The sequence below is a fragment of the Hyla sarda genome (genome assembly GCF_029499605.1).
Source record: "Hyla sarda isolate aHylSar1 chromosome 1 unlocalized genomic scaffold, aHylSar1.hap1 SUPER_1_unloc_17, whole genome shotgun sequence".
Lineage (NCBI taxonomy): Eukaryota > Metazoa > Chordata > Amphibia > Anura > Hylidae > Hyla > Hyla sarda.
In genome coordinates this window covers 28,169-100,257 of record NW_026607578.1, presented here as the reverse complement: position 1 = coordinate 100,257, position 72,089 = coordinate 28,169, and the positions used below count along the sequence as shown (strand labels likewise).

Below are 72,089 nucleotides of genomic sequence, written 5' to 3'. Positions count from 1 at the left end.
TATACAGCAGAAAAGACTGACAGGACACGGGGCTTAAAGGGGTACTCCGGTGGAACACCATTTATTTTAAATCACCTGGTCCCCAAAAGTTTAACAGGTTTCTTAATTACTTTTATTTAAAAATCTTAATTCTTCCAGAACTTATCAGCTGCTGTATGCTTCACAGGAAGATGTGTAGTTGTTTTCTGTCTGACCACAGTGCTCTCTGCTGACACCTCTGTCCATGTCAGGAACTGTCCAGAGTAGGAGAAAATCCTCATAGCGAACCTCTCCTGCTCTGGACAGTTCCTGACACGGACATGGGAGAATAAGAGCTGATAAGTACTGGAGGGCTAAAGATTTTTAAATAGTAATATACAATTCTGAATAACTTTCTAGCACCAGTTGATTAAAAAAAATAGTTTTCCATCAGAGTACCACTTAAAAAAATTCCATAAAAAATTATTACAGTCGGTGACTGAGCAGAATCTGTGACTGATCTCTGCATTTAGTGGTTACTACTCACCTGGGCGGTTACCTGTAGGAATGTCCTCCTTATACTGCTCATCACTGCTCACATCTGTCTCTTCTTCTTCCTTTATGTCTGTAGCATTAATATGGATCAAATCTTTCTCTGTAGGAATGTCCTCCTTATACTGCTCATCACCGCTCACATCTGTCTCTTCTTCTTCCTTTATGTCTGTAGCATTAATATGGATCAAATCTTTCTCTGTAGGAATGTCCTCCTTATACTGCTCATCACCGCTCACATCTGTCTCTTCTTCTTCCTTTATGTCTGTAGCATTAACATTGTTCAGATCTTTCCCTGTAGGAATGTCCTCATTATAATGCTCATCACCGCTTACATCTGTCTCTTCTTCTTCCTTCATATCTCTAGCATTAATATTGTTCAGATCTTTTCCTGTTGGAATGTCCTCCTTATACTGCTCATCACTGCTCACATCTGTCTCTTCTTCCTTCATATCTGTAGCATTAATATTGCTCAAATCTTTTCCTGTTGGAATGTCCTCCTTATACTGCTCATCACTGCTCACATCTGTCTCTTCTTCTTCCTTTATGTCTGTAGCATTAATATAGATAAGATCTTTCTCTGTAGGATTGTCCTCCTTATACTGCTCATCACTGCTCACATCTGTCTCTTCTTCTTCCTTCATCTCTGTAGCATTAATATTGTTCAGATCTTTCCCTGTAGGAATGTCCTCCTTATACTGTTCATCACCGCTCACATCTGTGTCTGGAGCATTAATATTGTTCGGATCTTCACCCTGATTCATAAGATGTGGAAGAAACATAGTAAAAGTCATCAGACAGTAGGAGAAGTCACGTGGGATGTTATAGATGAGCAGGAGATGAGGAGTGATGGAGGGTGAGGGGACTGACCACAAGAGCTTCACAGCCCTTCTACAGATCATAGGGAATATCTCCATCTACCTGATCATCCTGTGGAAGAAGAGGACGGGGACACCTCTCTGGTGCTGTTCTCTTACTGGATCTGACTGTAGGGAACACATACAGAGACTGAATTCATTCTTTACATACAAATAATGAGAGGACGTGTGTATATAGTCATGTCTATTACCTGGTGATGTGAGGGGCTGCTGATCCTCCATCATGACCTGATCCTTGTACTGATCCTTGTGTCCTTCTACATACTCCCACTCCTCCATGGAGAAATAGACCGCCACGTCCTGACACCTTATAGGAACCTGACACATAATGATACAGTCATCACCCCGACCCCTCCAGTGGTGTTACTGTATAATGTCCCAGCAGTGTCACCTCTCCAGTCATCACCAGACCCCTCCATTACTGTATAATGTCCCAGCATTCCAAGCAGTGTCACCTCTCCAGTCATCACCAGACCCCTCCATTACTGTATAATGTCCCATCAGGGTCACCTCTCCAGTCATCACCAGACCCCTCCATTACTGTATAATGTCCCAGCAGTGTCACCTCTCCAGTCATCACCAGACCCCTCCATTACTGTATAATGTCCCAGCAGTGTCACCTCTCCAGTCATCACCAGACCCCTCCATTACTGTATACTGTCCCAGCAGTGTCACCTCTTCAGTCATCACCAGACCCCTCCACTACTGTATAATGTCCCAGCAGTGTCACCTCTCCAGTCATCACCAGACCCCTCCATTACTGTATAATGTCCCAGCAGTGTCACCTCTCCAGTCATCACCAGACCCCTCCATTACTGTATAATGTCCCAGCAGTGTCACCTCTCCAGTCATCACCAGACCCCTCCATTACTGTATAATGTCCCAGCAGTGTCACCTCTCCAGTCAGCAGCTCCATCATCTTGTTGATGAGTTCTCGGATCTTCTGTTCATCCATTTCCTCATGTATCAGGGAGTGAGGTGGGGGCCCCGGGATTGGGCTCAGGGTTCTTCCCCATCCTTCACACATAGGGGCCCGACAGCGCCCACTAGAGGACTTCTTCACTACTGTGTAATCCTGTGTATGGAGAGACATATTAATATCACTACATACATTCCCAGAATCCCTCACCTCTCCAGTCATATCCATCTGTTATTACATAGATAAGAATGAGGTCATGTGACATCACTCCCAGAATCCCTCACCTCTCCAGTCATATCCATCTGTTATTCCATAGATAAGAATGAGGTCATGTGACATCACTCCCAGAATCCCTCACCTCTCCAGTCATATCCATCTGTTATTACATAGATAAGAATGGGGTCATGTGACATCATTCCCAGAATCCCTCACCTCTCCAGTCATATCCATCTGTTATTCCATAGATAAGAATGAGGTCATGTGACATCACTCCCAGAATCCCTCACCTCTCCAGTCATATCCATCTGTTATTACATAGATAAGAATGAGGTCATGTGACATCACACATCATTCCCAGAATCCCTCACCTCTCCAGTCATATCCATCTGTTATTCCATAGATAAGAATGAGGTCATGTGACATCACTCCCAGAATCCCTCACCTCTCCAGTCATATCCATCTGTTATTCCATAGATAAGAATGAGGTCATGTGACATCACTCCCAGAATCCCTTAACTCTCCAGTCATATCCATCTGTTATTACACAGATAAGAATGAGGTCATGTGACATCACTCCCAGAATCCCTCACCTCTCCAGTCATATCCATCTGTTATTACATAGATAAGAATGAGGTCATGTGACATCACTTCCAGAATCCCTCACCTCTCCAGTCATATCCATCTGTTATTCCATAGTTAAGAATGAGGTCATGTGACATCACTCCCAGAATCCCTCACCTCTCCAGTCATATCCATCTGTTATTCCATAGATAAGAATGAGGTCATGTGACATCACTCCCAAAATCCCTCACCTCTCCAGTCATATCCATCTGTTATTACACAGATAAGAATGAGGTCATGTGACATCACTCCCAGAATCCCTCACCTCTCCAGTCATATCCATCTGTTATTGCACAGATAAGAATGAGGTCATGTGACATCACTCCCAGAATCCCTCACCTCTCCAGTCATATCCATCTGTTATTACACAGATAAGAATGAGGTCATGTGACATCACTCCCAGAATCCCTCACCTCTCCAGTCATATCCATCTGTTATTACACAGATAAGAATGAGGTCATGTGACATCACTCCCAGAATCCCTCACCTCTCCAGTCATATCAGGGGTGTGGAAATTTAAAAATAACTACTTGTCCAAGGGACTAAAGCGGAACACAATCTACTTGTCCCTCAAGAAAATCCACTTGTCCTGGTAGATAAAATAATTTCAACCAAAATAGTCCGATCCCCCCCCCCACTAGACCACCAGGGATGGATAGAAGATCCTTTAGACACTGCTGACAGCGCTGATCTAATGGTTTAGTAGGTGATCGCAGTATGTCAGGCTATTAGCGGAGGGAGAGCTGTAGATCCTCTTATACCCGAGCCCAGAAAAGTCTAGATGTAACTTTTTGATCACCTTATAAAAAATTTCTCATATGAAGTGACCAAAAATGAACAATTCTGGACTATTTTTTACATTTACACCGTTCACCGTTCGGTTTAATTAACATTATATTTTAATAGTCTGGACATTTCCACATGTAGCGATACCACTGATGTTTATTTTTGTACATTATTTTTATTTAAAGAAAATTGGAAACGTTTATTAGGAAAGGGGCTTATTCACATGTATACGCACTTTTTACAATATTTTAATCACTATTTTTCAGTCTCAATAGGGACTTATGTGTTACTGGGGGGGGGGGGGGGTTCTGCTTCTCCAGTTTATGTGCTGCATTTTGTGTCAGAAAATGCTGGAAGTTGCATTTAGTTACAAGATAACTACAACTCCCAGCATGCCCTGATGCAGCCTATGGTTCTGTGGGGGTTTCAGCATGTTGTACTGTATAGTATTACAGTTATGGTTATTGTGTAACATGCTGGGAGTTGTAGTTTTGGTTTGTGTCAGCTGCAGAGCCATAGGATGTGTCAAGGAATACTGGGAATTACAGTTAGTAACTACAACACCCAGCATGCCCTGATGCAGCCTGACTCTGCAGCTGACCCGAACCAAAACTACAACTCCCAGCATGTTGCACTTTATAGTTCTACAGTTTAGGTTATGGTCCAACATGCTGGGAGTTGTAGTTTTGGTTCGGGCGTGTTTGTCTGCATCCGTGGGGCTCTTGGTTGGCGGGTGAGTATGAAGGGGAGGATTCTGGGGGTGCAATTTAGTGCGGGGGCCACTAAAAATAAATAAAATTAGATGCACAACTGCCCTAATGCCCGTCTGCTCCTATACAAAACATTCATGCATACACATCATACATGCACCAGCCACTGCCCCCATATACATATACACACACCCCCGCCACTGCCCCCCCAACATCATACATTACATACACACATACACTCACACCATACATATGCACACATCATACATAGGCCTGCTGCCCCCCCACATATCATACATTACGTACACACACACCCCCGCCCCTGCCCCCCCACATCATACATTACATACACACATACACTCACACCATACATATACACCATACATATGCACACATCATACATAGGCCTGCTGCTGCTGCCCCCCCACATATCATATATTACATACACACACACCCCCGCCCCCCCACATCATACATTACATACACACATACACTCACACCATACATATACACCATACATATGCACACATCATACATAGGCCTGCTGCTGCTGCCCCCCCACATATCATATATTACATACACACACACCCCCGCCCCCCCCACATCATACATTACATACACACATACACTCACACCATACATATACACCATACATATGCACACATCATACATAGGCCTGCTGCTGCTGCCCCCCCCCCCCACATATCATACATTACATACACACACACCCCCGCCCCTGCCCCCCCACATCATACATTACATACACACACACCATACATATACACCATACATATGCACACATCATACATACACCTGCCGCTGCCCACCCCACATCATACATCACATACACACATCACACATTACATACACATCACACATAGAGAGACTTCATACACACATCACACATACACTCACACCATAAATATACACCATACATATGCACACATCATATATACACCTGCCGCTGTCCACCCCACATCATACATCACATACATACACATCACACTTAGACATTATACACACATCATACATTACATACACAGCACACATAGACATCATACACACATACACTCACACCATACATATCCACCAGTGTTTCCCAACCAGGGTGCCTCCAGCTGTTGCAAAACTACAACTCCTAGCATGCCCAGGGCATGCTGGGAGTTGTAGTTTTGCAACAGCTGGAGGCACCCTGGTGGGGAAACACTGATATACACCATACATATGCACACATCATACATACACCTGCCCCCCCCATCATCATACATACATACATACATACACACATCACACATACACTCACACCCTACATATACAACCACCCTTCCTGTCGCCTGTATTCTCGGTCTCCTCACCTGAGCCGCCATGAGTGGACATCAGAGCTGTAGTCCCGGATAGTGTAAGGTGAGATTTCCGCCCTCCCCCCGCTCTGTGCTTTCCCCGTACAAACAAGCAACCTCCCCGTGGTGGATTAGGTCCTGTCTAGACAGAGCAGGGGAGGGGGAGGGATAGAGCTGAGTGCGGGGGATGGAGCTGTGCACGGAGCTGTCTATATCCTCTCTCTCCCCCTGCTGTGTCTTCTGAGCTGCGTCCTCCATTCTCCGGGAGGGGAGATAAGTGGTCTCTGCAGTCAGCTGGGGGCCGCTGCCCCCTCCATACACTCTGAGGGTCGGTGTGAGGTGTAGACTTCCATCGGCTCCTGCGCCTCACACCGGCATTAAAGAAAAATAAGGGGGAAGTCTGTCTGTCCCTGCTTGCCCGATACAGGGCTAAATCTATGAACAATTCACCTGCCCGGCGCCCAAAACTACTTGTCCCGGGCGTCGGGCTATAGGATTTCCACATCCCTGCATATCCATCTGTTATTACATAGATAAGAATGAGGTCATGTGACATCACTCCCAGAATCCCTCACCTCTCCAGTCATATCCATCTGTTATTACATAGATAAGAATGAGGTCATGTGACATCACTCCCAGAATCCCTCACCTCTCCAGTCATATCCATCTGTTATTACACAGATAAGAATGAGGTCATGTGACATCATTCCCAGAATCCCTCACCTCTTCAGTCATATCCATCTGTTATTACACAGATAAGAATGAGGTCATGTGACATCACTTCCAGAATCCCTCACCTCTCCAGTCATATCCATCTGTTATTACATAGATAAGAATGAGGTCATGTGACATCACTCCCAGAATCCCTCACCTCTCCAGTCATATCCATCTGTTATTACATAGATAAGAATGAGGTCATGTGACATCACTCCCAGAATCCCTCACCTCTCCAGTCATATCCATCTGTTATTACACAGATAAGAATGAGGTCATGTGACATCATTCCCAGAATCCCTCACCTCTTCAGTCATATCCATCTGTTATTACACAGATAAGAATGAGGTCATGTGACATCACTTCCAGAATCCCTCACCTCTCCAGTCATATCCATCTGTTATTACATAGATAAGAATGAGGTCATGTGACATCACTCCCAGAATCCCTCACCTCTCCAGTCATATCCATCTGTTATTACATAGATAAGAATGAGGTCATGTGACATCACTCCCAGAATCCCTCACCTCTCCAGTCATATCCATCTGTTATTACACAGATAAGAATGAGGTCATGTGACATCACTCCCAGAATCCCTCACCTCTCCAGTAAGCCGGAAGAGTATCTGTAGGGTGAGGTTTATGATCCTGTCGGCCATCTTGTTCCTGTCTCTCTCCATGGTTGATGGGTCATCCAGGAGAATTCTCTTATATAGAAGATATCAGCAGAGGATCCAGGATTGGAGAAACCTGAAGGGACGAAGAGGAGACGATGTTAAACCGCACCAGATTCTATGGAGAAATAAAATCCATTTCCTGGAGATAATCTGGGGAAACATCTGAGGAGACATTATAGGAGTTTTCAGATTTCTCTATAAAACAAAATCCATTGTCCGAGGGCTGTAAAATAAGAGACTAGAGCGCACTCACCTCTCCCGTCCAGTGGTGGCGCTCTGGTCCTCCAGGTCTTCTGAGGTCGCTCTCCCTGCTCTGCTGAAGACGTTGTGAATCCATTTCTCCTAATCTCTGAGGCTGCGGTGTATTCAGAACGTCTTCATCAGAGCAGGGAGAAGAATAGAGGGATTCAATATGACATTGTCCAATGAAGAATAGTGAAATGTGTCCACTAGGGGGCACAATATACATCACAATTACATCAGGATTTTATGTGAATTATGATATGTCCCCCCGGAAGAACCTGCTATTACCTGCAGCAGAGGCCGAGCATCATATACCGTTACACACGCAGGGTCTGGGCCACCACCGGAGTCAGTGTTTCCCAAGCAGGGTGCCTCCAGCTGTTACAGCATTTGGCTGTCAGGGCATGCTGGGAGTTGTAGTGTTACAACAGCTGGAGGCACGCTGGTTTGGAAACACTGTCTTAAGTAATAATAGGGGCGCGGGAGAAACTTAAAAAACCTGATGCTTACATAGTCCTGTATGGAAGAAGTGGCTGATACCCGGAGAAAAGAGACTGATCAGGTGACAGGATGGGCAGGTAAGTGACCTGATACCTTCACCATCCAGACATCCCCTGGGGGGCAGTATAGGCAGGAAATCAGGAAACAACCGCTGGTCGGCACGGCGCTCCCTAGAGAAACAACCGCACAGCGCCATGTCTAAGCCACGCCCACCTACATTATTTTATTACAAAAATGGGATATAAACTTCTTAGGGGAGGGGCTTCTATTACAAACCATGAATAACGCTCTGCCATAGTGATTAGTGTTATCGGTGCTCGGCTTATACAGGCTGTGGAGGTGTCTGTATACTTAGAGCACCGAACTGAGCACAGAGCACGGTAAGGGGCCCTCCGGCCGTCATCTCAGCTGATCTAGACTCCGCCCCCCAACAACTGCATTTTACTAATATTAGATCCTGCAATCGACTTTGATCATGGAATCTAAAGGGTTAATGGTGATGAGCGTCATTAGTGGTGAGTCCTGGCTGCTTATAGCTCCTGAGCTCACCTCAAAGTCCCATATGGGGCACAGAATGTAAATATACACCGTGTCCTTAAGGGTTAATGATAAACATCCCCAATAATCCTGATCTGATGGTGACCGCACACACATACCTGTATCTGTAGAGGAGCCCTGTGCTTACAGGACCTGCGATGATGTCACTGTCATGTGATCAGTCACATGGAGGAGGAGGAGTCACATGATCAGGGGCTGCTGCTCTGAGAGATCTCCACACACAACACAACAGCAGTGACTGCCCCACCAGGACCTGCTCTGTATCTGCCACATGCTGGAGGTGTAGGACCTGTGATGATGTCATAATCATTTGACCAGTACATTTGGGGGTAAAGTTTAGCAGTATAGATGTGACTGCGGCTGAAGGACCTGCGGGAAGGATCATGTGACAGGAATGGGCGGAGCTCAACAGTGCAGGAGAGAAGAGAATGTAACATAGTAACATAGCAGATGAGCCTAGAGCTGCAGCCCCTGATCATGTGACTCCTCCTCCATGTGACTGATCACATGACGGTGACATCATCGCAGGTCCTGTAAGCACACGGCTCCTCTATAGATACAGGTATGTGTGTGCGGTCACCATCAGATCAGGATTATTGGGGATGTTTATTATTAACCCCTTAAGGACACAGTATATAATAACACTCTGCACCATCTATAGGACTTTGAGGTGAGCTCAGGAGCTATAAGCAGCCGGCACTCACCACTAGTGTTGGTCACCATCATTAACCCTTTAGATCTCACAATCAAAGCTCTGTGGAAGCTCTGTGCCGGCCAGCATTCCTTTACCTGATCTCCTGCCTATACTGCCCCCCAGGGGATGTCTGGATGGTGAAGGGCTGCAGGTCACCTCCCCGCCCATCCTGTCACCTGATCAGTCTTCTTCCTCCGGTATCGGACACTTCATTTGGAGGTTACGATCCTGAGCGGCCTCCAGATATTAATCTAAGATGGCCGCCACTGTGGTCCAGGTGGATCTCCCCACCTCCCTTTGTTACCAAAAACAATGGCCCTCATTTACTTAGAAAATCGGGTTGTAAGTCTATCTTGCTTTCTTACCCGACTGCATTTTTCCCCTGGTATTTATTATTATGTCGCATCCTGTTTGTCGCACGTGGGTTTTGTTGGTTTTGGTTTCCAACTCCTCTGAGTTGTCGGGAAAAAATCCACAACAATTCAACAAATTCGGGTTGGAAACCTTTATAAATACGTGGGAAAGCTCAGAATTGTCGGGTTACGCCCCTTTTTCGGGTTTGGGAGAATCCACATCGGGTCCGTCGGGAAAAAATGTCGCATCGTGTCGCAGACTGGCACACGATGTCTGCGACATGGCGCAGACAAAGATGCGCAAAAAAAACCCGACAAAAGAAGTCGGGTTTAGAATAGTAAATGAGGGCCAATGTGTTCTAGATGAAAAGGGTCCATAATGTGGGTTCCTGGAGGGACAACATCCACGTCAGGATTCAAACTCCCGACATAGTGTCGTACCAACCCTGGAAACCAGATTGGCTTTCTGCCTGGATTCTGGACAATTCAATAACATTCCAGGACAATAATTCCCAGTGTGACGCGGATCCATTAAACTATGATCCCACTAACGCTTTATGTGAATCCGAGTACGAAAAGCACAGAGAAGTGTCATGTGACCGCGTCAATAACTGAGGACAATGTGGTAAACGCTGTTATAATACAGGACAGATGTCAGCGCCGTTTACCCAATATGACCGTTATATCCAATGATCAAGTCCTGATGAAAGTCATCGCCCCCGACCGTCTCCCGTAACTCCAGGATTATCATCGTGCTCTGTATCCTGGTGAGACAGAGGACATTGAGGGGGAGTGGAGACGCCTTCCGAAACTGGGAAATAGTCATTAACCCTGACTTGGCATTTCTTCTAGATCATAAGCCCAGCCGTACGGCCCAAATGGTCATCCGTAATGATGATGTCATCGTGGTATGCTGCGCTCTACTTTTGAGGATTTCTGAAACAACTAATTGGTGCACAATTTATTGGTAAAGGAAATCGTCGACAGCGATTACCAAAATTGATTTTAATCTAAAATGTCCATTAATCCCTTCTCATCCCCCATGTGATCACCGTCCAACAGAGAAAGTGAGGTCCTGTTCCTGGAGCTCGGAGAAGACAACGGGCCGGATCCTGTGTAGAATGCAGGAAAGAGAAAGCGAAAGTTCCTGTTGCCAGGAAAAAATATAGTTAAAAAGCCAAAAACCTAACCCCCCCTCCCCCCCAAATAGACACGTCAGTAAGAACTAAACAGCATTGGATTCCTGTCTCCATATTCTACCCATCCCCCATGACTCTGCCCCAGACTATGATGGATCCCCGACTAGGTTTACAGCCTCCATGATTGTGACTATAATGTCTCCTCAGATGTTTCCCCAGATTATCTCCAGGAAATGGATTTTATTTCTCCATAGAATCTGGTGCGGTTTATCATCATCTCCTCTTCTTCCCTTCAGGTTTCTCCAATCCAGGATCCTCTGCTGATATCTTTTATATAAGAGAATTCTCCTGGATGACCCATCAACCATGGAGAGAGACAGGAACAAGATGGCCGACAGGATCATAAACCTTACCATACAGATACTCTTCCGGCTTACTGGAGAGGTGAGGGATTCTGGGAGTGATGTCACATGACCTCATTCTTATCTATGTAATAACAGATGGATATGACTGGAGAGGTGAGGGATTCTGGGAGTGATGTCACATGACCTCATTCTTATCTATGTAATAACAGATGGATATGACTGGAGAAGTGAGGGATTCTGGGAGTGATGTCACATGACCTCATTCTTATCTATGTAATAACAGATGGATATGACTGGAGAGGTGAGGGATTCTGGGAGTGATGTCACATGACCTCATTCTTATATATGTAATAACAGATGGATATGACTGGAGAGGTGAGGGATTCTGGGAATGTATGTAGTGATATTAATATGTCTCTCCATACACAGGATTACACAGTAGTGAAGAAGTCCTCTAGTGGGCGCTGTCGGGCCCCTGTGTGTGAAGGATGGGGAAGAACCCTGAGCCCAATCCCGGGGCCCCCACCTCACTCCCTGATACATGAGGAAATGGATGAACAGAAGATCCGAGAACTCATCAACAAGATGATGGAGCTACTGACTGGAGAGGTGACCCTGCTGGGACATTATACAGTAATGGAGGGGTCTGGTGATGACTGGAGAGGTGACACTGCTGGGACATTATACAGTAATGGAGGGGTCTGGTGATGACTGGAGAGGTGACACTGCTGGGACATTATACAGTAATGGAGGGGTCTGGTGATGACTGGAGAGGTGACACTGCTGGGACATTATACAGTAAAGGAGGGGTCTGGTGATGACTGGAGAGGTGACACTGCTGGGACATTATACAGTAATGGAGGGGTCTGGTGATGACTGGAGAGGTGACACTGCTGGGACATTATACAGTAATGGAGGGGTCTGGTGATGACTGGAGAGGTGACACTGCTGGGACATTATACAGTAATGGAGGGGTCTGGTGATGACTGGAGAGGTGACACTGCTGGGAATGCTGGGACATTATACAGTAATGGAGGGGTCTGGTGATGACTGGAGAGGTGACACTGCTGGGACATTATACAGTAATGGAGGGGTCTGGTGCTGACTGGAGAGGTGACCCTGCTGGGACATTATACAGTAATGGAGGGGTCTGGTGATGACTGGAGAGGTGACACTGCTGGGACATTATACAGTAATGCAGGGGTCTGGTGATGACTGGAGAGGTGACACTGCTGAGAATGCTGGGACATTATACAGTAATGGAGGGATCTGGTGATGACTGGAGAGGTGACACTGCTGGGACATTATACAGTAATGGAGGGGTCTGGTGATGACTGGAGAGGTGACACTGCTGGGACATTATACAGTAATGGAGGAGTCTGGTGATGACTGGAGAGGTGACACTGCTGGGACATTATACAGTAATGGAGGGGTCTGGTGATGACTGGAGAGGTGACACTGCTGGGACATTATACAGTAATGGAGGGGTCTGGTGATGACACTGCTGGGAATGCTGGGACATTATACAGTAACACCACTGGAGGGGTCGGGGTGATGACTGTATCATTATGTGTCAGGTTCCTATAAGGTGTCAGGACGTGGCGGACTATTTCTCCATGGAGGAGTGGGAGTATGCAGAAGGACACAAGGATCAGTACAAGTATCAGGTCATGATGGAGGATCAGCAGCCCCTCACATCACCAGGTAATAGACATGACTATATACACACGTCCTCTCATTATTTGTATGTAAAGAATGAATTCAGTCTCTGTATGTGTTCCCTACAGTCAGATCCAGGAAGAGAACAGCACCAGAGAGGTGTCCCCGTCCTCTTGTAGAACAGAATATGGAGGTCATTACTACATGGAAAGATCTGGACTATATTAATGCTACAGACATAAAGAAAGAAGAGACAGATTTGAGCAGTGATGATAAGTATAAGGAAGACATTCCTACAGGGGAAGATCTGATCTATATTAATGCTCCAGACATAAAGGAAGAAGAAGAGACAGATAGGAGCAGTGATGAGCAGTATAAGGAGGACATTCCTATAGGGAAAGATCTGATCTATATTAATGCTCCAGACATAATAGTAAAAGTAGAAGAAGAGACAGATGTGAGCGGTGATGAGCAGTATAAGGAGGACATTCCTATAGGTATCCGCCCAGGTGAGTAGTAACAACTTAATATAGAGAATAGTCACAGATTCTATTCAGTCATCGGCTACAATAATATTTTCGGGAAGTATTGGTGTAACTAGAATCTCCAGGGCAAATACTATACCCCTCCCCCTCTATAGTGACTCTATAGCAGTCGACTTGATACCATCACCACTACATAGTGACTGAATAATACCGCCATACTGTTTATGAATCAAACACATTATATACAGACTAATATTACTCCATATAGAGACCATATAGCAGTAGATACCAGCAGTGATCTGGAATCTCGCTTTTGTTTAGAACGCCCTGTGCTTCGGGAGATCCTGGGGGGCCCCAGCAGTCAGACCCCCGCGATCAGACATCTTATCCCCTCATCCTTTGGATAATGGATAAGATGTCTAGCAGTGGAGTACCCCTTTAAATCCCTTTATTATTTCCCTCTGATACGGAAATGTTCCGGTTCGGGTCACCTGTGTGGGTCCAAATGGAGGTATAGGTGCGGCTGGCGAGCCGTGAGCCAAAATCATTAAAAATAAAGGTTCCCCTTTTAACTTGGATCCAGGAAAATGTCAATAACTTTTATTAGGACATAAGTCTTTCTATTCACATTAATAGACAAAAGACAAAAATGTGATACTGTCTGCCTAGACAGGATAGGGGATAGATTATAGATCGCAGGGGTCCGACCCTTGGGACTCCCCGTGATCTCCTGAACGGGGCCCCAGCAGTCTGCCGGAAGCGGACCGAAACACTGCTTCCATGTATTTCTATGGGATACATGGAGGGGGAGTGTCAGCCGCCGCTCCATGCAGGGGTTGGTCCGCCCCCTTCAAGTAGACTGCCAGGGCCCCGTTCAGGAGATCGCAGGGAGTCCCAAGGGTCGGACCCCCGTGATCTATAATGTATCCCCTATCCTAGTGATTCTCAACTTTTTTTGCCTGAGTTCCCCTTGACAGCCCATTCCCAAAAAATTGTCCCCCCATATTAGAGACATTTTGTAATGGTTATAGTATAATTCATATGCTTCACTTTCCTCTATAACAGACCCTATGTTCCTCTCCCTATCCCCCCAGTCCTTTGATTTACAGGTGACGCCTTCTCTAACCGGAGTTGTTTTCTTATCTTCACTATCTGGCCTAGACCGCCATGAAGATTTCTCCCGTACATGACGTCTCCACAGAACCAGACAAGCGGACATTTTAGGCTCCTTTCTGCAGTACAATATCCACCTATTTACTAACTCCCCATGTTTATTGTCACACACAGTAATAGGACCCGCATTGCGTCCCCATAAAGTTGTTAGGCCCCCTCTGTGCCCCAAATATAGCTGTAGGCCCCCTCTGTGCCCCAAATATAGCTGTAGGCCCCCAAACTGTCCCCATATATAGTTGTAGACAGAGAAATTGTTTTTGTCCACTCACCTGGACCAACCTTAAGCTGACACCTGCGCCATCGGACCTGTCGGCCCCTCCCCGGTTTCATAGACAAAGTCCAAAGAAGATAATGTCCAGCGCAGAAGGTGCAGCTAAAACTTTATTTTCTTTGACAAGAAGACACAGTGCAAATCAGGAACGTCTGACGCGTTTCACACCAGCCGGTGCTTAATCGTAGACTAAGTTCCAGATATAACATGGTTAAAATAACCAAATACAAGGGTCACATGTATCAATACGTCACAATGAAATCCTTACAATAACCAGACATGGATATACGGATTGTGTCCTTCTTGTGAACCCATTCATTGGTTTTCTCTGAACAAGAAGATATTTCCATGACTTCAGACAAGCGGCTCATTAGACCTGGGAACTTCTCATTTCTTTTACCTGTAATCACCTGTATATTCATATGGAATCCTGTAGGAAATCTAGATTCATCCTGACAGATTACACACAACCCGACCATATACAGACCAGAAAAGGATCAGACAGATTTTATATATTACAGTCACTGTTTATTATTTACAATACTTCTTATCAATTACCATTGGGATTAATGTATTTATATGTAATGTAATCAGGACTGGGGTAATGTAATATATTCCAGTGTACATCAGGGTATATACCAACCTCACCTGAATGCGGGAAACGTTCCTTATCAATTACCATTGGGATTAATGTATTTATATGTAATGTAATCAGGACTGGGGTAATGTAATATATTCCAGTGTACATCAGGGTATATACCAACCTCAGCTGAATGCGGGAAACGTTCCTTCTTATCAATTACCATTGGGATTAATGTATTTAATATGTAATGTAATATATTCCAGTGTACATCAGGGTATATACCAACCTCAGCTGAATGCGGGAAACGTTCCTTCTTATCAATTACCATTGGGATTAATGTATTTATATGTAATGTAATCAGGACTGGGGTAATGTAATATATTCCAGTGTACATCAGGGTATATACCAACCTCACCTGAATGCGGGAAACGTTCCTTATCAATTACCATTGGGATTAATGTATTTATATGTAATGTAATCAGGACTGGGGTAATGTAATATATTCCAGTGTACATCAGGGTATATACCAACCTCAGCTGAATGCGGGAAACATTCCTTCTTATCAATTACCATTGGGATTAATGTATTTAATATGTAATGTAATATATTCCAGTGTACATCAGGGTATATACCAACCTCAGCTGAATGCGGGAAACGTTCCTTCTTATCAATTACCATTGGGATTAATGTATTTATATGTAATGTAATCAGGACTGGGGTAATGTAATATATTCCAGTGTACATCAGGGTATATACCAACCTCAGCTGAATGCGGGAAACGTTCCTTCTTATCAATTACCATTGGGATTAATGTATTTATATGTAATGTAATCAGGACTGGGGTAATGTAATATATTCCAGTGTACATCAGGGTATATACCAACCTCAGCTGAATGCAGAAAACGTTCCTTATCAATTACCATTGGGATTAATGTATTTAATATGTAATGTAATCAGGACTGGGGTAATGTAATCCATTCCAGTGTACATCAGGGTATATACCAACCTCAGCTGAATGCGGGAAACGTTCCTTCTTATCAATTACCATTGGGATTAATGTATTTATATGTAATGTAATCAGGACTGGGGTAATGTAATATATTCCAGTGTACATCAGGGTATATACCAACCTCAGCTGAATGCGGGAAACGTTCCTTCTTATCAATTACCATTGGGATTAATGTATTTATATGTAATGTAATCAGGACTGGGGTAATGTAATATATTCCAGTGTACATCAGGGTATATACCGACCTCAGCTGAATGCAGAAAACGTTCCTTATCAATTACCATTGGGATTAATGTATTTAATATGTAATGTAATCAGGACTGGGGTAATGTAATCCATTCCAGTGTACATCAGGGTATATACCAACCTCAGCTGAATGCGGGAAACGTTCCTTCTTATCAATTATCATTGGGATTAATGTATTTAATATGTAGTGTAATATATTCCAGTGTACATCAGGGTATATACCAACCTCAGTTGCATGCGGGAAACGTTCAGGGATATTGTACCCGATTCTCTATGGAGATTCCCATCTGCTATGTCAGTCTGTCATAATGAGGTCTCGCCTCCTGTTCACACCTTGTGGGTATATTATCAATGTTGTCCGGCATTTTAGGTAAGTACATGTGGGTATCATGGATTCTTTGCACGTGTCTGGTGCGGAAAGAGTTAAAATAGGTGTAAGAGGGGGAGATGGTAGGAGAAGACTCATCAATAGGGAGACTTACCGGATGTTTCTCCTCCACACCAGACATCTGCAAGGTGTGAACAGGAGGCGAGACCTCATTATGACAGACTGACATAGCAGATGGGAATCTCCATAGAGAATCGGGTACAATATCCCTGAACGTTTCCCGCATTCAGCTGAGGTTGGTATATACCCTGATGTACACTGGAATGGATTACATTACCCCAGTCCTGTTTACATTACATATAAATACATTAATCCCAATGGTAATTGATAAGGAACGTTTCCCACATTCAGCTGAGGTTGGTATATACCCTGATGTACACTGGAATATATTACATTACCCCAGTCCTGATTACATTACATATTAAATACATTAATCCCAATGGTAATTGATAAGAAGGAACGTTTCCCGCATTCAGCTGAGGTCGGTATATATCCTGATGTACACTGGAATGGATTACATTACCCCAGTCCTGATTACATTACATATTAAATACATTAATCCCAATGGTAATTGATAAGGAACGTTTCCCGCATTCAGCTGAGGTTGGTATATACTCTGATGTACACTGGAATATATTACATTACCCCAGTCCTGATTACATTACATATAAATACATTAACCCCAATGGTAATTGATAAGGAATGTTTCCCGCATTCAGCTGAGGTCGGTATATATCCTGATGTACACTGGAATATATTACATTACCCCAGTCCTGATTACATTACATATAAATACATTAATCCCAATGGTAATTGATAAGAAGGAACGTTTCCCGCATTCAGCTGAGGTTGGTATATACCCTGATGTACACTGGAATGTATTACATTACCCCAGTCCTGATTACATTACATATAAATACATTAATCCCAATGGTAATTGATAAGGAACGTTTCCCGCATTCAGCTGAGGTTGGTATATACCCTGATGTACACTGGAATGTATTACATTACCCCAGTCCTGATTACATTACATATAAATACATTAATCCCAATGGTAATTGATAAGAAGGAACGTTTTCCGCATTCGGCTGAGGTTGGTATATACCCTGATGTACACTGGAATATATTACATTACCCCAGTCCTGATTACATTACATATAAATACATTAATCCCAATGGTAATTGATAAGAAGGAACGTTTCCCGCATTCAGCTGAAGTCGGTATATACCCTGATGTACACTGGAATATATTACATTACCCCAGTCCTGATTACATTACATATAAATACATTAATCCCAATGGTAATTGATAAGAAGGAACGTTTCCTGCATTCAGCTGAGGTTGGTATATACCCTGATGTACACTGGAATATATTACATTACCCCAGTCCTGATTACATTACATATAAATACATTAATCCCAATGGTAATTGATAAGGAACGTTTCCCGCATTCAGCTGAGGTTGGTATATACCCTGATGTACACTGGAATATATTACATTACCCCAGTCCTGATTACATTACATATAAATACATTAATCCCAATGGTAATTGATAAGAAGGAACGTTTCCCGCATTCAGCTGAGGTTGGTATATACCCTGATGTACACTGGAATGTATTACATTACCCCAGTCCTGATTACATTACATATAAATACATTAATCCCAATGGTAATTGATAAGAAGGAACGTTTCCCGCATTCAGCTGAGGTTGGTATATACCCTGATGTACACTGGAATATATTACATTACCCCAGTCCTGATTACATTACATATAAATAGATTAATCCCAATGGTAATTGATAAGAAGGAACGTTTCCCGCATTCAGCTGAGGTTGGTATATACCCTGATGTACACTGGAATATATTACATTACCCCAGTCCTGATTACATTACATCTAAATACATTAATCCCAATGGTAATTGATAAGGAACGTTTCCCGCATTCAGCTGAGGTCGGTATATACCCTGATGTACACTGGAATATATTACATTACCCCAGTCCTGATTACATTACATATAAATACATTAATCCCAATGGTAATTGATAAGGAACGTTTCCCACATTCAGCTGAGGTCGGTATATACCCTGATGTACACTGGAATATATTACATTACCCCAGTCCTGATTACATTACATATTAAATACATTAATCCCAATGGTAATTGATAAGAAGGAACGTTTCCCGCATTCAGCTGAGGTTGGTATATATCCTGATGTACACTGGAATGTATTACATTACCCCAGTCCTGATTACATTACATATTAATACATTAATCCCAATGGTAATTGATAAGGAACGTTTCCCGCATTCAGCTGAGGTTGGTATATACCCTGATGTACACTGGAATATATTACATTACATATTAAATACATTAATCCCAATGGTAATTGATAAGAAGGAACGTTTCCCGCATTCAGCTGAGGTTGGTATATACCCTGATGTACACTGGAATATAATACATTACCCCAGTCCTGATTACATTACATATAAATACATTAATCCCAATGGTAATTGATAAGGAACGTTTCCCGCATTCAGGTGAGGTTGGTATATACCCTGATGTACACTGGAATATATTACATTACCCCAGTCCTGATTACATTACATATAAATACATAAATCCCAATGGTATTTGATAAGAAGGAACGTTTCCCGCATTCAGCTGAGGTCGGTATATATCCTGATATACACTGGAATATATTACATTACCCCAGTCCTGATTACATTACATATAAATACATTAATCCCAATGGTAATTGATAAGGAACGTTTCCCGCATTCAGCTGAGGTTGGTATATACCCTGATGTACACTGGAATATATTACATTACCCCAGTCCTGATTACATTACATATAAATACATTAATCCCAATGGTAATTGATAAGAAGTATTGTAAATAATAAACAGTGACTGTAATATATAAAATCTGTCTGATCCTTTTCTGGTCTGTATATGGTCGGGTTGTGTGTAATCTGTCAGGATGAATCTAGATTTCCTACAGGATTCCATATGAATATACAGGTGATTACAGGTAAAAGAAATGAGAAGTTCCCAGGTCTAATGAGCCGCTTGTCTGAAGTCATGGAAATATCTTCTTGTTCAGAGAAAACCAATGAATGGGTTCACAAGAAGGACACAATCCGTATATCCATGTCTGGTTATTGTAAGGATTTCATTGTGACTAGAGATGAGCGAATTTACAGTGATTCGATTCGTCACGGACTTCTCGGCTCGGCAGTTGATGACTTTTCCTGCATAAATTAGTTCAGCTTTCAGGTGCTCTGGGGGCTGGAAAAGGTGGAAACAGTCCTATTAGACTCTCTCCTAGGAATGTATCCACCTTTTCCAGCCCCCAGAGCACCTGAAAGCTGAACTAATTTATGCAGGAAAAGTCAGCAACCGCCGAGCCGAGAAGTTCTTGACGAATCGAATCACTGTAAATTCTCTAATTGTGACGTATTGATACATGTGACCCTTGTATTTGGTTATTTTAACTACGATTAAGCACCGGCTGGTGCGAAACGCGTCAGATGTTCCTGATTTGCACTGTGTCTTCTTGCCAAAGAAAATAAAGCGAGTTTTCACTGCACCTTCTGCGCTGGACATTTTCTTCTTTATATATAGTTGTAGGCCCCCAAACTGTCCCCATATATAGTTGTAGGCCCCCAAACTGTCCCCATATATAGTTGTAGGCCCCCAAACTGTCCCCATATATATAGCTGTAGGCCCCCAAACTGTCCCCATATATATAGTTGTAGGCCACCATACTGTCCCCATATATAGTTGTAGGCCCCCAAACTGTCCCCATATATATAGTTGTAGGCCACCATACTGCCCCCATATATAGTTGTAGGCCACCATACTGTCCCCATATATAGTTGTAGGCCACCATACTGCCCACATATATAGTTGTAGGCCACCATACTGCCTCCATATATAGTTGTAGGCCACCATACTGTCCCCATATATAGTTGTAGGCCTCCATACTGTCCCCATATATAGTTGTAGGCCACCATACTGTCCCCATATATAGTTGTAGGCCACCATACTGTCCCCATATATAGTTGTAGGCCCCCATACTGTCCTCATATATAGCTGTAGGCCCCCATACTGTCCCCATATATAGCTGTAGGCCTCCATACTGTCCCCATATATAGTTGTAGGCCACCATACTGTCCCCATATATAGCTGTAGGCCACCATACTGCCCCCATATATAGTTGTAGGCCCCCATACTGTCCCCATATATAGTTGTAGGCCACCATACTGCCCCCATATATAGTTGTAGGCCCCCATACTGTCCCCATATATAGTTGTAGGCCTCCATACTGTCCCCATATATAGTTGTAGGCCCCCATACTGCCCCCAAATATAGCTGTAGGCCACCATACTGTCCCCATATATAGCTGTAGGCCTCCATACTGTCCCCATATATAGTTGTAGGCCCCCATACTGCCCCCATATATAGTTGTAGGCCACCATACTGTCCCCATATATAGTTGTAGGCCACCATACTGTCCCCATATATAGTTGTAGGCCACCATACTGTCCCCATAAATAGTTGTAGGCCACCATACTGTCCCCATATATAGCTGTAGGCCCCCATACTGCCCACATATATAGTTGTAGGCCACCATACTGTCCCCATATATAGTTGTAGGCCACCATACTGTCCCCATATATAGTTGTAGGCCACCATACTGTCCCCATATATAGCTGTAGGCCACCATACTGTCCCCATATATAGTTGTAGGCCCCATACTGTCCCCGTATATAGTTGTAGGCCCCCATACTGTCCCCATATATAGTTGTAGGCCTCCATACTGTCCCCGTATATAGTTGTAGGCCCCATACTGTCCCCGTATATAGTTGTAGGCCCCCATACTGTCCCCATATATAGCTGTAGGCCCCCATACTGTCCCCATATATAGCTGTAGGCCACCATACTGTCCCCATATATAGTTGTAGGCCACCATACTGCCCCCATATATAGTTGTAGGCCCCCATACTGCCCCCATATATAGTTGTAGGCCCCCAAACTGCCCCCATATATAGTTGTAGGCCACCATACTGTCCCCATATATAGTTGTAGGCCTCCATACTGTCCCCATATATAGCTGTAGGCCACCATACTGTCCCCATATATAGTTGTAGGCCTCCATACTGTCCCCATATATAGTTGTAGGCCACCATACTGTCCCCATATATAGCTGTAGGCCCCCATACTGCCCCATATATAGTTGTAGGCCCCATACTGTCCCCATATATAGTTGTAGGCCACCATACTGTCCCCGTATATAGTTGTAGGCCCCATACTGTCCCCGTATATAGTTGTAGGCCCCCATACTGTCCCCATATATAGCTGTAGGCCACCATACTGTCCCCATATATAGTTGTAGGCCCCCAAACTGCCCCCATATATAGTTGTAGGCCACCATACTGTCCCCATATATAGTTGTAGGCCACCATACTGTCCCCGTATATAGTTGTAGGCCCCCATACTGTCCCCATATATAGCTGTAGGCCACCATACTGTCCCCATATATAGCTGTAGGCCACCATACTGTCCCCATATATAGTTGTAGGCCCCCAAACTGCCCCCATATATAGTTGTAGGCCACCATACTGTCCCCATATATAGTTGTAGGCCACCAAACTGCCCCCATATATAGCTGTAGGCCACCATACTGTCCCCATATATAGTTGTAGGCCTCCATACTGTCCCCATATATAGTTGTAGGCCACCATACTGTCCCCATATATAGCTGTAGGCCCCCATACTGCCCCATATATAGTTGTAGGCCCCATACTGTCCCCATATATAGTTGTAGGCCACCATACTGTCCCCGTATATAGTTGTAGGCCCCATACTGTCCCCGTATATAGTTGTAGGCCCCCATACTGTCCCCATATATAGCTGTAGGCCACCATACTGTCCCCATATATAGTTGTAGGCCCCCAAACTGCCCCCATATATAGTTGTAGGCCACCATACTGTCCCCATATATAGTTGTAGGCCACCATACTGTCCCCATATATAGTTGTAGGCCTCCATACTGTCCCCATATATAGTTGTAGGCCACCATACTGTCCCCATATATAGTTGTAGGCCCCCATACTGTCCCCATATATAGCTGTAGGCCACCATACTGTCCCCATATATAGCTGTAGGCCACCATGCTGTCCCCATATATAGTTGTAGGCCTCCATACTGTCCCTTTTTGGTGTCCACTGCTCCTCTGGTCTGGGGACCTATTCCTATGGCTCAGAGCAGTAGGTCCCCGGTCTGCAGGGACAGTGGAGCAACAAAGCTGATGGTAGTTCCTGCCCACAGCACCCAGTGCCCGCTCTTCCCCTTTGCTGTCCTCCGCTCCTCTGTGCAGTGACGTCGGCCGACCATTTCTTTCAAGGTGGTCCAGACCAGTAACCAGTGGCTGTGGCTGCCATTACTGATTTTTTTCAAGTACCCCCTGGAGAATTGCTAAGTACCCCTGGGGGAGAACCACTGCCCTATCCTTTACCTGAATTCTCTGGCTGACATGAGGATTATAAAGGGGGCGGTTTGGATGACTGCTCCATTATAACCTGCGGGGTCAGGTGGATTGGGGGGCACAGTCATTTGGTCCCTGACCGGGCCCCATAGCAGTGATTTTCCCTGAGGCTGTGTCCACATGATTGTCAAAGACGGGTGTCCCTGCTCCTTGTAAGGCAGTGGTGTCAAACTGTGGCCCTCCAGATGTTCCAAAACTTTAACTCCAGGGCATGCTGGAAGTTGAAGTTTTGCAACATTTGGAGGGCCTCGGTTTGAAGATGACTGCACTAAGGGATACCATGAGAGGGAAGCCTTGATTTACATTTCAGGGACAGTGTGCATCCTCTGGAGGAGGCAGACAGACCTTTGGTGTCCAGGCATGCAGGGAGTTGAAGTTTTGCAACATCTGGAGGGCCACAGTTTGACACCACCGTTGTTTGGCTGCTCCGCTATCATAGCAACTATCTTTCTTCAGTTTTGCAGTAAATCTTACTTAAAAATGAGAGATGGATTTACAAAGTACTATTGCTTATAAATGCAAAAATGCACTGGGTTGTTAAGGGGTTAATACTGATAATAAAATCTGTGTTATTCTCTGCAGATTCTTGTACCAGGAGATCAGAGGAGAATCTTATATCTTCAGATTATAAAGCAGATGATGATATCACACAAGATACATATGAAGAACATTCCATTATCCCAGATACACCCTCAGCCCTTCACAGCCAAGATCTGTCATCTCATCCTTATATACAGGTCCTGTCTTCTCAGTCATCACAGAAAGGTCACAGAAGGGGTGTTGGAGATCAACGAGCTCATACAGGAAAGAAAACATATTCATGCTCAGAATGTGGGAAATGTTTTACTCAGAAATCAAGTCTTGTAGTACATCAGAGAACTCATACAGGAGAGAAGCCATTTTCATGTTCAGAATGTGAGAAATGTTTTACTGCTAAATCAGATCTTGTTAGACATAAGAGAAGTCACACAAGAGAGAAGCCATTTGTATGTTCACAATGTGGGAAATGTTTTACTCAGCAAGCACATCTTGTTGCACATCAAATAACTCACTCAGGTGAGAAGCCCTTTCCATGTTCAGAATGTGGGAAATGTCTTACTCGGAAAGCACATCTTGTTATACACCTACAGAAATGTCTGTTACGCAAAATGCAAATAGAATCCAAATAACACATCTGTATATATGTCACCAGGTACTAGAATATTATACATTAAACCTTGGTCCTGTCTTCTTATTAATCACAGGATGGTAAGAAAAAAAATAAGGTCACAGAAGGGCTGTTGGACATTGAGAAGCTCACACAAGAAAGAAACAATATACATGCTCAGAATGTGGGAAATGTTTTACTCAGCAAGCACATCTTGTTGCACATCAAATAACTCACACAGGTGAGAAGCCCTTTCCATGTTCAGAATGTGGGAAATGTCTTACTCGGAAAGCACATCTTGTTATACACCTACAGAAATGTCTGTTACGCAAAATGCAAATAGAATCCAAATAACACATCTGTATATATGTCACCAGGTACTAGAATATTATACATTAAACCTTGGTCCGGTCGTCTTATTCATCACAGGATGTTAAGAAAAAAAATAAGGTCACAGAAGGGCTGTTGGACATTGAGAAGCTCACACAAGAAAGAAACAATATACATGCTCAGAATGTGGGAAATGTTTTACTGATTTCTGAGTTCTTTGATGTACAAAATGACTTGATTTAAAAATGGCTTCTCTTCTGTTTTCATGTTCAGAATGTGGGAAATCAAGTTTTGTTCAACATCATAGAACTCACACAGGGGAGAAACCATTTTCATGCTCAGCATGTGGAAAAAGTTTTACTTACAGATCAAGTCTCGTTGAACATGAAAAATCTCACACAGTGGAGAAGCCATCTTTATGTTCAGAATGTGGGAAATGTTATACTTGGAAACCAAACTTATTAGTCATCAAAGAACTCACACAAGAGAGAAACCATTTTCATGCTCAGAATGTGGAAAATGTTTTACTTGGAAATCAGCTCTTCTTCAGCATCAAAGAATTAACATAGGAGAGAAGCCAATTCAGAGCAATAAATGATGCAGATAACACATCTATATATTCACCATGTACATAGGATATCTGACATTTATACATATATCATATACTGCATCTCCAAACTTGTTACCAATTGTTAATAAAAGTTTTCTTTTGAAACTTATGCAGCTATGTCATGTCATACAGCTCAACTACATGTACATTACACATATACAGCTCTACTGTGTACACATACAGCTCAGCTACATGTACATTACACATATACAGCTCTACTGTGTATACATACAGCTCAGCTACATGTACATTACACATATACAGCTCTACTGTGTACACATACAGCTCAGCTACATGTATATTACACATATACAGCTCTACTGTGTATACATACAGCTCAGCTACATGTACATTACACATATACAGCTCTACTGTGTACACATACAGCTCAGCTACATGTACATTACACATATACAGCTCTACTGTGTATACATACAGCTCAGCTACATGTACATTACACATATACAGCTCTACTGTGTACACATACAGCTCAGCTACATGTATATTACACATATACAGCTCTACTGTGTACACATACAGCTCAGCTACATGTACATTACACATATACAGCTCTACTGTGTACACATACAGCTCAGCTACATGTACATTACACATATACAGCTCTACTGTGTACACATACAGCTCAGCTACATGTACATTACACATATACAGCTCTACTGTGTACACATACAGCTCAGCTACATGTACATTACACATATACAGCTCTACTGTGTACACATACAGCTCAGCCACATGTACATTACACATATACAGCTCTACTGTGTACACATACAGCTCAGCTACATGTACATTACACATATACAGCTCTACTGTGTACACATACAGCTCAGCCACATGTACATTACACATATACAGCTCTACTGTGTACACATACAGCTCAGCTACATGTACATTACACATATACAGCTCTACTGTGTACACATACAGCTCAGCTACATGTACATTACACATATACAGCTCTACTGTATACATACAGCTCAGCTACATGTACATTACATATACAGCTCTACTGTGTACACATACAGCTCAGCTACATGCACATTACACATATACAGCTCTACTGTGTACACATACAGCTCAGCTACATGTACATTACACATATACAGCTCTACTGTGTACACATACAGCTCAGCTACATGTACATTACACATATACAGCTCTACTGGGTACACATACAGCTCAGCTACATGTACATTACACATATACAGCTCTACTGTGTACACATACAGCTCAGCTACATGTACATTACACATATACAGCTCTACTGTGTACACATACAGCTCAGCTACATGTACATTACACATATACAGCTCTACTGTGTACACATACAGCTCAGCTACATGTACATTACACATATACAGCTCTACTGTGTACACATACAGCTCAGCTACATGTACATTACACATATACAGCTCTGCTGTGTACACATACAGCTCAGTGTTGTAGTGAGGTGCGGTTGCAGTATTGAGGTAAGGAGGCAGCGTTTTAAATCAAAGTCCAGTGTTTTATTCACACTTTAGTACTCAGCAAACACAGTCTTTAAAGCAGGAAAAAAGAGAGAAATCATAACAAAGTCCACCTTGTCTCTCTTTGGTGTTTGTTCACACCCGGGGTTTGTGCCGTGTGGTATATACAGCGAAGGCTTTTCCTGGACTCCAGAGCAGAGCTCCTCACACAGCCTCTCCTTGCTCTGTCAGCTGCCGAACTGGACAATCCCCCGCCCCTGGTGAGAGAGCCAGGCTTTAAAGCCAGGATTGTGGGGAATGACCCCCACCCTACTCATTCCCAGTGAAGCCGTCCCAGGTTGGCCACACTTCCAGCCACACTACAGAACTATCGACTTGCTGCACCGCAGTAGACACTAGATAAATAATGTGGCTTTACTTCACCAAGGCCAGGAACCCTGGTGGCACATAGCGTCCATCAATCACCATCCCTTTCACCTTCTCACATACCCCCCTTTGTTCAAGCCTGAGGGGGTGAACACTCATGCAACAGTGTACCCGGGACATGGTATCGGCATTGCCAAGCAACCGAGTCCTGTGCTCAACTGTGAATTTAAAATTTTGTGGCCAGACACTTAATGGCCAGGTACTCTCCACTATACTATACCTGGTCTCGGCTGGGGCAAGTTTGCGACTGAGGAAGACAACGAGATGTTCTTCCCATTGACTTCATGTGAGAGTACAGCACAGAGACCTACCTCAGAGGCATCGGACTGCACTATAAACTCCTTTTTGAAGTCGGGTGTCACCAGAACCGGAGACCCGCATAGGGCCGGCTTTAAAGCGGAGAAAGCCTGCTCTGCTTGTTCATTCCACCTCACCATTACCGACTTGCGTCCTTTCAAGAGGTCCGTTAAGGGCGCAGCAACTGTAGCGAAATGGGGATGAACTCACTTGTCGGGTAGTGACAGGACGTGGCCAATTCCGTATGGCCTCCACTTTGTTTACCTGAGGTTTAACAACCCCACGCCCAATGATGTACCCCAGGTATTTGGTCTCTTCCAGACCAATGGCAATTTTTTTTGGGTTAGCTGTTAACCCAGCTTTCCTGAGGGAGTCTACCACGGCCTGCACTTTTGGAAGATGACTTTCCCAATCTGCTCTGTAAATGACAATATCGTCCAGGTAGGCTGAAGCATGTGGTCGGAGCACAATGTTCATTAACCTTTGGAACGTAGGGGGAGCACCATGTAGACCAAAGGGTAACACCTTGTATTGGAACAGGCCCTCTGGTGTAACAAATGTGGTTTTCTCCTTGGCAGCCTCCATCAAGGGTACCTGCCAGTACCCTTTTGTGAGGTCCAAAACAGAAAACGACCGGGCTTGTCCCAGCTTCTCAATAAGCTCATCCACTCTGGGCATGGGATACGAATCAAACTTGGAAACTTCCTTCAGTTTCCGGAAATCGTTACAGAACCATAACGTACCGTCTGGTTTGGGTATTAAGACTATCGGGCTAACCCACTCACTTTTCGATTCCTCAATAACGTCCAACTTCAACATTTGTTGTACTTCCTCCGCGATGGCTTGTCACCGCGCCTCAGGTACCCGATACGGTTTCAACCGTATTTTCACCTGAGGTTCAGTGACAATGTCATGGCGATGACACAAGTACATCCCGGGAGATCTGAGAACACATCGGTGTTCCTACTGACGAACTCCATGACCTCCAGAGTTTGTGCAGTGGAAAGGCTGTCAGCCATCTTTACTGTGGCCGCCGCTTCCCTTGCACAAGACTGAGGGACAGAAACCTCTACCCCTAATAAGTCTGGCCGGCGGCTGTCATTCTCACCAGTCTCCCTATTTTTTCAAGGTTTTAGGAGATTTACATGGTATACCTGCTCTGGCTTTCTTCATCCATGCTGGTGTACCTTGTAGGTTACTTCCCCTACCTTTTCAACCACCTCGTAGGGACCCTGCCACCTAGCCAGGAACTTACTATCAACCGTTGGTACGAGAACCAGAATCCGATCTCCTGGGTTAAAATTCCATACCCTAGCCTGATGATTATAAACCCTGCTCTGAGCTCGCTGAGCGGCCTCCATATGTAACCCTGACTAAGGGCAACACTGTTTCCATTCGTTCCCGTAACTGAGTGACATATTCAACTACACTTTTGTGCGGGGTAGGCTGTTGTTCCCATGCTTCTTTAGCTATGTCTAATAGTTCACGTGGATGTCTCCCGTATAACAGTTCAAAGTGAGAGAACCCAGTAGAGGCCCGGGGCACTTCTCTTACTGCGAACATGAGATAGGGCAGCAAAAGATCCCAATTCTTCCCATCTTTAGCCACCACTCACTTTAACATATTTTTTAATGTTTGGTTGAACCTTTCTACCAGGCCATCTGTCTGGGGGTGATACACCGAGGTCCGTAGCTGTTTTACCACCAAGTGTTGCACATTCTCACCCTGTACCTGATTTACCCGGTACACCATCCCTTGGTGAACCACAAAATGGGTATATACCGTCTCGGCCCCCGGTTGTTGGGGTGCATCTTCCACCACTAAGACATTTTCCCAGGCCCAAGACAACGTTGGGTCTTGGTGTTGGGTAGTACCAAAATTGCCCCCAGAGACGTTGAGGTCTGCCAACTCGGGCCCTGGAGGCAGCTCCTCTACATCTCCCACCATTACATGCAAGGGAGACGCTTGTGTGTCTTCTTCTCTGTGAGTGGTCACCCCTACCATGGGTACATCAGGATCAGATTCTCAAGGTTCTGGGGTCATCCCTGAATAAGGCCAATCTATTGGGGACAGCACCTGCCTCACAGGTTTGGGGGACTTTTATCTGGGGCCACAAAAACACATAACCTGGAAAGTCTCTCCCAATGATCAGTTTGTGAGGGAATTTTGTAGCCACAGCCATTTCATGGGTCCACTGGCCGGATGCGGGTGCTACAGTCACCAGGGCGGTGGGGTAGTCTCTCAAGTCCCCGAGTATGCACATCCTGTATAGTCTATGCGGGGTACCAACTCCGACCTCACCAGAGTCACCATGCTGCCCGAGTCCAGTTGTGCCTCCACCTCACGCCCTCCCAACTCCACCCTGCACAGGTGTCCCGACTCTCCTGCCTTGGGGATTCCTGCGGCACATAGTCTCTGGGCATATATGGAGGGGCAGTGGGCAAAGTTCACGTCCATAGGTTCTCCCAGGTTAAGACAATTGGCCTTGACATGTCCCGGTTCATGACAGCCCCAACACAGCAACGGGGCAGGGTTTTTAGGTAATACCTCCCGGGGAACCCTAGGGACTAGTGACATCTTGGGCAAGGATGGGGTCCTCCGGGGTTTAACCGCCTCCTCCCACAGTCTGGTGGTGGCCTCATACCTTTCCACCAAGTCCACCATGCCCAGGGCATTGCTAGGGGATATCTGGCCAACCCAACTCCGGAGGGGAGTGGGCAAAGCCCTATAGAACATGTCGGCCAGGAAATGGTCAAGCATAGCAGAGGGGGACAGCAGGACCTCTGGCTGTAGCCACTTCTGGAGCTGCTGCAACAAGTCATAGTATTGTGGCCGGGCATGTTCAGCCAGCTTATATTCCCACTCCCTCACACGCTGGGCCCAGACCTACACAGTAACCCCCAGTCTTGCGAGTATTTCACCCTTCACCGTGCTGTAGTCTGCCGCTTGGTCATCTGGCAAATCAAAGTAGGCCTGCTGGGACTGAGAAGTCAGGAAGGGGGTGATGACCTCAGCCCACTGGTCATGGGGTAGCGTCTCCCTCTCAGCCCACTCTCTCGAACACCGCCAAATAAGCCTCTACATCATTGGCCGCTGTCATCTTTGGCATCGACATCCGTACAGCCTTCCGGGCGTCAGGGTAGGTCCTTGTCGCTGCTGCGGTCTGCAGCGCCATCATCTGCTGCAACAGTAGCTGGTTGGTCTCATGCAGGTGTGCTGTTGTTTTGCCATGGTCTGCTGGTGTTGCCTGGTGGTCTCCTGCTGGAGTGCCATGGACTGCTGTTGTGCTTGTATCAGCTGTCTAATCGCCTCTTCCATGGTGTTGGATGGGCCCTGAAGTGCAGCAGCAGCTTTCACCCAGGACATACGCTTCTGGCCTTCTAAATGTCCACAGAATTAAATTGCAGTGTCTTTATCATGCAGTTGGCCCTAGCAACACCATCAGTGGCTCTTGTCAACAGCGTACTGCAACTTCAACGCTGGCCTCACTGCATTGCCCGCATCCTCCACCAAATGTGAAGACTCGCTCTTGCAAATAGATGCGGTTGCAGTATTGAGGTAAGGAGACAGCATTTTTAAATCAAAGTCCAGTGTTTTATTGACACTTAAATAAACAGCAAACACAGTCTTTAATGTAGGATAAAGGAAAACAGCATAACAAAGTTCACCTTCACTCTCTTTGGTGTTTGTTCACACCTGGGGTTTGTGCGGTGTGGCACACAGCAAGGGCTTTTCCTGACCTCCAGAGCAGAGCTCCACACACAGCCTCTCCATGCAGTGTCAGCTGCCAAAAGACAATCCCCCTCACCTGGTGAGGTAGGCTACCTTTTAAAGCCAGGAAAAAGCTGGCCTGGATTGTGGGGAATGACCCCCACCCTACACTTGGTCATTCCCAGTAAAGCCGTCCCATATTGGCCTTCCAGCCACACGACAGCCCTAGTGTCCAGCTGCATCAGCAGACACTAGAGAAAAACTCGGCTTTACTTCACCAAGGACAGGAGCCTTGGTGTCACATAGCGTCCATCCACTATGATCCCTTTCACCTTCTCACAATGTGTAATGTACATATAGCTGAGCTGTATGTGTACACAGTAGAGCTGTATGTGTGTAATGTACATGTAGCTGAGCTGTATGTGTACACAGTAGAGCTGTATATGTGTAATGTACATGTAGCTGAGCTGTATGTGTACACAGTAGAGCTGTATATGTGTAATGTGCATGTAGCTGAGCTGTATGTGTACACAGTAGAGCTGTATATGTGTAATGTGCATGTAGCTGAGCTGTATGTGTACACAGTAGTGCTGTATATGTGTAATGTACATGTAGCTGAGCTGTATGTGTACACAGTAGAGCTGTATATGTGTAATGTGCATGTAGCTGAGCTGTATGTGTACACAGTAGAGCTGTATATGTGTAATGTGCATGTAGCTGAGCTGTATGTGTACACAGTAGAGCTGTATATGTGTAATGTACATGTAGCTGAGCTGTATGTGTACACAGTAGAGCTGTATATGTGTAATGTGCATGTAGCTGAGCTGTATGTGTACACAGTAAAGCTGTATATGTGTAATGTGCATGTAGCTGAGCTGTATGTGTACACAGTAGAGCTGTATATGTGTAATGTACATGTAGCTGAGCTGTATGTGTACACAGTAGAGCTGTATATGTGTAATGTACATGTAGCTGAGCTGTATGTGTACACAGTAGAGCTGTATATGTGTAATGTACATGTAGCTGGGCTGTATGTGTACACAGTAGAGCTGTATATGTGTAATGTGCATGTAGCTGAGCTGTATGTGTACACAGTAGAGCTGTATATGTGTAATGTGCATGTAGCTGAGCTGTATGTGTACACAGTAGAGCTGTATATGTGTAATGTGCATGTAGCTGAGCTGTATGTGTACACAGTAGAGCTGTATATGTGTAATGTGCATGTAGCTGAGCTGTATGTGTACACAGTAGAGCTGTATATGTGTAATGTGCATGTAGCTGAGCTGTATGTGTACACAGTAGAGCTGTATATGTGTAATGTGCATGTAGCTGAGCTGTATGTGTACACAGTAGAGCTGTATATGTGTAATGTGCATGTAGCTGAGCTGTATGTGTACACAGTAGAGCTGTATATGTGTAATGTGCATGTAGCTGAGCTGTATGTGTACACAGTAGAGCTGTATATGTGTAATGTGCATGTAGCTGAGCTGTATGTGTACACAGTAGAGCTGTATATGTGTAATGTGCATGTAGCTGTGCTGTATGTGTACACAGTAGAGCTGTATATGTGTAATGTACATGTAGCTGAGCTGTATGTGTACACAGTTGAGCTGTATATGTGTAATGTACATGTAGCTGAGCTGTATGTGTACACAGTTGAGCTGTATATGTGTAATGTACATGTAGCTGAGCTGTATGTGTACACAGTAGAGCTGTATATGTGTAATGTACATGTAGCTGAGCTGTATGTGTACACAGTAGAGCTGTATATGTGTAATGTACATGTAGCTGAGCTGTATGTGTACACAGTAGAGCTGTATATGTGTAATGTACATGTAGCTGAGCTGTATGTGTACACAGTAGAGCTGTATATGTGTAATGTACATGTAGCTGAGCTGTATGTGTACAGAGTAGAGCTGTATATGTGTAATGTACATGTAGCTGAGCTGTATGTGTACACAGTAGAGCTGTATATGTGTAATGTACATGTAGCTGAGCTGTATGTGTACACAGTAGAGCTGTATATGTGTAATGTACATGTAGCTGAGCTGTATGTGTACACAGTAGAGCTGTATATGTGTAATGTACATGTAGCTGAGCTGTATGTGTACACAGTAGAGCTGTATATGTGTAATGTACATGTAGCTGAGCTGTATGTGTACACAGTAGAGCTGTATATGTGTAATGTACATGTAGCTGAGCTGTATGTGTACACAGTAGAGCTGTATATGTGTAATGTGCATGTAGCTGAGCTGTATGTGTACACAGTAGAGCTGTATATGTGTAATGTGCATGTAGCTGAGCTGTATGTGTACACAGTAGAGCTGTATATATGTGTAAGGTACATGTAGCTGAGCTGTATGTGTACACAGTAGAGCTGTATATGTGTAATGTACATGTAGCTGAGCTGTATGTGTACACAGTAGAGCTGTATATGTGTAATGTACATGTAGCTGAGCAGTATGTGTACACAGTAGAGCTGTATATGTGTAATGTGCATGTAGCTGAGCTGTATGTGTACACAGTAGAGCTGTATATGTGTAATGTACATGTAGCTGAGCTGTATGTGTACACAGTAGAGCTGTATATGTGTAATGTACATGTAGCTGAGCTGTATGTGTACACAGTAGAGCTGTATATGTGTAATGTACATGTAGCTGAGCTGTATGTGTACACAGTAGAGCTGTATATGTGTAATGTACATGTAGCTGAGCTGTATGTGTACACAGTAGAGCTGTATATGTGTAATGTACATGTAGCTGAGCTGTATGTGTACACAGTAGAGCTGTATATGTGTAATGTACATGTAGCTGAGCTGTATGTGTACACAGTAGAGCTGTATATGTGTAATGTACATGTAGCTGAGCTGTATGTGTACACAGTAGAGCTGTATATGTGTAATGTACATGTAGCTGAGCTGTATGTGTACACAGTAGAGCTGTATATGTGTAATGTACATGTAGCTGAGCTGTATGTGTACACAGTAGAGCTGTATATGTGTAATGTACATGTAGCTGAGCTGTATGTGTACACAGTAGAGCTGTATATGTGTAATGTGCATGTAGCTGAGCTGTATGTGTACACAGTAGAGCTGTATATGTGTAATGTGCATGTAGCTGAGCTGTATGTGTACACAGTAGAGCTGTATATATGTGTAAGGTACATGTAGCTGAGCTGTATGTGTACACAGTAGAGCTGTATATGTGTAATGTACATGTAGCTGAGCTGTATGTGTACACAGTAGAGCTGTATATGTGTAGTGTACATGTAGCTGAGCAGTATGTGTACACAGTAGAGCTGTATATGTGTAATGTGCATGTAGCTGAGCTGTATGTGTACACAGTAGAGCTGTATATGTGTAATGTACATGTAGCTGAGCTGTATGTGTACACAGTAGAGCTGTATATGTGTAATGTGTCCTCAGGTCCATCATGATGTATTTTTGGGACATTTTCTATGGTCCTTCCCATTTCTCAGGTCGCTCCCATAATTTCTATCTATTCCATCCACCATTCCTGTACATCTTATATTTAGCAGTTTGGTCCCTAACATCCCCTGAGTCCTTGATATTGTTGTTTTCTTCTTACTATTTGTCCATCTATCTATTCCCACTATCCTGTGTGACTTCAGGATCTCTATATATTGTCTCCTCATTAATGGCGTCTTTCTTCCCATATACCTCTCTATACTCCATCACTTCTGTGAGTTTGTGCGGAGCCTCTATCACTATGTGGGAACCATAATAAGGAATTGCAGGAATAGCTGCTGCAGATTGTTCCTATTGTGGAATATTCCTCTACTTGGGATATATGAGAACTACTTGGTATTATTCTCTCTATATCCTAAGGTTCTATTAATAAGGATTTGTGAATAATATATTCTACCTTTTTGTACTGGCTCTTAATTCTTATATACTGGACCATACTATGAATACTGGATGGAATCTTCACCAATGATCATTTGTTACCGATCTTATGTCCTCATTAGTATCTAATTACAGGAAATGTATTCACATGATGGTTATTTACTAATAATCTTCAATATTCCTTTGTTTTTGTATAATAGTCTATTGTATGTTTTTTGTGTATGTTCTCCACTCACATTGTATACAGTTCTATGTATATCTCCTCCATCCCTGATGAACACAAATGGTATTATGAGAGAAACACGTTGGAAGAAGGAGTCAGAGATTTAGTGATACGGTTTTGTGTGAACCATATAGTTATCTCGGAGACCATATAACCACTCAATACTAACTTTCCTATACCCTTCCACACATTATATTAGGTAAGGGTAAGTATCGGTTAGGTAGGGATAGCCTCTAGTGGGCGGAGATTAGGGATGGTCACCTGTACCCCTGCCCCCACCCCCTATTGATTCTTTATTGATGGCATAATTTCATTCATTGTTACTACTATTATACATTTGTTGACATTTGATGTATCTGTATTTCCATTTACTGTAAATTCTATATTGTGTATTTTTGTAATATTCTAATGTAGCAGTAAAAGTCATGTTTTATCTTATTGGGCCTCATTGGTATTTTTGCTCCTGTTTGTTCTACGTATAAAAGAGGAAAGTACTAGAGAGGCCAAGGAGGAGAGCGGGGGCCACAAAATGGGCCCTATAGAAGGAGGGACTGAGGAGAATTCCATATCCACATGAGGAGGAATATAAAGGGGAGGATGAGAAAAAGAAGAGCGAACGAGCTCTAATAATCCAGACGAAGGAAAAGCTTTATAATAAGTGTGTAAATCCGGAAACACAAAACCGCCGTCTAATGTCTTCAGGGTGAGCGTCTATACGGGACACGTGGTCTCTTCTGAATCATAACAAAATTACTAAATAACCATCGGATAGAAGAAAAATAACAATTCCGTACTATGATAGGGACGGACTGTAAAATATAAAATATTATTGGTAAATATAAAGATTTAAGAACCTTTTTCCTTCCAATCCACGACATATATGGGAATTTACGAGCGTGTAACTGGGTCTTCAATCCGTGTAATAATGGCGCAAAGTGTGAAGTAAAGAGATCTTGTACCAGATGTGATCAGATCTCTAGGGATTTTATACCCCGGGGAGGACAAAGAAAAGGAAAAGAATTACACCGATGTTTACTGAACCCGGGGGACGCTGAGATATTGACGACTTCTCATATAGAAAAATGGATTTTATGATCTGAGACCGAAAATAGACGTCAAGACGGGAAACGCTCATCTAGGGTTTGTGATAAATAAAAGTATCTGCAGCGTCTTATGTTCAGAAGAGACGATCTTCAAGGGAGACGCGCGGATCCTGTCTGATGCCTTGAATTAAAGTCTCTATAATCATAATGAGAAGGGGGCGGGGACAACACTGACGTGTTACATTCCCTATATACAACCTCAGGGACAATATTACATTTATTGTAAGTCCAGTGTGCGGAGATGAATATAAGAATAATAAATAATATAAGAAAGAAAACTTTTATTAACAATTGGTAACAAGTTTGGAGATGCAGTATATGATATATGTATAAATGTCAGATATCCTATGTACATGGTGAATATATAGATGTGTTATCTGCATCATTTATTGCTCTGAATTGACTTCTCTCCTGTGTGAGTTCTCTGATGTTTAACAAGACTTGATTTTAACGTAAAACATTTCCCACATTCTGAACATAAAAATGGCTTCTCCCCTGTGTGAGTTCTTTGATGTACAACAAGACTTGATTTCTCAGTAAAACATTTCCTACATTCTGCACATGAAAATGGCTTCTCTCCTGTGTGAGTTCTTTGATGTACAACAAGGCTTGATTTAAAAGTAAAACATTTCCCACATTCTGAGCATGAAAATGGCTTCTCTTCTGTGTGAATTCTTTGATGTTCAATAAGATTTGGTTTCCGAGTAAAACACTTCCCATATTCTGAACATGAAAATGGCTTCTCTTCTGTGTGAGTTCTTTGATGTTCAATATGATTTGGTTTCCGAGTAAAACACTTCCCACATTCTGAAAATGAAAATGGCTTCTCTCCTTTGTGAGTTCTCTGATGTACAACAAGATTTGATTTAAAAGTAAAACATTTCCCACATTCTGAGCATGAAAATGGCTTCTCTCCTGTGTGAGTTCTTCGATGTACAACAAGATTTGATTTAAAAGTAAAACATTTCCCACATTCTGAGCATGAAAATGGCTTCTCTCCTGTGTGAGTTCTTCGATGTACAACAAGATTTGATTTAAAAGTAAAACATTTCCCACATTCTGAGCATGAAAATGGCTTCTCCCCTGTGTGAGTTCTTTGATGTACAACAAGACTTGATTTCTCAGTAAAACATTTCCTACATTCTGCACATGAAAATGGCTTCTCTCCTGTGTGAGTTCTTTGATGTACAACAAGGCTTGATTTAAAAGTAAAACATTTCCCACATTCTGAGCATGAAAATGGCTTCTCTTCTGTGTGAATTCTTTGATGTTCAATAAGATTTGGTTTCCGAGTAAAACACTTCCCATATTCTGAACATGAAAATGGCTTCTCTTCTGTGTGAGTTCTTTGATGTTCAATATGATTTGGTTTCCGAGTAAAACACTTCCCACATTCTGAAAATGAAAATGGCTTCTCTCCTTTGTGAGTTCTCTGATGTACAACAAGATTTGATTTAAAAGTAAAACATTTCCCACATTCTGAGCATGAAAATGGCTTCTCTCCTGTGTGAGTTCTTCGATGTCCAGCAAGATGTGATTTCTTAGTAAAACATTTCCCACATTCTGAGCATGAATATGTTTTCTTTCCTGTATGAGCTTGATGATGTCCAACACCCCTTCTGTGATGTTTTTTTTGCTGAACATCCTGTGATGACTGAGAAGACAGGACCTGTATATAAGGATGAGATGACAGATCTTGGCTGTGAAGGGCTGAGGGTGTATCTGGGATAATGGAATGTTCTTCATATGTATCTTGTGTGATATCATCATCTGCTTTATAATCTGAAGATATAAGATTCTCCTCTGATCTCCTGGTACAAGAATCTGCAGAGAATAACACAGATTTTACTATTAGTATTAACTCCTTAACATCCCAGGACATTTAAGCGTTTGTGTTTTCTTTTTCTCTCCTCTCCTCATAGCCATAACTCTTTTATTTTTCCATCTACACTGTGTTTAAGAGCTTGTTTTTTGTGGGACCGATCTTACATTGTATTAACAAGCATTAAAATATATGTCAGGTCCATATGATCACAGCGATATCTAATTTGCATAGTTTTCGTTACGCGTTACTTTTTAAAAACAATTACAACAAAATAATGTCAAAATACTATTGGAGGGGGTTCATTTACATTTTTAAAAACATCTTTTGAATTTATTTATTTATTTTTTACACTTTTTGGTCCCTCTATAGGACTTGTATGAGCAGTCATTGGATTGCTCATACAGATCAGTGCAGTACATATTTGCTACATTGACCCATTAGAGCCGACCATAGACAGGCTGTATCAATAGCAGAGTCCTAGCAAAGGCCTCGGGCTGCCATGACGATGGATAGGCCCCCATATTCGCTTTGTGGGGAGCCAATACTTACCACTGCTTCACCAATGATTCTCAATAAGGCTGTATAAATGCTGATGTCAGCTTTGACTGTAGCATCTAATTGGTTAATAGCCAGCACCAGAGATTGCTCTGTATCAGCTATTAGCATCGGCCCTCAGCAGAAGAATTCAACCAAGATCCACCAGATATAGAGGGGGGACAGGTCCCGGGCCCACCCCATATATCCTTAACGGCCCCATGAGGTAAATAAACATAATGGGTCATTAAGGAGTTAAACGTTTCATATACTCATAGTTAAATCTTGTACAGAATATGATGTAATGGAACAATCATCATCCTACCTTGTGTTAATGATCACTGTATATAGTCTCCTGTAATGTCTCCATGATAATCTTCTCCTCACTGTGTATAGTCTCCTGTAATGTGTCCATGATAATCTTCTCCTCGCTGTGTATAGTCTCCTGTGATGTCTCTATGATAATCTTCTCCTCGCTGTGTATAGTCTCCTGTAATGTCTCCATGATAATCTTCTCCTCGCTGTGTATAGTCCCTGTAATGTCTCCATGATAATCTTCTCCTCGCTGTGTATAGTCCCTGTAATGTCTCCATGATAATCTTCTCCTGTATGTGTATAGTCTCCTGTAATGTCTCCATGATAATCTTCTCCTCGCTGTGTATAGTCTCCTGTAATGTCTCCATGATAATCTTCTCCTCGCTGTGTATAGTCTCCTGTAATGTCTCCATGATAATCTTCTCCTGTATGTGTATAGTCTCCTGTAATGTCTCCATGATAATCTTCTCCTCGCTGTGTATAGTCTCCTGTAATGTCTCCATGATAATCTTCTCCTCGCTGTGTATAGTCTCCTGTAATGTCTCCATGATAATCTTCTCCTCGCTGTGTATAGTCCAGTAATGTCTCCATGATAATCTTCTCCTCGCTGTGTATAGTCCAGTAATGTCTCCATGATAATCTCCTCCTCGCTGTGTATAGTCTCCTGTAATGTCTCCATGATAATCTTCCCCTCGCTGTGTATAGTCTCCTGTAATGTCTCCATGATAATCTTCTCCTCGCTGTGTATAGTCTCCTGTAATGTCTCCATGATAATCTTCCCCTCGCTGTGTATAGTCTCCTGTAATTTCTCCATGATAATCTTCTCCTCGCTGTGTATAGTCTCCTGTAATGTCTCCATGATAATCTTCTCCTCGCTGTGTATAGTCTCCTGTAATGTCTCCATGATAATCTTCTCCTCGCTGTGTATAGTCTCCTGTAATATCTCCATGATAATCTTCTCCTCGCTGTGTATAGTCTCCTGTAATGTCTCCATGATAATCTTCTCCTCGCTGTGTATAGTCTCCTGTAATGTCTCCATGATAATCTTCTCCTCGCTGTGTATAGTCTCCTGTAATGTCTCCATGATAATCTTCTCCTCGCTGTGTATAGTCCTGTAATGTCTCCATGATAATCTTCTCCTCGCTGTGTATAGTCTCCTGTAATGTCTCCATGATAATCTTCTCCTCGCTGTGTATAGTCTCCTGTAATGTCTCCATGATAATCTTCTCCTCCCTTTGTAGTCTCCTGTAATGTCTCCATGATAATCTTCTCCTCGCTGTGTATAGTCTCCTGTAATGTCTCAATGATAATCTTCTCCTAGCTGTATATAGTCTCCTGTAATGTCTCCATGATAATCTTCTCCTCGCTGTGTATAGTCTCCTGTAATGTGTCCATGATAATCTTCTCCTCACTGTGTATAGTCTCCTGTAATGTCTCCATGATAATCTTCTCCTCGCTGTGTATAGTCTCCTGTAATGTGTCCATGATAATCTTCTCCTCGCTGTGTATAGTCTCCTGTAATGTGTCCATGATAATCTTCTCCTCGCTGTGTATTGTCTCCTGTAATGTCTCCATGATAATCTTCTCCTCGCTGTGTATAGTCTCCTGTAATGTCTCCATGATAATCTTCTCCTCGCTGTGTATAGTCCTGTAATGTCTCCATGATAATCTTCTCCTCGCTGTGTATAGTCTCCTGTAATGTCTCCATGATAATCTTCTCCTCGCTGTGTATAGTCTCCTGTAATGTCTCCATGATAATCTTCTCCTCGCTGTGTATAGTCTCCTGTAATGTCTCCATGATAATCTTCTCCTCGCTGTGTAGTCTCCTGTAATGTCTCCATGATAATCTTCTCCTCGCTGTGCATAGTCTCCTGTAATGTCTCCATGATAATCTTCTCCTCGCTGTGCATAGTCTCCTGTAATGTCTCTATGATAATCTTCTCCTCGCTGTGTATAGTCCTGTAATGTCTCCATGATAATCTTCTCCTCGCTGTGTATAGTCTCCTGTAATGTCTCCATGATAATCTTCTCCTCGCTGTGTATAGTCTCCTGTAATGTCTCCATGATAATCTTCTCCTCGCTGTGTATAGTCTCCTGTAATGTCTCCATGATAATCTTCTCCTCGCTGTGTATAGTCTCCTGTAATGTCTCCATGATAATCTTCCCCTCGCTGTGTATAGTCTCCTGTAATGTCTCCATGATAATCTTCTCCTCGCTGTGTATAGTCTCCTGTAATGTCTCCATGATAATCTTCTCCTCGCTGTGTATAGTCTCCTGTAATGTCTCCATGATAATCTTCTCCTCGCTGTGTATAGTCCTGTAATGTCTCCATGATAATCTTCTCCTCGCTGTGTATAGTCTCCTGTAATGTCTCCATGATAATCTTCTCCTCGCTGTGTAGTCTCCTGTAATGTCTCCATGATAATCTTCTCCTCGCTGTGTAGTCTCCTGTAATGTCTCCATGATAATCTTCTCCTCGCTGTGTATAGTCTCCTGTAATGTCTCCATGATAATCTTCCCCTCGCTGTGTATAGTCTCCTGTAATGTCTCCATGATAATCTTCTCCTCGCTGTGTGTAGTCTCCTGTAATGTCTCCATGATAATCTTCTCCTCGCTGTGTATAGTCTCCTGTAATGTCTCCATGATAATCTTCTCCTCACTGTGTATAGTCTCCTGTAATGTCTCCATGATAATCTTCTCCTAGCTGTGTATAGTCCTGTAATGTCTCCATGATAATCTCCTCCTCGCTGTGTATAGTCTCCTGTAATGTCTCCATGATAATCTTCTCCTCGCTGTGTATAGTCTCCTGTAATGTCTCCATGATAATCTTCTCCTCGCTGTGTATAGTCTCCTGTAATATCTCCATGATAATCTTCTCCTCGCTGTGTATAGTCTCCTGTAATGTCTCCATGATAATCTTCTCCTCGCTGTATATAGTCTCCTGTAATGTCTCCATGATAATCTTCTCCTCGCTGTGTATAGTCTCCTGTAATGTCTCCATGATAATCTTCTCCTCGCTGTGTATAGTCTCCTGTAATGTCTCCATGATAATCTTCTCCTAGCTGTGTATAGTCCTGTAATGTCTCCATGATAATCTTCTCCTAGCTGTGTATAGTCCTGTAATGTCTCCATGATAATCTCCTCCTCGCTGTGTATAGTCTCCTGTAATGTCTCCATGATAATCTTCTCCTCGCTGTGTATAGTCTCCTGTAATGTCTCCATGATAATCTCCTCCTCGCTGTGTATAGTCTCCTGTAATGTCTCCATGATAATCTTCTCCTCGCTGTGTATAGTCTCCTGTAATGTCTCCACGATAATCTTCTCCTCGCTGTGTATAGTCTCCTGTAATGTCTCCATGATAATCTTCCCCTCGCTGTGTATAGTCTCCTGTAATGTCTCCATGATAATCTTCTCCTCGCTGTGTATAGTCTCCTGTAATGTCTCCATGATAATCTTCTCCTCGCTGTGTAGTCTCCTGTAATGTCTCCATGATAATCTTCTCCTCGCTGTGTATAGTCCTGTAATGTCTCCATGATAATCTTCTCCTCGCTGTGTATAGTCTCCTGTAATGTCTCCATGATAATCTTCTCCTCGCTGTGTATAGTCTCCTGTAATGTCTCCATGATAATCTTCTCCTCGCTGTGTATAGTCTCCTGTAATGTCTCCATGATAATCTTCTCCTCGCTGTGTATAGTCTCCTGTAATGTCTCCATGATAATCTCCTCCTCGCTGTGTATAGTCTCCTGTAATGTCTCCATGATAATCTTCTCCTCGCTGTGTATAGTCTCCTGTAATGTCTCCATGATAATCTTCTCCTCGCTGTGTAGTCTCCTGTAATGTCTCCATGATAATCTTCTCCTCGCTGTGTATAGTCTCCTGTAATGTCTCCATGATAATCTTCTCCTCGCTGTGTATAGTCTCCTGTAATGTCTCCATGATAATCTTCTCCTCGCTGTGTATAGTCTCCTGTAATGTCTCCATGATAATCTTCTCCTCGCTGTGTATAGTCTCCTGTAATGTCTCCATGATAATCTTCTCCTCGCTGTGTATAGTCTCCTGTAATGTCTCCATGATAATCTTCTCCTCGCTGTGTATAGTCTCCTGTAATGTCTCCATGATAATCTTCTCCTCGCTGTGTATAGTCTCCTGTAATGTGTCCATGATAATCTTCCCCCCGCTGTGTATAGTCTCCTGTAATGTCTCCATGATAATCGTCTCCTGTAATGTCTCCATGATAATCTTCTCCTCGCTGTGTATAGTCCTGTAATGTCTCCATGATAATATTCTCCTCGCTGTGTATAGTCCTGTAATGTCTCCATGATAATCTTCTCCTCGCTGTGTATAGTCTCCTGTAATGTCTCCATGATAATCTCCTCCTCGCTGTGTATAGTCCTGTAATGTCTCCTTGATAATCTTCTCCTCGCTGTGTATATTCCTGTAATGTCTCCATGATAATCTTCTCCTCGCTGTGTATAGTCTCCTGTAATGTCTCCATGATAATCTTCTCCTCGCTGTGTATAGTCTCCTGTAATGTCTCCATGATAATCTTCTCCTCGCTGTGTATAGTCTCCTGTAATGTCTCCATGATAATCTTCTCCTCGCTGTGTATAGTCTCCTGTAATGTCTCCATGATAATCTTCTTCTCGCTGTGCATAGTCTCCTGTAATGTCTCCAAGATAATCTTCTCCTCGCTGTGTATAGTCTCCTGTAATGTCTCCATGATAATCTTCTCCTCCCTGTGTATAGTCTCCTGTAATGTCTCCATGATAATCTTCTCCTCGCTGTGTATAGTCTCCTGTAATGTCTCCATGATAATCTTCTCCTCGCTGTGTATAGTCTCCTGTAATGTCTCCATGATAATCTCCTCCTCGCTGTGTATAGTCTCCTGTAATGTCTCCATGATAATCTCCTCCTCGCTGTGTGTAGTCTCCTGTAATGTCTCCATGATAATCTTCTCCTCGCTGTGTATAGTCTCCTGTAATGTCTCCATGATAATCTTCTCCTCGTTGTGTATAGTCTCCTGTAATGTCTCCATGATAATCTTCCCCTCGCTGTGTATAGTCTCCTGTAATGTCTCCATGATAATCTCCTCCTCGCTGTGTATAGTCCTGTAATGTCTCCATGATAATCTTCTCCTCGCTGTGTATAGTCCTGTAATGTCTCCATGATAATCTTCTCCTCGCTGTGTATAGTCTCCTGTAATGTCTCCATGATAATCTTCTCCTCGCTGTGTATAGTCTCCTGTAATGTCTCCATGATAATCTTCTCCTCGCTGTGTATAGTCCTGTAATGTCTCCATGATAATCTTCTCCTCGCTGTGTATAGTCCTGTAATGTCTCCATGATAATCTTCTCCTCGCTGTGTATAGTCTCCTGTAATGTCTCCATGATAATCTTCTCCTCGCTGTGCATAGTCTCCTGTAATGTCTCCATGATAATCTTCTTCTCGCTGTGCATAGTCTCCTGTAATGTCTCCATGATAATCTTCTCCTCGCTGTGTATAGTCTCCTGTAATGTCTCCATGATAATCTTCTCCTCGCTGTGTATAGTCTCCTGTAATGTCTCCATGATAATCTTCTCCTCGCTGTGTATAGTCTCCTGTAATGGCTCCATGATAATCTTCCCCTCGCTGTGTATAGTCTCCTGTAATGTCTCCATGATAATCTTCTCCTCGCTGTGTATAGTCTCCTGTAATGTCTCCATGATAATCTTCTCCTCGCTGTGTATAGTCTCCTGTAATGTCTCCATGATAATCTTCTCCTCGCTGTGTATAGTCTCCTGTAATGTCTCCATGATAATCTTCTCCTCGCTGTGTATAGTCTCCTGTAATGTGTCCATGATAATCTTCTCCTCGCTGTGTATAATCTCCTGTAATGTCTCCATGATAATCTTCTCCTCGCTGTGTATAGTCTCCTGTAATGTCTCCATGATAATCTTCTCCTCCCTGTGTATAGTCTCCTGTAATGTCTCCATGATAATCTTCTCCTCGCTGTGTATAGTCTCCTGTAATGTCTCCATGATAATCTTCTCCTCCCTGTGTATAGTCTCCTGTAATGTCTCCATGATAATCTTCTCCTCGCTGTGTATAGTCTCCTGTAATGTCTCCATGATAATCTTCTCCTCGTTGTGTATAGTCTCCTGTAATGTCTCCATGATAATCTTCTCCTCGCTGTGTATAGTCTCCTGTAATGTCTCCATGATAATCTTCTCCTCGCTGTGTATAGTCCCTGTAATGTCTCCATGATAATGTTCTCCTCGCTGTGTATAGTCTCCTGTAATGTCTCCATGATAATGTTCTCTTCGCTGTGTATAGTCTCCTGTAATGTCTCCATGATAATCTTCTCCTAGCTGTGTATAGTCTCCTGTAATGTCTCCATGATAATCTTCTCCTCGCTGTGTATAGTCCTGTAATGTCTCCATGATAATCTTCTCCTCGCTGTGTATAGTCTCCTGTAATGTCTCCATGATAATCTTCTCCTCGCTGTGTATAGTCCTGTAATGTCTCCATGATAATCTTCTCCTCGCTGTGTATAGTCTCCTGTAATCTCTCCATGATAATCTTCTCCTCGCTGTGTATAGTCTCCTGTAATGTCTCCATGATAATCTTCTCCTCGCTGTGTATAGTCTCCTGTAATGTCTCCATGATAATCTTCTCCTCGCAGTGTATAGTCTCCTGTAATGTCTCCATGATAATCTTCTCCTCGATGTGTATAGTCTCCTGTAATGTCTCCATGATAATCTTCTCCTCGCTGTGTATAGTCTCCTGTAATGTCTCCATGATAATCTTCTCCGCGCTGTGTATAGTCTCCTGTAATGTCTCCATGATAATCTTCTCCTCGCTATGTATAGTCTCCTGTAATGTCTCCATGATAATCTTCTCCTCGCTGTGTATAGTCTCCTGTAATGTCTCCATGATAATCTTCTCCTCACTGTGTATAGTCTCCTGTAATGTCTCCATGATAATCTCCTCCTCGCTGTGTATAGTCCCTGTAATGTCTCCATGATAATCTTCTCCTCGCTGTGTATAGTCCTGTAATGTCTCCATGATAATCTTCTCCTCGCTGTGTATAGTCCCTGTAATGTCTCCATGATAATCTTCTCCTCGCTGTGTATAGTCTCCTGTAATGTCTCCATGATAATCTTCTCCTCGCTGTGTATAGTCTCCTGTAATGTCTCCATGATAATCTTCTCCTCGCTGTGTATAGTCTCCTGTAATGTCTCCATGATAATCTTCTCCTCGCTGTGTATAGTCTCCTGTAATGTCTCTATGATAATCTTCTCCTCGCTGTGTATAGTCTCTTGTAATGTCTCCATGATAATCTTCTCCTCACTGTGTATAGTCTCCTGTAATGTCTCCATGATAATCTCCTCCTCGCTGTGTATATCTCCTCCTTGTTCCCAGTCTCCTTTCCTCTGTCATTCTATCCTTGTTCCCATGTATGTGCTCTTACCCCTGTAAACACATAGGTCTTCTTCATTACATTCACTTTCATACCTACACCCCATTTATGTCTTCAGTGGATTCTCCCCATGTCGGCCGCTCTCTCCCCCATGTACAGATCACATGACCTATGCACTTTCATCAATCACTTTTAACCATCTGATTCCATTGTGTAATATAAAAGTCGTCCCATAAATCACTGCTCCATCTCTTGTCTCTTATTCTCTTCTAATATCTGCAGGTATCGGTCTCTGCTACTTCTATTACAAAGCATCTCTGATGCAGAGACACCTTACAAGGAACAGAGACATTGTCTTTGACAGGTGTCCCTGCTCCACAGCACAATTTCAATGGTGCCTTACACTAGTTAGATCCCATAACGATCCAGGAAATTACATTTTTGCATCTTCATTTGTTTCCTCCTCTCCGAAGAGCCATCACTCATTTTTCCATCTCCAGACCCTATTGCTTGTTTTTTGCGGTAACAATCATGTTATGTGCTGTAAAATTGACTTGTTATCTTCATAGATCAGGTTGGTACGGTCCCTATGTATAACATAGCGTTATCTTTAACTCTTTTTTTTATTTAAACTCATTTTACTATAAAAGTGAGTAAAGAGACGTACAGTGTAAGTACAGACCATGGAAGTCTATGACAAAATCCCATTCAGCACAGCATGATGTATACAGAGTGAGGACAGCTGCATAACACAGTCAGTGACTACAGACACAATACAACCTAAACCGGGAACCTTAAACACAATAGACATATATTTACGTCTATTCCCGGCTCCCATTATGTGAAGCGCGCTCAGGAGCTGATCGCGCTTCATACCCGATGAGTCTCTGTTTCTATCAGCAACCAGCGGCTAATACCGGACTTCGCCGATCAGGCTGGTGTCCGGCACCAAAGTGGCGGCATCTAAAACAGAAGAAGACACATGCTGGTTAGCTCAGTGGGCTGGTCGGGACCGCCGCCGTGAAATCTCTGCATGGAGATCGCAGGGGGTCCGAGTGGAGGGACTCCCGCGATCAGACATCTTATCCCCTATCCTTTGGGTGGTCCATGTGGTCTGATGAGCACAGTTAAACAGATTTGTAAATTACTTTTATTTAAAAATCTTAAGTACTGAAAGGATAATCAGCTGCTGTATGTTCTTTTTGTTGTGTAGTTCTTTCCAGTCCGACCACAGTGCTCTTTGCTGCCACTTCTGTCCATGTCAGGAACTTTCCTGAACAGAAGCAAATATCTATAGCAAACCTCTCCTGCTCCGGACAGTTCCTGACATGGACAGAGGTGGCAGCAGAGAGCAATGTGATCAGACTGAAAAGAACTACACAACTTCCTGTGGAAGTACTGGAAGAATTAAGATTTTTAAATAGAAGTAATTTGCAATTCTGAATAACTTTATAGCACCAGTTGATTAAAAAATTTTTTTCTATCGGAGTACCCCTTTAAAAGATTCCATAAATAAATTATTACAGCCGGTGACTGGGCAGAATCTGAGACTGTTCCCTGCATATAGTGGTTACTACTCACCTGGGCGGTTACCTGTAGGAATGTCCTCCTTATACTGCTCATCACTGCTCACATCTGTCTCTTCTTCTTCTCTTAAATCTGTAGTATTACTATAGATCACATCTTTCCCTGTAGGAATGTCCTCCTTATACTGCTCATCACCGCTCACATCTGTCTCTGCTTCTTCCTTTATATCTGTAGTATTAATATAGATCACATCTTTTCCTGTAGAAATGTGCTCCTTATACTGCTCATCACCACTCACATCTGTCTCTGGAGCATTAATATTGTTCGGATCTTCTCCCTGATTCATAAGATGTGGAAGAAATATAGTAAAAGTCATCAGACAGTAGGAGAAGTCACGTGGGATGTTATAGATGAGCAGGAGATGAGGAGTCATGGAGGGTGAGGGGACTGACCACAGGAGCTTCACAGCCCTTCTACAGATTATAGGGAATATCTCCATCTACCTGATCATCCTGTGGAAGAAGAGGACGGGGACACCTCTCGGGTGCTGTTCTCTTACTGGATCTGACTGTAGGGAACACATACAGAGACTGAATTCATTCTTTACATACAAATAATGAGAGGACGTGTGTATATAGTCATGTCTATTACCTGGTGATGTGAGGGGCTGCTGATCCTCCATCATGACCTGATCCTTGTACTGATCCTTGTGTCCTTCTACATACTCCCACTCCTCCATGGAGAAATAGACCACCACGTCCTGATACCTTATAGGAACCTGACACACAATGATACAGTCATCACCCCGACCCCTCCATTACTGTATAATGTCCCAGCAGTGTCACCTCTCCAGTCATCACCAGACCCCTCCATTACTGTATAATGTCCCAGCATTCCCAGCAGTGTCACCTCTCCAGTCATCACCAGACCCCTCCATTACTGTATAATGTCCCAGCATTCCCAGCAGTGTCACCTCTCCAGTCATCACCAGACTCCTCCATTACTGTATATTGTCCCAGCAGTGTCACCTCTCCAGTCATCACCAGACCCCTCCATTACTGTATATTGTCACAGCAGTGTCACCTCTCCAGTCATCACCAGACCCCTCCATTACTGTATAATGTCCCAGCAGTGTCACCTCTCCAGTCATCACCAGACCCCTCCATTACTGTATAATGTCCCAGCAGTGTCACCTCTCCAGTCATCACCAGACCCCTCCATTACTGTATAATGTCCCAGCATTCCCAGCAGTGTCACCTCTCCAGTCATCACCAGACTCCTCCATTACTGTATAATGTCCCAGCAGTGTCACCTCTCCAGTCATCACCAGACCCCTCCATTACTGTATAATGTCCCAGCAGTGTCACCTCTCCAGTCATCACCAGACCCCTCCATTACTGTATAATGTCCCAGCAGTGTCACCTCTCCAGTCATCACCAGACCCCTCCATTACTGTATAATGTCCCAGCAGTGTCACCTCTCCAGTCATCACCAGACCCCTCCATTACTGTATAATGTCCCAGCAGTGTCACCTCTCCAGTCATCACCAGACCCCTCCATTACTGTATAATGTCCCAGCAGTGTCACCTCTCCAGTCATCACCAGACCCCTCCATTACTGTATAATGTCCCAGCAGTGTCACCTCTCCAGTCATCACCAGACCCCTCCATTACTGTATAATGTCCCAGCAGTGTCACCTCTCCAGTCATCACCAGACCCCTCCATTACTGTATAATGTCCCAGCAGTGTCACCTCTCCAGTCATCACCAGACCCCTCCATTACTGTATAATGTCCCAGCAGTGTCACCTCTCCAGTCATCACCAGACCCCTCCATTACTGTATAATGTCCCAGCAGGGTCACCTCTCCAGTCAGCAGCTCCATCATCTTGTTGATGAGTTCTAGGATCTTCTGTTCATTCATTTCCTCATGTATCAGGGAGTGAGGTGGGGGCCCCGGGATTGGGCTCAGGGTTCTTCCCCATCCTTCACACACAGGGGCCCGACAGCGCCCACTAGAGGACTTCTTCACTACTGTGTAATCCTGTGTATGGAGAGACACATTAATATCACTAATTACATTCCCAGAATCCCTCACCTCTCCAGTCATATCCATCTGTTGTCACATGACCTCATTCTTATCTATGTAATAACAGATGGATATGACTGGAGAGGTAAGGGATTCTGGGAGTGATGTCACTTGACCTCATTCTTATCTATGTAATATCACCCCCAGAATCCCTCACCTCTCCAGTCATATCCATCTGTTATTACATAGATAAGAATGAGGTCATGTGACATCACTTCCAGAATCCCTCACCTCTCCAGTCATATCCATCTGTTATTACATAGATAAGAATGAGGTCATGTGTAGTTTTCCCTTCCCCAATATCGCGCCACACCCCTACCCCTTAATTCCCTGGTTGAACTTGATGGACATATGTCTTTTTTCGACCGTACTAACTATGTAACTATGTAACTATGTAACATCACTCCCAGAATCCCTCACCTCTCCAGTCATATCCATCTGTTATTACATAGATAAGAATGAGGTCATGTGACATCACTCCCAGAATCCCTCACCTCTCCAGTAAGCCGGAAGAGTATCTGTAGGGTGAGGTTTATGATCCTGTCGGCCATCTTGTTCCTGTCTCTCTCCATGGTTGATGGGTGATCCAGGAGAATTCTCTTATATAGAAGATATCAGCAGAGGATCCTGGATTGGAGAAACCTGAAGGGAAGAAGAGGAGACGATGATAAACCGCACCAGATTCTATGGAGAAATAAAATCCATTTCCTGGAGATAATCTGGGGAAACATCTGAGGAGACATTATAGGAGTTTTCAGATTTCTCTATAAAACAAAATCCATTGTCCGAGGGCTGTAAAATAAGAGACTAGAGCGCACTCCCCTCTCCCGTCCAGTGGTGGCGCTCTGGTCCTCCAGGTCTTCTGAGGTCGCTCTCCCTGCTCTGCTGAAGACGTTGTGAATCCATTTCTCCTAATCTCTGAGGCTGCGGTGTATTCAGAACGTCTTCATCAGAACAGGGAGAAGAATAGAGGGATTCAATATGACATTGTCCAATGAAGAATACTGAAATGTGTCCACTAGGGGGCACAATATACATCACAATTACATCAGGATTTTATGTGTATTGTGATATGTCCCCCCCGGAAGAACCTGCTATTACCTGCAGCAGAGGCCGAGCATCATATACCGTTACACACGCAGGGTCTGGGCCACCACCGGAGTCAGTGTTTCCCAAGCAGGGTGCCTCCAGCTGTTACAGCATTTGGCTGTCAGGGCATGCTGGGAGTTGTAGTTTTACAACAGCTGGAGGCACGCTGGTTTGGAAACACTGTCTATAGTAATAATAGGGGCGCAAAAACCTGATGCTTACATAGTCCTGTATGGAAGAAGTGGCTGATACCCGGAGAAAAGAGACTGACCAGGTGACAGGATGGGCGGGTAAGTGACCTGATACCTTCACCATCCAGACATCCCCTGGGGGCAGTATAGGCAGGAAATCAGGAAACAACCGCTGGTCGGCACGGCGCTCCCTAGAGAAACAACCGCACAGCGCCATGTCTAAGCCACGCCCACCTACATTATTTTATTACAAAAATGGGATATAAACTTATTAGGGGAGGGGCTTCTATTACAAACCCTGAATAACGCTCTGCCATAGTGATCAGTGTTATCGGTGCTCGGCTTATACAGGCTGTGGAGGTGTCTGTATACTTAGAGCACCGATCTGAGCACAGAGCATGGTAAGGGGCCCTCCGGCCGTCATCTCAGCTGATCTAGACTCCGCCCCCCAACAACTGCATTTTACTAATTTTAGATCCTGCAATCGACTTTAATCACGGAATCTAAAGGGTTAATGGTGATGAGCGTCATTAGTGGTGAGTCCTGGCTGCTTATAGCTCCTGAGCTCACCTCAAAGTCCCATATGGGGCACAGAATGTAAATATACATCGTCTCCTTAAGGGTTAATAATAAACATCCCCAATAATCCTGATCTGATGGTGACCGCACACACATACCTATATCTGTAGAGGAGCCGTGTGCTTACAGGACCTGCGATGATGTCACCGTCATGTGATCAGTCACATGGAGGAGGAGTCGTCACATGATCAGGGGCTGCTGCTCTGAGAGATCACAACAGCAGTAACTGCCCCACCAGGACCTGCTCTGTATCTGCTACATGCTGGAGGTGTAGGACCTGTGATGATGTCACAATCATGTGACCAGTACATTTTGCGGGCAAATTTAGCAGCCTAGATGTGACTGTGGTTAAAGGACCTGTGGGAAGGATCATGTGACAGGAGTGGGCGGAGCTCAGCAGTGCAGGATTGCGGGTGAAGGTCCTGTGATAATGGTCATATGACAGCAGAGTCCTGCATACACTGAGCAGATGAGCCTAGAGCAGCAGCCCCTGATCATGTGACTCCTCCATGTGACTGATCACATGACGGTGACATCATCGCAGGTCCTGTAAGCACACGGCTCATGTACAGTCTGCAGGTGGAGGTATGTGTGTGGTCACATGTGGAGGCTGTCAGATGGTTTTTGTACTATTAACCCCTTCAGGACTCGGCAGTTTTGATTGTTAACCCCTTAAGGACACAGCGATTTTAACTTTTTTCCTCCTCGCTTTCTAATAGGCAGAAGGCTTGTAATTTCCTCTTTACAAACCCATAAGAGGATTGTTGTTTTTTGCACCACAGATTTGTACTTTGTAATGACATCACTCATTTTACTGCAAAACAAGGGCCAAAAAAATATTAACATTTTTAAAATCTTGTTACAGATTTTTAAAATGTGGGTTCTTCTGTTTGGACGCAGTGCACATTACGGTAATAATTCTCTTTATTCTGTAGGTCCAAACGATTACAATGATAAATGATTTATATAGGTTTTATTTAACACTTTTAAAATATAAAAAATATTCTAACTTTTTGTACAAAAATTATTATGCATCATATTTTCCTACCTTGACCCCTATAACTCTCTTATTATTCCATATACCGGGATGTATGAAAGTCATTTTTTGCGCTGTGATCTGTAATTTTTATCGGAAACACTTTAGTTTTGATGAGACTTTTTGATCGCTTTTTATGAATTTTTTCTGGTCCATGAAGTGGTGTTTTTTTACGTTTACGCCATTGACCGTGCGGTTAAACATATGTATATGTTTTTATAAAAATAATAATTGGTAAATGGGGAAGATTCAATCGTTTATTAGGGGAGGGGCTTATTCACATTAAGTTAATGTTCTTTTTACCTTATTCACAGTTTTTTAGTCCCTGTAGTAGACTATTACATGGAATCTATAGATTACATACACTGATCAATGCTGTGATGCTGAGGCTGCCTGCAGGATTGGAGCGTCGTTCAGACAGCGTGGAGCGAGGTTAGGGACCTCCACCCGTTCTCTCAGCTGACCAGGACCCCGCTATTTCACTGTGGGTGTCCTTATCAGCTCCACCGGAAATAGATTTTTGGCATTGGTGATGTCCGGCATTAGCAATGAGTCCCAGATGCTGATAGCAGGTAGGACCTAGGGACTATGAATCGTGCTGAACTCCTGACTGTGCTTCATAGACTGGCAGCAGCCTCCCTCCCCTCCAAATCTTATCACTTTAATGACAGGAGTCCCTGCTCTGAAAGGGGTTTCCTGCACAAGAGCAGAAGATATGTCAGATTTGATGTGTCTCATGCTGCGGAGCTGGGCCCATGGCTATACATTATATACCTCCTGCCCAGTCAGCCATGAAGGAGTTAAATGGTGGTGATGAATTGCCTTAACTCTTTTGGGGCCACACACTATACAGATAGCTGCTTATTGTCCCTTCTACTCGCTGGGATAAGAGCAACCAGTCTAGCTAGGGTTAAGTGGCGCACAGCACTGCCAATTCTATCCTTAGGGGCCAGACAGTAAGCAGCCATCTATATAGTCCCGGGGGAGGGGAGCAGTGATACTATGAAATATCACTTAACTCCTTACACTCCATGGGACGAGCGCTTTGGGTATAATGACCTGAACTGACAGCTGGATCATCAGACTTGCGGTCAGTTCGGGACATGTGACCATAATATAGAGGATCTACCCCGACAAGTATTCACCTCATCATCCGAGAGCAAGAAGATAAATCATGTGCAGGAATATCCCCTCAAATGTCTCCATATAACATCCTGGAATTGTATAGAATTAAATGTTTATTCACAATACAGGTTCCTATAAGGTGTCAGGACGTGGCGGTCTATTTCTCCATGGAGGAGTGGGAGTATGTAGAAGGACACAAGGATCAGTACAAGGATCAGGTCATGATGGAGGATCAGCAGCTCCTCACATCACCAGGTAATAGACATGACTATATACACACGTCCTCTCATTATTTGTATGTAAAGAATGAATTCAGTCTCTGTATGTGTTCCCTACAGTCAGATCCAGTAAGAGAACAGCACCAGAGAGGTGTCCCCGTCCTCTTCTTCCACAGGATGATCAGGTAAATGGAGATATTCCCTATGATCTGTAGAAGGGCTGTGAAGCTCTTGTGGTCAGTCTCCTCACCCTCCATGACTCCTCATCTCCTGCTCATCTATAACATCCCACGTGAATTCTCCTAATGTCTGATGACTTTTACTATATTTCTTCCACATCTTATGAATCAGGGTGAAGATCCGAACAATATTAATGCTACAGAGACAGATGTGAGCGGTGATGAGCAGTATAAGGAGAACTTTCCTACAGAGAAGGATCTGATCTATATTAATGCTACAGACATAAAGGAAGAAGAAGAGACAGATGTGAGCGGTTATGAGCAGTATAAGGAAGACATTCCTATAGGGAAAGATCTGATCTATATTAATGCTCCAGAGATAAATGTGAGCTGTAATAAGCAGTATAAGGAAAACATTCCTACAGGAAAAGATCTGATCTATATTAATGCTACAGACATAAAGGAAAAAGAGACAGATGTGAGCAGTAATAAGCAGTATAAGGAAGATATTCCTACAGAAAAAGATCTGATCTATATTAATACTACAGACATAAAGGAAGAACAAGAGACAAATTTAAGCTGTGATGAGCAGTATAAGGAGGACATTCCTACAGAAAAAGATCTGATCTATATTAATACTACAGACATAAATAAAGAAGAAGAGAGAGATGTGAGCGGTGATGAGCAGTATAAGGAGGACATTCCTACAGGGAAAGATCTGATCTATATTGATGCTATAGACATAAAGAAAGAAGAAGAGACAGATGTGAGCGGTAATGAGCAGTATAAGGAGGACAGCCCCACAGGGAAAGATCTCATCTATATTAATGCTACAGACATAAAAGAAGAAGAAAAGACATATGTAAGCAGTGATGAGCAGTATAAGGAGGACATTTCTACAGGGAAAGATCTTATCTATATTAATGCTACAGACAAAAAGAAAGAAGAAGAGACAGATGTGATCGGTCATGAGCAGTATAAGGAGAACATTTCTACAGGGAAAGATCTTATCTATATTAATGCTACAGACAAAAAGAAAGAAGAAGAGACAGATGTGAGCGGTGATGAGCAGTATAAGGAGGACATTCCTACAGGTAACCACCCAGGTGAGTAGTAACCACTAAATACAGAGAAGAGTCACAGATTCTACTCAGTCACAGCTGCAGTAATCACAGAAAAAAATAATGTTCATATATGTTACTCACTAGGTCATCCAGATGCTATACAGGTCTTTTTTATTTGTCTTCTGTATTTGGCTTACAAATCCCTCTGTTCTGCTGCTCACTTATTCTGACATCCACTGTTCAGGAAGGGGAGTGTCCGAGGCAAGCACTGAGCCCGCCCTCACTCACCATTCATTCACTTCCTCCCTGGGTCTGCTGTGCCAGGTTTCTTTATCCAATCACTGCAGGCTATTCTGTAACCCCCTCCTCTCTGCTTTCATGCTGCAGTCTGATAGGACAGGAGTGAGCACAGAGGAGTACTAGTCCTGCCAGGTCTGTGCTTCAGCTGGGACAAAGATGATGCTGCAGCCGGACAGGATTTTGTTTTAGATCGGTGGTCTCAAAGTGTGGCCCTTATTGATACTGAGCATGCGTTTTGTCTTTAACCCCTTAAGGACCAGGCCAATTTTATTTTTATTTTTCGCTTTTTCCTCCTCGCCTTCTAAAATCCATAACTCTTTAAAATTTACATCCACAGACCCATAAGAGGCTTGTTTTTTTGTGCGACCAATTGTACTTTGTAATAACATCAATAATTTTACCATAAAGTGTACGGCAAACCCCAATTTTTTTTTTGTGAGGAAATTTTTATGAAAACCACAATTTTGCTGATTTTGGAGGGTTTGGTTTTCACACTGTACCCTTTACAGTTCTTTATTCTGTTGGTCAATATGATGAAAATTATACCCATGATTATACACTTTTCTATTATTATCCGGCTTTTAAAACATCTCAAACTTTTTCTTTTTTACAAAATCAGTCTCCCTATTTGGACAATCTATAACTTTTTAATTTTTCCGTATATGGGGCGGTATGAGGGCTCAGTTTTTTGCACCATGACCTGTAGTTTTTTTTTTGTTCCAATTTTTTGTACTTTTTTTATGTTTACGCTGTTCACCGGGATCATTAACATTTATAGATCGGACATTTATGCAGGCAGCAATACCAAATATGTTTAATAATTATTTTTTTTAATACTTTTTTGAGTAAAATAGGGGAAAATAATGATTTACATTTTTTTAGGGTGGATTTTAAATTTATTGTTTTTACTTTTTACACTTTTTTTTTTACTTTTATTTTTAACTCCTTATGTCCCCATAGGGGACTATCTATAGCAATCATTAGATTGTCAATGCTGTTCCGTTCCATACATAGGCTTAGTACTGATCCGTATTATCAGCGATCTTCTGCTCTGGTCTGCTGGAAGGCAAATCAGGGCAGAAGACCCCGGGAGAGCGGTGGAGGCAGGTGAGGGGACCTCCGTGCCGCCGACAATCAGATCAGCTATTACAAGTGCCGCGCCGCCACAAATGCCGTGATCTGTATTGATCACGGCATCTGAGGGGTTAACGGTGGACATCAGCGCTATTGCTGATGTCCGCCATTACCGGCGGTTCCCTTGTTGCTGATAGCACCTGCCGTGCATGTTGCGAGCACTACTCCAATACTCACTGTCATGTACAGGACACAAATGTACATCCTGGTGCGCGAAGTACTGCCGCACCAGGTCGTACATTAACATCCATTGTCATTAAGGGGTTAAAGTCCTTGCGCTGTTGTTTTTATTGTCTCTGTTGTCTCCATCTTATATAGTCAGCAGGATTTCCATGTAGACGACTAGAGGAATAATTTGGGATATTTCCCAGCACTTCTGTATTGCTGGGGGCTCTGAACCGCCTCGGCTGTCGTCTGATTTGTGCCCTATGGATTGTTCATTGCTGCTGGATGGGAGTGTGATGGGGTCCAGGAGTGGGGTGTATGTGACCTGAAGAACCTATATTATGTCTACATTAACTATTTATTATCCAGAGGACGGGGAGAAGGTTCCATGATGTCACATGCTGCACTTATAATGTTCTACTAAAAAGACTATAAATATGGGCGCAGTTATTAATAAAATCTGTGTTATTCTCTGCAGATTCTTGTACCAGGAGATCAGAGGAGAATCTTATATCTTCAGATTATAAAGCAGATGATGATATCACACAAGATACATATGAAGAACATTCCATTATCCCAGATACACCCTCAGCCCTTCACAGCCAAGATCTGTCATCTCATCCTTATATACAGGTCCTGTCTTCTCACTCATCACAGGATGTTCAGCTAAATAAAGGTCACAGAAGGGGTGTTGGACATGAAAGAAATCACACAGGAAAGAAACCATATTCATGCTCAGAATGTGGGAAATGTTTTACTCAGAAATCAAGTCTTGTTACACATCAGAGAACTCACAAAGGAGAGAAGCCATTTTCATGCTCAGAATGTGAGAAATGTTTTTCTTCTAAATCAGATCTTGTTGTGCATCAGAGAACACACACAGGGGAGAAGCCATTTGCATGTTCACAATGTGGAAAATGTTTCACTCAGAAATCGCATCTTGTTGGACATCAAACAACCCACACAGGAGAGAAGCCATTTTCATGTTCAGAATGTGGAAAACATTTTACTTCTAAAACATGGCTTGTTCAGCATAAGAGAACTCACACAGGGGAGAAACTGTGTTCATGTTCAGAATGTGGGAAATGTTTTACTTCTAAATCACGGCTTGTTGAACATCAGAGAACTCACACAGGGGAGAAGCCATTTCCATGTTCAGAATGTGGGAAATGTTTTACTAAGAAATCAAATCTTGTTGAACATCAAACAACTCACACAGGAGGGAAGCCATTTTCTTGTTTAGAATGTGTAAAAAAATTTACTTCTAAATCCCGGCTTGTTAAACATAAGAGAGTTCACACAGGGGAGAACCCATTTTCATGTTCAGAATGTGGGAAATGTTTTACTTCTAAATCAAATATTATTGAACACCAGAGAACTCACACAGGGGAAAAACCATATTCATGTTTAGAATGTGGGAAATGTTTTACTAAGAAATCAACTCTTGTTGAACATCAAAGAACTCACACAGGGGAGAAGCTGTTTCCATGTTCTGAATGTGGGAAATGTTTTACTCGGAAAGCACATCTTGTTGTACACCTACAGAAATGTCTGTTTTACAAAATGCAAATAGAATCCAAATAACACATCTGTATGTATTGTCGTGCGGTAATAACTCAATTATGAATTATGGTCATAAAATATTAATTATGAAAAATTAAAACAATTGAAAATTATTAAAAATATCAAAATTATGACCTGGTGAATTGTAGACAAAGCTAATCAATACAATTCACTAGAGATGAGCGAACTTACAGTAAATTCGATTCGTCACAAACTTCTCGGCTCGGCAGTTGATGACTTTTCCTGCATAAATTAGTTCATCCTTCAGGTGCTCTGGGGGCTGGAAAAGGTGGATACAGTCCTAGGAAAGAGTCTCCTAGGACTGTATCCACCTTTTCCAGCCCATGGGAGCACCGGAAAGCTGAACTAATTTATGCAGGAAAAGTCATCAACTGCCGAGCCGAGAAGTTTGTGACGAATCAAATTTAATGTAAGTTCGCTCATCTCTACAATTCACATCTGAGTCCGACTATTTCCTCAGATATCAACAAGTTCTTTTTATGACGGGATGACGGTAACGCTTAAGGAAGTAGTTTTGCAATATACAATAATACACAGGTATAAAGTATGCAGATTTATTGGTTATTAGGTTATAGACATAAATGAGTAACAAACACAATGATATATGCAAATGAATATCAATTAGATATTAGTAAACATTACAAGTTTGTTAATTGACTACATATAATAGAACAATACATGTGAGTAGTAAGTAACTTGTTACAATAAAACAAAATCTACTAGGTTAGGAATATCATATAAGAAAAAGGTTACATATCACTCTATTCAGAGGAACCTCATGATATGAAGATGGGTAATATCTAATCATAGACATCAATATGGAATGCTAAATACACTCCGCCCCCTTCTAACCAACTACAAATCACATGACTCCAAGAATGGGCAAATCCATCTAAGGAAATAAACATGGAAGAAATGTAATATACTTCCGCCCCATTCTGGACTATTTTCTATACATGATCTTGGTAAGACATTAAGACTGATTAGCAGAGATATATGATCTTGCTCTATATTATAGGATAGCAGGAGATGTGGGAATAAGTTCCTCTACAAAAGGCGCTGGTAACCAAAAGTGGAGATAAAACTTCTTTATTTGCTACGCGTTTCGATCCCGAACCGGGATCTTCATCAGGCATAAAATTCCATGCAATACAGTTACATTTATAGTCTAAGAAGATTGATGACCACTTCCGGAACACCGGAAAAAGACGTGTCACTAAGATAATTGTGCAATAAATGCAATGTATAAGAATCAGCACAATAGTATTGTTAAAATCATTAAAGATTATTAATATTTTATGTTAAAAAGTATTAAACACTTTTATTTGTGAAACTGATTGAAAATGAATGAAAAACAGTACCTCAAAACAACCATTGGGTGGCAGTGTTGTAGTACAATGATGTGGAGAAGACAATGGCTGTTACGCCGAGCGCTCCGGGTCCCCGCTCCTTCCCGGAGCGCTCGCAGCGTTCTCTCATTCGCAGCGCCCCGGTCAGACCTGCTGACCGGGTGCGCTGCGATATTACTCCCAGCCGGGATGCGATTCGCGATGCGGGACACGCCCGCTCGCGATGCGCATCTCGGCTCCCGTACCTGGCCCGTTCCCCGTCTGTGTTGTCCCGGCGCGCGCGGCCCCGCTCCTTAGGGCGCGCACGCGCCGGGTCTCTGCCATTTAAAGGGCCGCTGCGCCACTGATTGGCGCAGCAGGCCTAATCAGTATTCTCACCTGTGCACTCCCTACTTATACCTCACTTCCCCTGCACTCCCTTGCCGGATCTTGTTGCCATTGTGCCAGTGAAAGCGTTCCCTTGTGTGTTCCTAGCCTGTGTTCCAGACCTCCTGCCGTTGCCCCTGACTATGATCCTTGCTGCCTGCCCTGACCTTCTGCTACGTCCGACCTTGCTCTTGTCTACTCCCTTGTACCGCGCCTATCTTCAGCAGTCAGAGAGGTTGAGCCGTTGCTGGTGGATACGACCTGGTTGCTACCGCCGCTGCAAGACCATCCCGCTTTGCGGCGGGCTCTGGTGAATACCAGTAGCAACTTAGAACCGGTCCACCAGCACGGTCCACGCCAATCCCTCTCTGGCACAGAGGATCCACCTCCAGCCAGCCGAATCGTGACAGTAGATCCGGCCATGGATCCCGCTGAAGTCCCACTGCCAGTTGTCGCCGACCTCACCACGGTGGTCGCCCAGCAGTCGCAACAGATAGCGCAACAAGGTCACCAGCTGTCTCAACTGACCGTGATGCTACAGCAGCTATTACCACAGCTCCAGCAACAATCTCCTCCGCCAGCTCCTGCACCTCCTCCGCAGCGAGTGGCCGCTTCCGGCTTACGATTATCCTTGCCGGATAAATTTGATGGGGACTCTAAGTTTTGCCGTGGCTTTCTTTCGCAATGTTCCCTGCACTTGGAGATGATGTCGGACCAGTTTCCTACTGAAAGGTCTAAGGTGGCTTTCGTAGTCAGCCTTCTGTCTGGGAAAGCTCTGTCATGGGCCACACCGCTCTGGGACCGCAATGACCCCGTCACTGCCTCTGTACACTCCTTCTTCACGGAGATCCGAAATGTCTTTGAGGAACCTGCCCGAGCCTCTTCTGCTGAGACTGCCCTGCTGAACCTGGTCCAGGGTAATTCTTCTGTTGGCGAGTACGCCATCCAATTCCGTACTCTTGCCTCCGAATTATCCTGGAATAATGAGGCCCTCTGCGCGACCTTTAAAAAAGGCCTATCCAGCAACATTAAAGATGTGCTAGCCGCACGAGAAATTCCTGCTAACCTGCATGAACTTATTCATCTTGCCACCCGCATTGACATGCGTTTTTCCGAAAGGCGTCAGGAGCTCCGCCAGGATATGGACTTTGTTCGCACGAGGCGGTTTCTCTCCCCGGCTCCTCTCTCCTCTGGTCCTCTGCAATCCGTTCCTGTGCCTCCCGCCGTGGAGGCTATGCAAGTTGACTGGTCTCACTTGACACCTCAAAAGAGGACACGACGCCGCATGGAGAACCTATGCCTGTACTGTGCCAGTACCGAACACTTCTTGAAAGATTGTCCTATCCGTCCTCCCCGCCTGGAAAGACGTATGCTGACTCCGCACAAAGGTGAGACAGTTCTTGATGTCTACTCTGCTTCTCCACGCCTTACTGTGCCTGTGCGGATATCTTCCTCTACCTTCTCCTTCTCTGCTACGGCCTTCTTGGATTCCGGATCTGCAGGAAATTTTATTTTGGCCTCTCTCATCAACAGGTTCAACATCCCGGTGACCAGTCTCGCCAGACCCCTCTACATCAATTCTGTTAACAATGAAAGATTGGACTGTACCGTGCGTTACCGCACGGAACCTATCCTAATGTGCATCGGACCTCATCACGAAAAAATTGAATTTTTGGTCCTCTCCAACTGCACTTCTGAAATTCTTCTTGGATTACCGTGGCTTCCCCAACCCTTGATTGATCCACAGGAGAAATCAAGAACTGGGGTACTTCTTGTCACAAGGACTGTCTTAAATTGGTGCCCAGTACTCCTTGCCGTGACCCTGTGGTTCCCCCTGTATCCGGTCTTCCTAAGGCTTATATGGACTATTCTGACGTTTTTTGCAAAAAGCAAGCTGAGACTTTGCCTCCTCACAGGCCTTATGACTGTCCTATTGACCTCCTCCCGGGTACTACCCCACCCCGGGGCAGAATCTATCCTCTGTCTGCTCCAGAGACTCTTGCCATGTCGGAGTACATCCAGGAGAATTTAAAAAAGGGGTTTATCCGCAAGTCCTCCTCTCCTGCCGGAGCTGGATTTTTTTTTGTGTCCAAAAAAGATGGCTCCCTACGTCCTTGTATTGATTACCGCGGACTTAATAAAATCACGGTAAAAAACCGCTACCCCTTACCTCTTATCTCGGAACTCTTTGATCGCTTACAAGGTGCCCACATCTTTACCAAACTGGACTTAAGAGGTGCTTATAATCTCATCCGCATCAGGGAGGGGGACGAATGGAAGACCGCATTTAACACCAGAGATGGACACTTTGAGTATCTGGTCATGCCCTTTGGCCTATGCAACGCCCCTGCCGTCTTCCAAGACTTTGTTAATGAAATTTTTCGTGATCTCCTATATTCCTGTGTTGTGGTTTATCTGGACGATATTCTGATTTTTTCTGCCAACTTAGAAGAACACCGCCAGCATGTCCGCATGGTTCTTCAGAGACTTCGTGACAATCAACTTTATGCCAAAATGGAGAAATGTCTCTTTGAATGTCAATCTCTTCCTTTCCTAGGATACTTGGTCTCTGGCCAGGGACTACAAATGGACCCAGATAAACTCTCTGCCGTCTTAGATTGGCCACGCCCCTCCGGACTCCGTGCTATCCAACGTTTTTTGGGGTTCGCCAATTATTACAGACAGTTTATTCCACACTTTTCCACTATTGTGGCTCCTATCGTGGCTTTAACCAAGAAAAATGCCAATCCCAAGTCCTGGTCCCCCCAAGCGGAAGACGCATTTAAACATCTCAAGTCTGCCTTTTCTTCCGCTCCCGTGCTCTCCAGACCTGACCCATCTAAACCCTTCCTATTGGAGGTAGATGCCTCCTCAGTGGGAGCTGGAGCTGTCCTTCTACAAAAAAATTCTTCCGGGCATGCTGTGACTTGTGTTTTTTTTTCTAGGACCTTCTCCCCGGCGGAGAGAAACTATTCCATCGGGGATCGAGAACTACTGGCCATTAAATTGGCGCTTGAGGAATGGAGGCACCTGCTGGAGGGATCAAAATTTCCAGTTATCATATACACTGATCACAAGAATCTCTCCTATCTCCAGTCTGCCCAACGACTGAACCCTCGCCAGGCTAGGTGGTCGTTGTTCTTTGCCCGTTTTAACTTTGAAATCCATTTTCGCCCTGCTGACAAGAACATTAGGGCCGATGCCCTCTCTCGTTCTTCTGATGCCTCTGAAGTAGAGGTCTCTCCGCAACACATCATTCCTCCGGACTGTCTGATCTCCACTTCTCCAGCTTCCATCAGGCAAACTCCTCCAGGGAAGACCTTCGTTTCTCCACGCCAGCGTCTCGGGATTCTCAAATGGGGACACTCCTCCCACCTCGCAGGCCATGTGGGCATCAAAAAATCCTTGCAACTCATCTCTCGATTTTATTGGTGGCCGACTCTGGAGACTGATGTAATTGATTTCGTGCGGGCCTGTACTGTCTGTGCCCGGGATAAGACTCCTCGCCAGAAGCCTGCTGGTCTCCTTCATCCTCTGCCTGTTCCTGAACAGCCTTGGTCACAGATTGGTATGGACTTTATTACGGACTTGCCCTCATCCCGTGGCAACACAGTTGTTTGGGTGGTCGTTGATCGATTTTCCAAGATGGCACATTTTATTCCTCTTCCTGGTCTTCCTTCAGCGCCTCAGTTGGCAAAGCAATTTTTTATACACATTTTTCGCCTTCACGGTTTGCCCACGCATATCGTCTCAGATAGAGGCGTCCAATTCGTGTCTAAATTCTGGAGGGCCCTCTGTAAACAGCTCAAGATCAAATTAAACTTCTCTTCTTCTTATCATCCCCAATCCAATGGGCAAGTAGAAAGAGTTAATCAGGTCCTGGGTGACTATTTACGGCATTTTGCTTCCTCCCGCCAGGATGACTGGGCAGATCTTCTACCATGGGCCGAATTCTCATACAACTTCAGAGTCTCCGAATCTTCTGCTAAGTCCCCATTTTTCGTGGTGTACGGCCGTCACCCTCTTCCTCCCCTCCCTACTCCCTTGCCCTCTGGTTTGCCCGCTGTGGATGAAGTGACTCGTGATCTTTCCACCATATGGAAAGAGACCCAAAATTCTCTTTTACAGGCTTCATCCCGGATGAAAAGATTTGCTGATAAAAAAAGAAGAACTCCCCCCATTTTTGCTCCCGGAGACAAGGTATGGCTCTCCGCTAAATATGTCCGCTTTCGTGTCCCCAGTTACAAACTGGGACCACGCTATCTTGGTCCTTTCAAAATCAAGTGCCAGATCAACCCTGTCTCTTACAAACTCCTTCTTCCTCCTTCTCTCCGTATTCCCAATGCCTTCCATGTCTCTCTCCTTAAACCACTCATCCTTAACCGCTTCTCTCCCAAAGTTGTTTCTCCCACTCCAGTTTCCGGATCTTCTGACGTCTTTTCTGTGAAGGAGATTCTAGCATCCAAAACGGTCAGAGGTAAAAGATTCTTCTTGGTCGACTGGGAGAATTGCGGCCCTGAGGAGAGATCCTGGGAACCTGAGGACAACATCCTGGACAAAAGTCTTATCCTCAGGTTCTCAGGCTCCAAAAAGAGGGGGAGACCCAAGGGGGGCGGGGTACTGTTACGCCGAGCGCTCCGGGTCCCCGCTCCTCCCCGGAGCGCTCGCAGCGTTCTCTCATTCGCAGCGCCCCGGTCAGACCTGCTGACCGGGTGCGCTGCGATATTACTCCCAGCCGGGATGCGATTCGCGATGCGGGACGCGCCCGCTCGCGATGCGCATCTCGGCTCCCGTACCTGACCCGTTCCCCGTCTGTGTTGTCCCGGCGCGCGCGGCCCCGCTCCTTAGGGCGCGCGCGCCGGGTCTCTGCCATTTAAAGGGCCGCTGCGCCACTGATTGGCGCAGCAGGCCTAATCAGTATTCTCACCTGTGCACTCCCTACTTATACCTCACTTCCCCTGCACTCCCTCGCCGGATCTTGTTGCCATTGTGCCAGTGAAAGCGTTTCCTTGTGTGTTCCTAGCCTGTGTTCCAGACCTCCTGCCGTTGCCCCTGACTACGATCCTTGCTGCCTACCCTGACCTTCTGCTACGTCCGACCTTGCTCTTGTCTACTCCCTTGTACCGCGCCTATCTTCAGCAGTCAGAGAGGTTGAGCCGTTGCTGGTGGATACGACCTGGTTGCTACCGCCGCTGCAAGACCATCCCGCTTTGCGGCGGGCTCTGGTGAATACCAGTAGCAACTTAGAACCGGTCCACCAACACGGTCCACGCCAATCCCTCTCTGGCACAGAGGATCCACCTCCAGCCAGCCGAATCGTGACAATGGCCCTCATTTACTAAGTTTTCCGCTGTCACATTCCTCTCCCCCCCCTCCTGTCACATTCCTCTCCCCCCCTCCTGTCACATTCCCCCCTCTTCCTGTCACATTCCTCTCCCCCCCCTCCTGTCACATTCCTCCCCCCCCCCTCCTGTCACATTCCCCCCTCCTCCTGTCATATTCCCCTCTCCCCCCCTCCTGTCACATTCCTCTCCCCCCCTCCTGTCACATTCCCCCCTCCTCCTGTCACATTCCTCTCCCCCCCCCCTGTCACATTCCTCTCCCCCCCCCTCCTGTCACATTCCCCCTCCTCCTGTCACATTCCTCTCCCCCCCCTCCTGTCACATTCCCCCCTCCTCCTGTCACATTCCTCCCCCCCCTCCTGTCACATTCCTCTCCCCCCCCTCCTGTCACATTCCCCCCTCCTCCTGTCACATTCCTCCCCCCCCTCCTGTCACATTCCTCTCCCCCCTCCTGTCACATTCCTCTCCCCCTCCTGTCACATTCCTCTCCCCCCCCTCCTGTCACATTCCCCCCTCCTCCTGTCACATTCCTCCCCCCCCTCTCCTGTCACATTCCCCTCTCCCCCCTTCTCCTGTCACATTCCTCTCCCCCCCTCTCCTGTCATATTCCCCTCTCCCCCCTCCTGTCACATTCCTCTCCCCCCCTCCTGTCACATTCCTCTCCCCCCCCTCCTGTCACATTCCTCTCCCCCCCTCCTGTCACATTCCTCTCCCCCCCTCCTGTCACATTCCCCTCTCCCCCCCTCCTGTCACATTCCTCTCCCCCCTCCTGTCACATTCCCCTCTCCCCCCCCCTCCTGTCACATTCCCCTCTCCCCCCCCTCCTGTCACATTCCTCTCCCCCCTCCTGTCACATTCCCCTCTCCCTCCCCCCTCCTGTCACATTCCCCTCTCCCTTCTCCTCTTGTCACATTCCCCTCTCTCCCCTTCCTCCTGTCACATTCCCCTCTCCCCCCCTCCTGTCACATTCCCCTCCCCCCTCCTGTCACATTCCCCTCTCCCCCCGCCTCCTGTCACATTCCTCTCCCCCCCCCCCTGTCACATTCCTCTCCCCCTTCTGTCACATTCCCCTCTCCCTCCCCCCTCCTGTCACATTCCCCTCTCCCCCCTCCTCCTGTCACATTCCCCTCTCCCCCTCCTCCTGTCACATTCCTCTCCCCCCTCCTCCTGTCACATTCCTCTCCCCCCTCCTCCTGTCACATTCCCCTCTCCCTCCCCCTCCTGTCACATTCCCCTCTCCCTTCTCCTCCTGTCACATTCCCCTCTCCCCCCTCCTCCTGTCACATTCCTCTCCCCCCTCCTCCTGTCACATTCCCCTCTCCCTTCTCCTCCTGTCACATTCCCCTCTCCCCCTCCTCCTGTCACATTCCTCTCCCCCCTCCTCCTGTCACATTCCTCTCCCCCCTCCTCCTGTCACATTCCCCTCTCCCTCCCCCTCCTGTCACATTCCCCTCTCCCTTCTCCTCCTGTCACATTCCCCTCTCCCCCCTCCTCCTGTCACATTCCTCTCCCCCCCCCTCCTGTCACATTCCCCTCTCCCTTCTCCTCCTGTCACATTCCCCTCTCCCCCCTCCTCCTGTCACATTCCCCTCTCCCCCTCCTCCTGTCACATTCCTCTCCCCCCTCCTCCTGTCACATTCCTCTCCCCCCTCCTCCTGTCACATTCCCCTCTCCCTCCCCCTCCTGTCACATTCCCCTCTCCCTTCTCCTCCTGTCACATTCCCCTCTCCCCCCTCCTCCTGTCACATTCCTCTCCCCCCTCCTCCTGTCACATTCCCCTCTCCCTTCTCCTCCTGTCACATTCCCCTCTCCCCCCTCCTCCTGTCACATTCCCCTCTCCCCCTCCTCCTGTCACATTCCTCTCCCCCCTCCTCCTGTCACATTCCTCTCCCCCCTCCTCCTGTCACATTCCCCTCTCCCTCCCCCTCCTGTCACATTCCCCTCTCCCTTCTCCTCCTGTCACATTCCCCTCTCCCCCCTCCTCCTGTCACATTCCTCTCCCCCCTCCTCCTGTCACATTCCCCTCTCCCTTCTCCTCCTGTCACATTCCCCTCTCCCCCCTCCTCCTGTCACATTCCCCTCTCCCCCCTCCTCCTGTCACATTCCTCTCCCCCCTCCTCCTGTCACATTCCCCTCTCCCTTCTCCTCCTGTCACATTCCCCTCTCCCCCCTCCTCCTGTCACATTCCCCTCTCCCCCCTCCTCCTGTCACATTCCCCTCTCCCCCCTCCTCCTGTCACATTCCTCTCCCCCCTCCTCCTGTCACATTCCCCTCTCCCTTCTCCTGTCACATTCCCCTCTCCCTTCTCCTCCTGTCACATTCCTCTCCCCTCTCCTCCTGTCACATTCCCCTCTCCCTTCTCCTCCTGTCACATTCCCCTCTCCCCCCTCCTCCTGTCACATTCCCCTCTCCCCCCTCCTCCTGTCACATTCCTCTCCCCCCTCCTCCTGTCACATTCCCCTCTCCCCTCTCCTCCTGTCACATTCCCCTCTCCCCCCTCCTCCTGTCACATTCCCCTCTCCCCCCTCCTCCTGTCACATTCCTCTCCCCCTCCTCCTGTCACATTCCCCTCTCCCCCTCCTCCTGTCACATTCCCCTCTCCCCCCCCCCTCCTGTCACATTCCCCTTCTGTCACATTCCTCTCCCCCTTCTGTCACATTCTTGTACTGCAGTAATACACTGGGTTTAATTCCCGAGCTGATTTCAAATCTTCCACGGGACCTGGGAAACCTAGTGTATTACTGCAGAACAAGACCTCTCCCCATCAGCCAATCACTGGCTTGACACGTGACACCACTGCGGCCAGTGATTGGCTGAAAAAGGAAAGGTCCTACTGTACCAAGAAGAGAGGAAACTCCAGAACACACGGAGATGAATCTGCAGGGACCGGGACTAGGTGAGCAAAATGTTAATGTTTTATTTTTCTCCCTGCACACTTTGCTCATTGTTTTTCAAGCAGGGTGCCTTCAGCTGTTTTGAAACTACTACTCCAAGCATGCCCGGACAGCCTTTGCCGATTCGGGCATGCTGAGAGTTGTAGTTTTGCAACAACTGGAGGCATCCTGGTTGGGAAATAGTTTGCACAAACTTGAACACGTTTTTTGCAACAGCTTGCAGCTGTCGGTTAAAAAACAACGCAAAACCCGAGTAATGTGGTCGGGAAAATTGGTAAATATGTGAGAAAGTAAAGTTTTTGTCGGGGAACGCCCCTTTTTAGGCTTTTCAGCAAGCCGAGTCGGGTGGTTTGGGAATTAGTGTCGCAACATGTCGCACATTGTCTGCGCCATGGCGCAGACAATGTGTGACATCATAAACGCGACAAATGCTGTCGGTTTGGCGATAGTAAATGAGGGGCAATGTGTGGTGTTAGTACTCAAAAAGCACCACTAGATGGCAATGAAACCCTGTGTTTTTACGTAAGTTAAAGTGACATGCGCAGCAAAAAGCAGAGAAAAGACTCCAGCTAGATGCGTGGACGGAACATCTACTAGGTGAGTGGGAAAAATGTATGTGGATAATAGTAATGGATATAATAAGAAGTTGGATGTATACAATAAATATATATAGTTGGTCAGATGTTTAAAAGAGAAAAGATGAATTAATATCTATTTTATATATAATTAGATGTACACAATGAATATATATAGATAATTGGCAAGGTGTTTAAAAGAGAAAAAGAAGAACAAGAATTCCTCTATCTTTTAGCATGAAGTGATCTAATGTATTCATAAAATAACTTCAGAGAGTTCATTAAGACCATCGGGAACCAAAGTTCCCATCCTATATATCCAATACACTTCTTTGCGTTTTAATTGCTGGAATCTATTGGAGACATTTTGTGGTATAGCCTCCAGAGGGGTAATGGTGATCGGATTGTTTGTATCAGGATGAGCACAGTGCTTTGAAACTCCATGAAGTAGAACCTTATTCTTGATGTTATATCAATGTTTATTTAACCTATTGAGGAGTGATTGAGTGGTTCTTCCAACGTATTGAAGTGAACATATGCATTGAATGACATATATCACAAAATCTGACTGGCATGTCAGGCGGGTTTTTATATTGAATCTTTCCCCTGTTTATTTAGAGGTGATCCAAGTACAGCCGTGTGTGATTTCTTTACAACACGTGCAGTTTTTGCTGTAACATTTATAACTGCCGGGTTTTGTAGAAGGATTTTTACAGTTATCATTGGTTTGAGAGCGGTGTTGGCGTAACTGGCTCGGGGATAGTAAACTTTTCAGATTTGGTGCTTTCCGAAAGGTAAACTGTGGTCTGTTTGGTAGATGTTGCTTGAGATCGCTATCTTGTTGTGGGACATGCCAGTGTGATTTTAAAATATGTTTAATTGACGATATGTTTTTATTAAAAGTTGTAATAAAATTTGTAGAGAATTTATTAACCTCTTTTTTGGTGTTCTTCTGTTTGGGGGCTAAACATCTTTTTTGATCTAAATTTCTGGCTTTCTCAAAAGCATTCTGAATAATTTGTTCGGGATATTTTTTAGATTTAAAACGTTTATTTAAAATACGTGACTGGGTAAAAAAAATCACTATCTTTTGTGCAGTGTTTTCTGATACGCCGGAATTGACTGAAGGGGATATTGTTGATCCATTTCTTGTAATGCCCACTCTGAAATTCTAGGTAACTGTTCGCATCAACGGATTTAAAATGAGTAGATGTAAAAATACTGTGGTCATCATGTGATATACATAAATCTAAGAATGTGATATTGTTAAAATTTGATTCCATGGTAAAAGAAATGCCCCAGTCATTGTTATTTAATATTTCCAGTAAAAGAGCCTCTGATCCGTCATATCTTTCCCATATAAAAAATAGGTCGTCTATAAAACGACGATAACATTTAATATGGGGTAATAAAATGGGATTATCCCAAATTAAAAAAAATTCAAAAGAGCCGATGAATAAGTTAGCGAACGAAGGTGCCACTTTCGCGCCCATCGCCGTGCCTGTTTCCTGATGGTATATTTTTCCATTATAGGTGAAATAGTTATTCTTTAGAATTAAACTCAGGCCATTAATGAGAAATTCTTTATGTGGGATGGACAAAGTGGCATCTTGCTCTAAAAATTCTTTGACACAATGGATGCCCCTATCGTGATTAATATTGCTGTAGAGCGCTGATACGTCACAGGTGATAAACTTCCATCCTGGCTTCCACTTTATATCTAAAAGTTATTCAATCAGATGAGATGAGTCTCGGAGATGGCTCGTCAATTTCAGAACATGTTCTTGTAGGTATAAATCTATAAAGTGAGCTAAATTGCTCGTCGCCGATAATGTGCAGGAAACAATAGGACGACCTGGGTTTTTATTTTACATCCTTGTGGATCTTAGGCAAGAAGTAGAAATAGGGCTTATTGCCATTTTTATAGTAATATAATTGCGTTCTTCTTTGGTGAGAATACTCTGTTTGAAAGCATCATTAATGAGATTGTGGAGGTCTGCTTCTACTTTCATAAAGGGATCATTATCAGTAATGCTATAATATAATGTATTGGATAAAATATTAGTAGATTCATTTTCAGAATAATCAAGATCCAAAATAACTAAGCCGCCACCCTTATCTGCCGGTCGTAGTACAATGTTTCTATTATTTTGAAGATCTTTTAGTGCTTTTTGCTCATGTTTGGTAATATTCAGTTTCTTTCTGGGTACTTGGTAAATTTTTTCCTTAAAAACTTCAATATAAGGACCTTGTTTATAAAAATGATAAAACGTGGAGGCTGGTTTGACTTGTTTTTAATACTTTTTAACATAAAATATTAATAATCTTTAATGATTTTAACAATACTATTGCGCTGATTCTTATACATTGCATTTATTGCACAATTACATTATCTTAGTGACACGTCTTTTTCCGGTG

General features: G+C 44.2%; 4 protein-coding genes across 4 annotated transcripts; 2 read left to right on the top strand and 2 right to left on the bottom strand.

Moving 5' to 3' along the window:
• Positions 1–386: 386 nt before the first annotated feature.
• On the bottom strand, positions 387–2,442 carry LOC130298031 (probable ATP-dependent helicase PF08_0048). Its single transcript, XM_056550914.1, has 4 exons — positions 2,284–2,442; positions 1,580–1,706; positions 1,432–1,496; positions 387–1,265 (listed from the first exon to the last, which is right to left on the bottom strand). Exons 1-4 carry the CDS (start codon positions 2,413–2,415, stop codon positions 498–500), a joined length of 1,092 nt encoding a protein of 363 aa, XP_056406889.1. The 5' UTR covers positions 2,416–2,442; the 3' UTR covers positions 387–497.
• A 22,552-nt stretch (positions 2,443–24,994) lies between these two features.
• On the top strand, positions 24,995–25,756 carry LOC130298036 (gastrula zinc finger protein XlCGF67.1-like). The gene has a single exon (XM_056550919.1). The coding sequence runs from the start codon at positions 25,318–25,320 to the stop codon at positions 25,639–25,641; it is 324 nt and encodes a 107-aa protein (XP_056406894.1). The 5' UTR covers positions 24,995–25,317; the 3' UTR covers positions 25,642–25,756.
• An 11,381-nt stretch (positions 25,757–37,137) lies between these two features.
• On the bottom strand, positions 37,138–38,391 carry LOC130298034 (oocyte zinc finger protein XlCOF7.1-like; the record flags this gene model as incomplete). Its single annotated transcript, XM_056550917.1, has 1 exon — positions 37,138–38,391. A coding segment is annotated over one exon (1,215 nt), but the record flags the coding sequence as incomplete, so codon positions are not given.
• Positions 38,392–39,374: 983 nt separating this feature from the next.
• On the top strand, positions 39,375–59,301 carry LOC130298027 (gastrula zinc finger protein XlCGF17.1-like). Its single transcript, XM_056550909.1, has 2 exons — positions 39,375–39,379; positions 58,290–59,301. The coding sequence occupies exons 1-2, from the start codon at positions 39,375–39,377 to the stop codon at positions 59,143–59,145; spliced, it is 861 nt and encodes a 286-aa protein (XP_056406884.1). The 3' UTR covers positions 59,146–59,301.
• The last annotated feature ends 12,788 nt before the right edge of the window (positions 59,302–72,089 follow it).

What these genes read in the sequence shown, in the direction of transcription:
- LOC130298031 (XM_056550914.1), bottom strand. Translation starts at nt 2,415, where the DNA reads ATGTGTGAAGGATGGGGAAGAACCCTGAGCCCAATCCCGGGGCCCCCA. An exon ending in GCAGCCCCTCACATCACCAG is followed by an intron (nt 1,497 to 1,579) that starts GTAATAGACATG and finishes TGTTCCCTACAG; the next exon opens with TCAGATCCAGTAAGAGAACA. An exon ending in TTCTTCCACAGGATGATCAG is followed by an intron (nt 1,266 to 1,431) that starts GTAGATGGAGAT and finishes CTTATGAATCAG; the next exon opens with GGTGAAGATCCGAACAATAT.
- LOC130298036 (XM_056550919.1), top strand. Translation starts at nt 25,318, where the DNA reads ATGGCTTCTCTTCTGTTTTCATGTTCAGAATGTGGGAAATCAAGTTTT.